Raw genomic sequence first — 72,089 nt, forward strand, 5'->3', positions numbered from 1 at the left:
GGGTCCAAAAACCCAAAGAAACGGTTGCCATGTTCGCCGAAGACATGACACGTTTATTTCGGAGGGCTGACCCGCAGATGACTGAAGATAGGAAGTTGCGCTACCTCATGCGTGGCGTGAAAGAGCAGCTGTTCGCCGGACTTCTGCGCAACCCGCCAAGCACTGTAGAGAACTTCATCAAAGAAGCGTCGGCTATCGAGCGGGCCCTTCACCAACGCTGCCGACAATATGACCGCTTGTGCAGCAGCCCCCAAATTCAGGCCGCCGCTGTGACGTTTGACAGTCATAGCTCCTTACGTGACATGATTAGAGAGATTGCTCGTGAAGAATTGCAAAGGCTGCGGACTCCGGTAGTGGATACACCCATGGCATCTGTCGCTCAAGTCGTCCGTGACGAAATACGCCAAGCATTCTCGACAGCTGATCCTGCCCCCGAACAACGTCCATGACATACGCCGCCGCCCTTCGAAGCTCCCCACCTGCTCAGCCTTCATACTACCCGCCACCTTCAACTCTTCCTTGGTCACCACCACAGGGGGAGACATCGTGGCGCCCACCCATCCAGCCCCCATACGACCAGTCGTCTTCTGGCCTGCCATGGCCTTCGTCGCGTGAGGAGTCATCACGGCAACCACAGCCTCGCCAAACAGACACCTGGCGCACTGCCGACAGGCGTCCACTCTGTTTCAACTGCGGAGGTGTAGGCCACATAGCCCGCTATTGCTGGCACCGTGCCGATCCGTCTCGCCCTCTCAGGCCACGGTTTGACATTCGACATGCCAACGAGTACGTATCCCGCCGTGGCGATGTCGGTTCTCAAGGATCTTCGGTACCTCGACACCCATTCGACGGCCGCCGCAACAATGATGACGAGACTACAACTGATTACGAGCCGGTCTTCTGACATCGACCACGCTCTCCTTCTCCTGCCCAGTCACCTTCGTTGCAGCGCCGCACTTTTGCCGACACCAGAGGAGCGAGGTCACCCAGCCCACACCGGGGAAACTGAAGGCGGTGACCTCAAGGGGTAAGGTTGCAGGCTGTCAACACGAAGAAAAAAAGCCCCCATTACTCCCACCTCAGGACGCTGTAAAGCCGACAAGACGTGATACCGACGAAACTGTGACCCCAGGCCTTACCGTTCTTGTGTATGGACAGCAAGTCAAAGCTTTAGTCGACACCGGGGCTGACTTCTCTATTATCAGTGATGACCTTGCCGTGCGCCTCAAGAAAGTAAAGAGAGCGTGGACCGGACCTCACTTAAGGACGGCAGGCGGCCAATTACTGATGCCTGTCGGAATGTGCACAGCAAGGCTCGACATCGGTGGCTCTACTTTCGTGGCGACGTTCGTCGTTCTCGCTTCATGCTGTAAAGACCTGATTATCGGAATGGATTTCTTGAGAGAACATGGCGCCGTCATTAACATCCCTGACAGTGTCATTACATTTCGCAACAACAGCCCTACTTTAGTCGATTGTTCAGAGCCGAGACATACGTCTTGTTCAGGGCCTTTGCGTCTGACGGATGACGATGTGGTCGTTCCGCCACGATCGTGTACGCTAGTTTCGGTGGCTGGGGATGAGCCGTTTGACGGCGACGGCATTGCTGACCAAATAAGCTCACTGATATTCAGCCACGGTATTTCAGTCGCTCGAGGTCTTGTCACTGTCACAGCTGGACGCACAAACTTGCTGCTCACTAACTTCAGCACTGAGCGCCGACACCTCCCGAAGGGTACAGCCGTCGCTTACTTTGACACTACTGCAGAAATCAAAGGCAGTTTATCGGCCCTAGACGAAGCACCTCAAGAAGAATCCGTACTTAATCTTGACGTTGGTACTACGTTGTCAAGGGACGAACGAACGAGACTTCTTGAGCTGCTAGCTGAATTCCAGGACTGCTTTTCATCGACATCACGGGTCGGTCGAACGCCGCTAACAAAGCACCCACGATGCATGCAAGGCCTATACACCAGAATCCTTATCGTGTGGCTCCAAAGGAACGGGAAGTGATACAGCAACAAGTCGCTAAAATGCTTGAAGATGATGTGATTCAGCTATCACAGAGCCCGTGGGCATCGCCGGTAGTATTAGTTAAAAAAAAGGACGGTACCCTGCGTTTTTGCGTGGATTACAGGAAGCTGAATCAAGTGACTAAGAAAGATGTGTATCCGCTTCCACGTACTGATGACTCCCTCGATAGGCTTCGAAACGCCCGCTACTTTTCTTCAATGGACCTCAGAAGTGGATATTGGCAGATTCGAGGTAGACCCAAGGGATCGGGAAAAAACCGCTTTTGTGACGCCGGATGGTTTATATGAATTTAAAGTTCTACCTTTCTGTCTGTGCTCAGCGCCCGCTACCTTTCAAAGGCTCATGGACACTGTACTTTCAGGGTTAAAACGGAAGACCTGTTTAGTTTATCTAGACGACGCCATAGTGTTTTCCCCAACTTTTGACGAGCATCTCAAGAGGCTAGAAGTTGTTTTACGAGCCATACGCTCCGCAGGCCTCACATTGAAACCAGAGAAATGCCACTTTTGTTTTGAAGAACTGCTGTTTCTTGGTCATGTCGTCAGCTGTACCGGCGTTCGGCCTGATCCCGAAAAACTTGCGGCCGTGGCACAGTTCCCAGTACCGTCCGATAAAAAAGCTGTCAGGCGCTTTCTGGGCCTATGCGCCTACTATCGCCGGTTCATCGCCGACTTCGCACGGATTGCGTCGCCGTTAACTCGCCTCACTAGAGACGACGCCACCTTTGAGTGGAATCACGAACAGCAAGCAGCGTTTAATGGCCTCCGCCAACGTCTTCAAACACCTGCAGTGCTTGCTCACTTCGACGAACAAGCGCCAACAATGCTTCACACTGACGCAAGCAATGTCGGCCTCGGAGCTGTGCTTGTGCAGTGGCAAGAAGACACGGAACGAGTGATCGCCTACGCGAGCAGGACGCTAACACACGCGGAGGCCAATTATTCAACAACTGAGAAAGAATGCCTCGCCATGGTCTGGGCAGTTATGAAATTTCGCCCGTATTTGTATGGCCGCCCTTTAAAAGTTATAAGTGACCATCATTCCCTCTGTTGGTTGACTAATTTAAGAGAGCCAACCGGCCGATTAGCACGGTGGAGTCTGAAGTTACAAGAGTTTGATATGACGGTCATACACATGTCTGGGAAGCGCCATACGGACGCCGACTGCCTGTCTCGATCACCAGTACAGTCAGCTTCTCTTTCTGACGACGACGATATGGCTTTCCTTGGTGTTCTCGACGCGTCCACGATTGCCCAACAACAACGAAGTGACCCTGAATTGCTTGATTTGAATAATTACGTGGACGGACGTTTTTCGAGGGCACCTAGAGTCTTTCCATAGACATTATCGTCGTTTTGCTTACGCAATGGCGTCCTCTACAAAAGAAACTTTTCATCCATCGGAGCTCCCTATTTGCTCGTTATTCCTGCACCCCTTCGAACTGAAGTGCTCAAGCATGTCACAATGAGGCGACGTCTGACCATTTAGGCTACACTCGCACATTGGCAAGAGTACAGCAGGGATACTACTGGCCCCGACTCACAACAACCATCAAGCACCACATTCATACTTGCATCGATTGCCAGCGACGCAAGTCACCTCCAGAGACCCGCTGGTCAGCTGCAACCAGTTCAGGTTCCACGTACACCATTTGAACAGATAACAATGGATGTTTTGGGACCCCTTCCTACTTCTACTGCAGGGAATCGCTGGGTTATAGTCGCAACAGACTAGCTAACCAGGTATGCCAAAACAAAAGCTATTTAAGAGAGCACCGCAGTGGAAGTGACGAGATTTTTCATATAAAATATTGTGCTACGCCATGGTGCCCCGACTATCGTGATCACAGACCGCGGAGCAGCATTTACGGCAGCTGTTTTAGACCACGTCCTGATGCTTAGTGGAACGACTCACCGTAAGACCACTGCGTACCACCCGCAAACAAATGGACTAACAGAGCGCCTCAACAAGACGATTGAAGACATGCTGTCGATGTACGTGGATGTCCAACATAAGAATTGGGACGAAATTTTACCCTATATCACGTTCGCATACAATACGGCTAAACAAGAGATGACTCGCATGACTCCATTCAGCTTCGTTCATGGACGGGAGGTACGGACTATGCTGGATGCGATGTTGCCACAGGAATGGGACGCTACCGACACAGGCGCTGACGTGTTCACTGAACGCGCGGAAGAAGCTATAGGCAGCTCGCCCGCTTACGGATCCACCAGTGACAAGACTACGACGCAGGCCACTACAATGCTCGCCATAGAATTGTAACGTACAAAATCGGTGACAGAGTGTGGGTTTGGACACCCGTACGAAAACGTGGACTGTCCGAGAAGCTGCTAAGGCGATATTTCGGGCCATACCGAGTATCGCGCCAGCTAAGTGACGTCACCTACGAGGTTGTCTCCGACAGTCCCCAATGCCCGAGGCGTCGGCAGCACCAGCCTGAACTTGTTCATGTAGTGCGTATGAAGCCGTATGTGAGTGACTGACTGCACGTTAAAAAAAAAATACTGTGCGTCTGAATCAGCATCGGGGCGATGCTCTTAAAGGAGGGGCAAGTGACACGTGTTTGTAAGAAAAAGAACGATGATAGGAATGTTTTGTAGTTTCCAGCTAGTGGGTCAAGTGGTTTTTCGGGACGACCATGAAGCAGGCATCTTGCTGTACAGTTGATCCTGAATACGCTCTTTTCGCTGCCGTAAGCTGCTGTCATCTTTTGTTCGCGTGCGTTGCACTGCGACAATATATATATATATATATATATATATATATATATATATATATATATATATATATATATATATATATATATATATATATATATATACATATATACATATATATATATATATACACATATATACATATAAATATATATATATATATATATATATATATATATATATATATATATATATATATATATATATATATATAGACACGTATACATATACGGTGAAGGACGGTGGCGGCAACCGCACAAAAAAACAGGCGAAACTATCCATATACTTGCTCTTGCAATAAAAATAACAAATTGGAAATGGACAACCATTTGTAGCACTAGGTTAGGAAGAAATTTTCACGAATTTCTCAGAAACAAAGCTTTTGAGTAGCAAAAACGTCAGCCTCATCCAGAACCAAAACTTTTCCGGAGCTTTCACCCCGCGTTTGACTTAGATATACGTAAATTTATAATAAATATATTCAACAAAGAAGCATTCATGCCGAAATAGGAACACCAATGTATTGCGACCTAGGCATAAGCTGAAAGTTAGTTTACCGGGCAATACTAATTGATATGTAGTGTTTCACTTCTCAAAACCATCATATCATTATGAAAGACGCTGTAGTGGAGCGCTGCGGAGCTTTCCACCACCTGGGGTGCAGTCGCCGCAGCCGCTGACTGCAGTCGCCACAGCCAGGATTTTATCCCGCGACCTGCGGGTCAGTAGCCGACTACCTTAGCCACTAGACCACCATGGCGGGGTTTTACTGGGCAAGAAAAATATGGTAAAGTCGAATAACTGAAACCATCGTTTCCGTATTCTTTTGCAGGAGCGGGCTGTACACTTTGGAAACCAGAAAGCAAAATTAACGAAAGAGATGAGTGCTGTGAATTCATCTACGACTTACTGTGTGGCACCTCTCCAAAGTTCCACATCTCGAAAAACTGCTTGCAAAGTTCCTGATTTCTTGTTTAACCTGAACAGGCCGATGAGCTGAATTCCTCTGCTGTGCAAGTGTTAAGTCCGACAATAAAGATAACTTCAATGGTTTCATTGTTGATGTAGTTTTCAGGCGTTTCTCTTCTTAAAAACTATCCTGCACTACACACACGCCAGCACTCAAAGAGGCCTACGATTTCAGCAATGTATGTCACATCTATTAATACAAAACATTCACCCTATTTCGCTTGATCATAAATTTTCTTTTTTAGTTGTATTGAAATGTTACAGAGATTATTTTTTGCATGCACAGCCTCGGGGAGCTCCAATGATACGCTTGGCAGCCAAACTATGTCTGCGACGTGCCTCAAGCTGGCGCACCCACCAAAGAACAATATGGAGGTTTTACTCCCACCTCTCCCTGCCTTTCCTTGCATCTTTATCTCCCTCTCTCTTTACTCCCACCGATCCACCCAAAAAACTGTTATGCAATTGCATTTAGTTAGCACGTCCACAATAATGAAGCACGTGTTCCTTCGTATTACATAATATTTTGATCACAAAGGATTTGTCACCTATATCGCCACATAAGAGGCACAGGCTAACATTTACACAATATAAGCACAATACGAGATTCGCATTTTATTAAACGACAAGGTAATGTGCATCTCAGTTCCAGACAAATTTTACCTGCGATTAGTCACTGAAAATTAGGGAACCCTTGAGCTTTGCCTTTGAATGTTGAACGTGATAGCGATGTCTTGCTCCTTCTGTTTACTTGAAACACTTACTACAAGAAATCTTCTAAAACTTGCTATGTACCCCCTACGTGGCCTTGAGAAAATAGGCACAGTAACTTCTCAGTGCGGTTTCTTGTGGTTGACTGATTGTAAACCATGAAGTCATCATAATCACATGTTCTGACGAATGGCAATGAACGCTTGTACCACGCATTAAAACTCCGAAAATTGATGTTGTATTGTGAAGCATCTGTTGTGACACACTCCGCGCAAACCGGCGCAGCTGGCGTGACACGGCAGCATGCTGCAACACGCGTCAAATAAGAGACAGCGCCACCGAAAACTTACGTCATCAATGGACCCAAGCCTACCAAAGTCGGAAGAGAATCCGTAGAGTAACATATAAAGTTGAGAAAGGACCCTCCCATAGGTCCCGGCGGCTGGCTTCGGTTCGCAGTGCTCCAAGCTGGTGTTGGGAACCTTCACAGACTCAGAGATGAGAGACCACAAAAAAAAACGATGTCTCGAAGGCAATTTTGTGGTGACTAGGAATAATACACAGCCTTCAAGACCACGTTTACGTGCGTGCTCGTCTCTGAGGCCATACTTTAATTTTTTAACGCGTTGTTTACATGCACCAATGAGCTTCGTGTGAGCTGCAGCGCAAAAATGCAGGCACAACGAGAGGTTCATTGCACTATAAGACGCAGAAATACAGCTTCCATACCATGATCATAAATTACAAACAAGAAATAAACATACAGGGAACATTATAAGAAGACCTGCAGAAGAGTAAAACTGCAATAAACACACACAACTACAAATACAGTGCACAACGCGACACGGCAGCACTCGTCCTTGGACACACACTTCATTCCGGCATGAACAAAAAAAAAAGAGAAAAAGTGGTGGCTCAGTTTATATCCCACCTTCGCACTAGTTTTCTTCTACACACTGTACATTGCTCTCTCAAGAAAATACCAACAAGCAGTTCTAACAGCAAAAACAGAGAAATTTGAGATTTCATGCAAGCAGTCAACGAGGCAGACGTGTTTACTCAAAAATTACGTCCTAGCTTTAGCTAGCAAACGTTTTTCTAGATTCACCATTTATGTCTTGTTGCGCTCGTTAGAGCTTTAGGCAATTTGCAAACAGCCCATATCACGATATTCAGCAAAGCTGTACTTTAAAAAAAACTCCCAAGCATTTCCCCGAGGGTGAACATGGTTAAGTGCGAATACACGTGGTGATGCTATGAGGGGTATTTATTAATTCGCACTAATATATTTATTAATCACACTATGGTGCCTTTACGGTGTAATGGTTCCTGGGAATCACAATTTGATCACACGGGGGAGTTTACGTTAACTCACTGGCGAATGCCAGCGGATTTTAACTTTACTCCCCCTCACGACCCGCTCTCGACGGGAGACTGAGAGAGAAGGCCGGCGCGTGAGAGAGAGGGGTGCGCGCGCAGCTGCAGCGAGTGAGGAGAGCGGAGGAGCGAGCGAAGGGGGAGGGGTATAAGGCGCGTTACTGACACCGATATCAGCGTCGCGTCCGTGGCTTATTCGGTAGAGCGTCGCGCTGCGGCCCACCAAGTCCTCTTTCTTTTAAAGATAGAGAGAAGACTGCGGACGCCGCCGACGGCGGTGGATGGTTTGGGGTCGCTTATAAAGTGTATTCACACTTAAAATTCACTCATGCAATGAATTATTACATGCAGCGGCACTAAGAAAACTTAAAAACACGAGCGTTGACTCACTTTCTTGAGCCGAAAAACAATTTTCTCGCAAACGTGCTGCGAAGCATTCCAACCAGTTTTCTTTTGTCTGAAGCAATTTACGAAAACAGTACGCGAAGTGAAGAGCACAAAAAAAATTTGGTAGATCTCACGTACACTGGGAATTGATTATATGCGAAGCACGAATCAAGAAGGGTGATAGGTCACTTTAAAATCAGCACAATTTTAAGAGGCCGAGGTAAGTTATGCCATACATGAATTCCACGTCATGATTATCATGTTTGGCCGTTTCATTTACCTTCGTCATCTATTGATATTACCTGATAGCAACTTTGGTATATGTAATGTATATACCTAGCGAAACGGCCGTGAGCGTGCTATGAGCGTAGCATGTAGTGATGTTTTACATGAAAACCATATCATGATTATCAATATTTGCACGTGTCATTTACATTCATCGTCCATTCACGTCACGTAATACCCAAATTTGGTATACGTGGAACTAGTGAAACGGCCGCGAGAACGCTATGAGCGTAGCATGTAGTCATGTTTTATATGAAACGCATAATATGATTATCAGGTTTGGATGTGTCTTTTACCTTCGTCGTCTATTCACTCGCCGTGATACCAAATTTGGTACATGTGGAGCTAGCGAAACGGCGGCGAGCGCGTCTTGAAGGGCTCCATATACTCCAACGCAACGTTGAAGCACGCGGAAGCTGAGCGCAGCGACGCAACGCTAGCAAAACGCGAGCACTCTGTAGTGTGACGCCAGGCGCGACTGGTGCGACCAGCGTCCGTCGGCGCGGCACGGTGGCAACCAGCGCGATATGCGATATACTGCATTTCTCGCCGATGACATTACTTAGACAGCACCGCATCTGCCTCTCTTCGTGGGGGAGGGACGCCGTGTGCGCTCAAATGCGCATGCGTCAAAGCAACGCAGCGCGGCCCACGCCGGCGAGTATATGGCATGCAGACCCACAGTGAAGGTCAGTGGGCAGATCCACTGATTTTTACTAGGGAGGACGCGGCGAAATAAACGCCGGCGTGCACGAGCATTTCGTCACGTTGAAATGTATTGGCTCCTTGACTGTGGCATGTAGTCATGTTCTCGCATGACACGCATCGCATGATCATCATTATGGACCAGTCACATACCTTCGTCCTCCATTGGCGCCACGTAATACCAAATTTGACACATGTGAAGCTAGCAAAACGCCTACGAGCGCATCATGAGCATGAATGTGGTCATGTTCTTACATGACACGAATGTCGTGATTATCATGTAAGGTTGTGTCATTTACCTACGTCATCCATTCACGTTGCGTAATACCGAGTTTGGTACATGTGAAGCTAACGAAACGGCCACGAACGCATCATGAGCGTAGCAGGTAGTCATGTTGTTACATGACATTCATCTCATGCTTCTCATGTTTGCACCAGTATCATACATTCATCATTCATTCTTGTCTCGTAATGCCAAATTTGGTTTAAGTGACGCTAGTGAAAAGGCCGCCAGCACATCATGAGCGTGGCATGTAGTCATGTTCTTACATGACACGCATTTCAAGATTATCATGTTTGCACCAGTCTCATACCTTCGTCATTAATTCGCGTACCGTACTACCGAAATTGGTATATGTGACGCTAGCGAAATGGCCGTGAGCGCATCATTAGCGTGGGATATAGTCATGTTGTTACATGACACGCATATCATTATTTTCATATTAGGGTCTGTCGCTTGTGTTTGCCATGCAATCATGTCATACCATACCGCTTTTTCAACATGCCATGTGAACGAAAGCACCACAAGTGCTGCAGGACAATGAAATAGAAATCATGACATTCTTGACCTAATGTCATGATTTTCATGTGATGACTAGTCAAATATGTTTTTCATACTGTCATGTTATGCCACACAATGTTCGGTATTGATACCATTATTGAAACGGCCAGGAGAACTAAAAGCCATTGGCGGCTAGATAGATAGATAGATAGATAGATAGATAGATAGATAGATAGATAGATAGATAGATAGATAGATAGATAGATAGATAGATAGATAGATAGATAGATAGATAGATAGATAGATAGATAGATAGATAGATAGATAGATAGATAGATAGATAGATAGATAGATAGATAGATAGATAGATAGATAGATAGATAGATAGATAGATATGCTCAAAGTCGCCGAAGTTTGCTAAGAAATGCTTCGCATTTAAAAAGATATCTTCACCAAACAGCACAGTGCCAGAAATGTTAGGTTAAGGCTTCAATGACAAATGCAATACGCACCTAACGAACTACTTATGGCGTTGGTATACCTAGCAGCAGCCAAGCTGAGAGGCAGACGAAACACGTGAAGACTATGACGTACGCTAGACACGTTATCACTCATCTTCTATAGCGTCCGCCTGCTGATGTACATACTTAATCATTGTCATAATGTTCATGAACATTGAGCATGACTACGTCACCGTCGCATCGACGCCGTTCGCAGGTGTCTCATACCCTATTCACGTCAAATGCTGCCCGACGATATCACACCATACCATCGCAGTCACAAAGACACGTAGACGTATAATGCACTGGAAAAGGTACTATAATAGATAACTAGGAAGCGCGTTTCCTTGAATACAGTGAGTGATGTGTTGCCACCTTATGGCTGGCGAGAAGCTGTGTAGCCCACCCGCTTTTGACCAGAGTGCACACCCTTAATTTTTATGTTACTCTATGAAGAATTGTTGTTTTTTAACCGTTTGGGCACAGTGTCGGCATGCTCGCCGCGCTGCTGCTACCACGCTAGTAAACAGTTGGTATGTTTCATGTTGGGATCCATTGTTTCATGTTATGTTTCATCGACTGGGCATCCCACATCTGGTGACACAGAAACCAAACTAACCACACACCAACGGAAAACTCGGAAGCCCACCCCTCTCTGCGCCAGGAAATACAACTTTCAGAGCAACTGCAGACACAGCAAGAGGGACTTCAGCAGCAGTGCGTAACCACTGCACCACTTTCGCCCGATAGTTCCACTGCACTCGGCCTTGGCCACACACACACCAAAGCTCCATTCCGGCAGTCGCTGTCAACGCAGGCGCTGCTACTACCACGGCCGTTGCCGACCTGGGTTTCTGCTATGTCGTTGTCAAGCTGCCGCCTTTTTGGGCGGATTCGCCCGAAGTATGGTTCACCTAAGTCAAGGCTCAATTCGCCTTTGCACGCATCACACAATACCAAACCCGCTACGATTATGTCGTCGCATACCTGGACGCCTACGACGCCAACGTAGTCCGGAATATCCTCGCCAACCTACCAACGACCAGCTATTATGAACTCCTCAAGAACGAACTGATACGCCTTCTTTCACTGTCGTATGACCAGAAGAGGCACCTATTTCAGTCAGCAGAACTTTCCGAGTACAAGCCAGCACAGTTCCTTCGCATAATACGTGCTCTTGCAGGCAGAATGAAAGTACAGGACTCTTTCCTGTGAGCACTTTGGATCGAACGACTTCCATCACACGTCCACGCAATGCTGAAGGCCAGCATACGCTACCTCACGATTGTTGCCTAGATTGATGATCGCATCATGGAGCTATCTCTGGCACAACCGTCGCACACCGTCCAGGCTGTCACCACTGCATCGAACACCACAGAGCTTGTGCGCCACATCAACGATATCAATAGACAGCGCAGCTGTATTCAAGAACAGCTAGAAAAACACCTTGCGACGCACCCTTACTTCTGATCCTGAACCCGCGACAGTCCAACTGCCTGTCGCAGCGTTCTCGTGACAACAGTTCTTACTAATATCGACGTTTTGGACCACAGCCTGACAATATCCACCACTTTGCTCCACTGGGCTTGAGGGGAACGCTAGCGACAGCTCGTAGAGACGGCTATGAAATGAAAACCTGGAGACCATTGCATTTTCGTCACCGACAAAATCACGAAGCACTGATTTCTTGTCGACAGTGATTCCGACATCTGCTGCTACCCACGAGCCCATCTTCAAGGTTCGTTCAAGGTGGTTCAAGGTTTAAGGCGTTGCAGCGTGATAACTGCTTCTCGGCAAGAGCAAACGTGGTGGGTGGACCCAATCTTTGGTGCAGGCGTCTGTTAATCAAAATTATCGACGCGTGCACTCGGACACAAACTCGTTGATTTTGAGAAGGTCCTAGGTAAACTCGTGACTGTCATGACGCCGGTGTGACTCACAAGCATTTGATGCGGTGGACGCTAAACAGCCGTTTCTTTTCTCCTTTTTTCTCCTTACGTTCACGTCCTTCTCGGCCGTTTCCCGCAAATTGCAGGCGAAATACAATAACTGGTGGCAGTGGTGGGATGCAATAATATAAAACAATTCGGTCAGGTTTGTGCAAGGTTGGAGCCACTAATTGTGCAAGGCTGGAGCCATAGTGGAGCTTCTGATAAACTGGCTTTTTCTAGCTTTTGAAGTCGATCGTCCACTCGTGTGATCCGAAATGAAGACCGCATCAGCTTTGTCCTAATATTGATTATAATATTTATATATACTCAGGGCTTAATCAACATAACACTCAGCATTTTTGCCTTGCTTGATAAGGTTTCAATTAAAATAGCAATTATGCAAGGAGCAATTTGCAAGGTCATGATAAGTATGGTGCTTTCTATTTCGGCTCCAATTTACTTGATCTTAATTATTATTGTTTAGGGTAATTCTAATTAGCATGGTTTTACTTAGCGAGCTCTTGATTACCAGCGCGTTCAGTAGCAAAGTAAAGTCAGCCCGCCAACTATCATGCTTAACTTAGTGCAGTCCTAGCTGTACACTGCTTCAATAGCATGATCTTACTTGGATGTCTCGTAATTAGCTCGGCCATACCAAGACTTGGCGTAATTGGCTTGGTCATAGCATGTCCTGGCCTAACAAGCCTAGTAGAGCAACCAGTCGAATAGCTAATCAGCTGGCCGCACGTGCTCGAGTGCTAGAGACCATGAAGATGGTGATGAGGACGCCCTTCAGCCTAGCAGCACGCTAGAATGTACAGGCCGACCACGAGTCGGCCTTGGATTTAGCTGCAGTCGCGGTGTAAGGCACTCGGCCGAAACTAGTTTTAGAGGCCACCGTGTTGGTTATTCCAAAGCAGACTTAGTGCAGACATTAAAAGCTTCAAAATGAATTTGAACATCTTGTTTCTTCAAATAAATATCATCGGAGAAAGCCCCTGACATTTTCACAGCATGGATGCACTTTTGCACTCAGTGGAAAAACAAACAAATGAAAGAAGATGGCGCTGTTTTGAAAACACCACCCAACTTTGTCGACCGTCCTTGACGCGTTGCTTCAAAAAGAATTTCAACAGCTTGTTAATCCAAAAACATCATCGGCGAAAGCCGCTGACAGTTTTACTGCATAAATGCACCTTTACATTTATTGAAAGGACAAACGAATAAAAGAAATGGGCGTTGGTTTGAAAACACCGCCCTACTTTGTCGACCGTCCTTTACGCGATGCTTCAAAAGTAATTTAAACAGCTCGTTCCTTCAAAAAGAAAACGTCGTCGCAAAAAGCCGCTGGCACTTTTACAGCATGGATGCACTTTTGCCCTCAGTGGAAGGACAAACAAATGAAAGAAGATGCCTCTGGTTTGAAAACACCGCCCAACTTTGTCGGCCGTCCTTGACGCGATGCCGGGTTCCATCGTAACCAATAAAATGCAGCCTGCTGAGGGGTGTATTTCACTTTTAAATGTGGAGCATTTCTTAGTCGCACGGGGTCATGCATCCGGAGTCCACGGCACCATCCACACCCCCACTGTGCATGATTGCATATCATGCCAACGGTAACTCCCCTCTCCCTCTTTCAACTCGCAAGGCTGACGTAGGCAGCGTCCGCCGGTAAAAAACGATTACTCACGCTGCATAACTGTTCCCTGGCCACACCATACAGGCACCGTACAGTCGAGTTTTCCGATGTGACTGCGGCGCCAGAACACATAGCCTAGTGGATGAAAAAAGCAACATTAGGACGGGGTTCATAAAAATAGAATGCTATGCGCGCGTCGGAATGTAAGAAAACTGTAGAGAATTCTGTCTTTGAAGTTGTATGCCAGTGCCTTAACAGTTGATTAATTTGTGCACGACGATATTACCGGTGAAAAACAAGACGGAGGGAAAAGTAATGCAAAGAAGAAACTTGCAGCTTCGTTTCCAATAAAGTACAACACGATGACGTGATTGGACACTGCGCCTAGCTCCTTCAGCCTTGACGCAAGGAAAGGAACGTTTGTGCACGTAACAGTGAACGTTGCGAATAATCCTGTAATTCCTACTTGATGTACAAAGGCGTCCTCTGTGAACCAGTGCGCTAGCGCAGTGACAGCGATAGGTGGCGCCTTCACCGCGTAGTCGGCTAAAGCGTGGCGGCTTTGCCGAATCCTGCCTGCTTTGCGGTGGAGCTATCCTCGCTCTCGCTATGCGCACGAAAAGTGTAAGTCACGCATGACTTTCCATTCGCGCAGCGGCAGCGCCTCGTACTACCCTGCTTTTGCTCACCATGTTTTCCTTATTTTCTGCATGCCATGTCAAAAGTCATAAGCCTTGTTCCTTGCATGGGTGAAATGTGGAAGATCCGCTGGCGTTCCTACAACTAATCTACGTAGTTTTTAAGGCTAGCCAAAACATTCCCGCAACTTACACAATTGTTTTCACCAACTGAAAGTTTGCGCAATAAAGTCGATAATAATAAAATAAAGGGGAGTTTGAACATGCTTTGAATTGAACACAAAAAAAAACTTTTCGTGCAGTGCTAAAATTTTGTGCCAAGAAAAACGCCATTCAGGGGCCTTGGATCAGTGATGGTTTTTTGGTGCACTGATCACTTAAAAGTCTATTTGAACGCTTTTTAACTTGCCCACATTCTTTGAATTATGCGAAGAAGTTCGGTTACAAATGAGTAAATATTAGGGCGGCGTGTTGGGGGCCTAAAGAGGCTTATTCATGAAGGCAACGGTACTTCTAATACCTGAATGTTATGCCACTTCTCCGAAATGGGCACATCATTTCGCTTTCAAGTGATTCACGAACAGAATCCTATATATAAAGCTCTTATGTTAGACCTTACCGTGCATTCAGCGCCAGTTTTGTGGCACCTAACTTTTACGCTTATCAAAAACAATCGCACGAGCAGAAGTAACATTCTGGAGAGTGGGTAAAAAGCAACTAAGCAGTGGCGTAGCCAGGGGGTGTCAAACCGGGCCCATGTCCTCCCCCTCACCTTCTTAGAAGGTATTTTGCTTCACGTACAGAGAGCAAAATTACCATTTCACAGCTCGGCCCTCCCTTCAGATCAAGCTGGTGACCTCCACGTTGCCATGAAAAAAAACTTCGCCTGTGCCCCTGCAATTGAGAAGCTCAGTTGTACGGGCTTCAGCGCAGTTTAGAGTTTTCATTTGTGGCAGGGCTGAGGTTCTTTTACTTGTGAAATCGCATGCAGAAATGAAAGTAAGAAAGACCATATGAGGCGTCAAAGTTGGGCAGAGCAACGAGCAGTCGCTGCGCTTTCGAGAAGCGTGCCACATAGGTGATTTGCATGAGCATAGCAAAAGCGAAGTAACCTTCACAGCACACAAAGCGCGATATCGTGAAGGTGCCATGCTTTAGCAGACAACGCTGCGAAGGCCCCACCCACAGCTGTCAATGCGCTTGCGCGTCTGTTCGGCGAGTACCCACAACGGGCGCCTCTCCATGCTGGCTGCCCGGTGTGGTTTTCAAAGTGGAAGTGGACGCCTCTGTACAGCTGCGGAGTGCCCACGGCGTCAAAATTCCATCTTTGCGTTTCAGCGAAGTATTCCAGGACGCCTTCGCAACGTGCCACGCGTAGCTGCGCAATTTGTGGTGGTGGCAAGCTTTAAACTGGCCACTCATTACTCAAAGTACGTGTTTGGAGGCGTTCTGCAGTTCTATGATAAATATCACAGATTACTACGTGCGTTAAGGGGACACCTCTAACTACATGACATTCTGATAGCGTTTTCTTAGGAAGCCGTTTCAAGTACTGGCACGACTCCGAAGTTGAACACTTGCTTCCCAAGAAGAAACCTTGGGTGTGATTGTCACTTGGACCCCACAGTTCTTTTTTATTGATATTGCTACGTACTAGTGGCATAGCGATCCTCACGACGAAGAGGAGGATGACGGCAGACAGGCTGGCACGAGCTCTTGCTGTCGCCGGGTTTCACGGTGGGGTTGTTGGCTAAGTATCGAGTAGTCTCAGTTCTGAGTTTTTTTTTTTTTTACGGTCTCTCTTTGATTTTCTTTGCTTTTGAATCTACCACAATCTTCTGTGCTTATGGCGACTCATGCTTTTGGCCAGGTGCAATCCCCTTGATCAGCGTCCCTGTCACCTAATGAATAGCCGTTAGAGTCGTTCTTTCGCAGTGGGGTAAGCAATATTTCCTTCACACTGGTGCCTACAAATGGAGGTTTCATCGGGCTCACGAACCCCCAGGCTGTCCAAAAAGAACTGAAAGCCACAGCGAACCACTTTCAGACCATCACCGACGTGCGCCAATTTGGACGAGGTGGCATAGTGTGTAGGTCAATGGACCAGACATATGTGCAGGATCTTCTTAAGTGTACTTTCTCGTCAACCCCGGTGAATGCTTTCATTCCGCCTCACACTGCGTGTACTAAAGGCCTCGTAAGGGGCGTCGATTCCAATCCGAGTCCAGAAGTGACCCTAGACAGGCTTTCGGGAGCAGGCGTAATTTCCGTTTACCGTTGCAGCCGCCTGGTTGATAAAGAGAGGACACCGACCGAATCCGTCAATGCTACATTTGTGGGCACAACTTTCCCGTCAGAAATAAAGCTATGGCCACTTATCTTTCGCGTGGAGCCCCTCGCTTTCCGTCCAGTACAATCTAAAGACTGCTGGAGATTCGGTCATAGCGTGAGAAGATGCAGGACAAATCTTTGTTGCCGCGTTTGTGGCGAAAGCCACTGCTCTAGCGAATGCTCAGCAACATTCGGAAAAATGCTGTCTTTGTGAATGGAGTCACTCCGCAGACATTTCTGAATGCTCTGCTCGCTCTCAGAAAATATAAATCCTAGAGATTATAGACCGCCGCCGCTGTTCGCGCAGGGAGGCTATTGATATAGTTAAAGACAGTGCCTTCGGTTATTCTGGTGCAGCAGTACGACACATGTCTAGTCTAGATTCCATCCTTTCACAAGCCATTGAATCTGCCATCGAAAAGACTATGGCTAAGGCAATGAATAAGTTAATATCTAACCTCAGTGATTGTTTAACGCAAATCCTTTAAACTCGGTTCATGCAAGGAGTGCAAGCTCAGGCTCCTAAAGTTCCTCAACAGTCAGACATCATTGACGCCACTCAACTACATAGAATGGTGCCGGATAAATTTTCTGAATGTGTTCATAATGCTGAGAAACCTGCTCCACAGGTGCAGCCAGACTATTGTACGCCTAAGCAAAGCACAAGTAATGCTAGAGATATGGGAATTCAGATCCAAGCTAACAAATGTATACGATCGCCTATCTCTGCAAACCTACAGTCAAAAACTTAAAAGATTGAGTTGTTAATTGCGACAAAAGATACCAACGAGGACAAGGCATGTGCCCGCTGTGGTGAGCTCAGCACCATGGGTCAACTAAAGGTACCTCAGCGGAACTTCCGTTCTATATCCTCAGCCTCAACCGACTTACATTATCTCTCTAACCAACTTGACCCCGATATTATGATTCTACAAGAAACTTGGCTTACAGCTGATACAAATTATTATTTTACAAGATTTCGTTATTTTCGATTATATCGTCAAACATGTGGTGGTAGTTGAGTGATACTAGTACCAAGTAAATTTTGTCATGAAGTGAAAGTAGCTTTCAGGATGTCGGACTCTGATTGTGAAATAATAGCATTAGATTTGTACCTTGCAGTATACCACCTTTTTTTAAATTATAGATTGTCATTTCTCCACTGGTGTACAAAGTACAAGTCACCTTAGCAGCGCTATGGCAGCCTGTCAAAAAGAATTGGTGCTGACAGGTGACTTTCTTTCTCATCATTTGTCTTGAAGCATAAAGACAGCCCTGTGTGGTAGGCGGCTGTGGGAGTGGACCTTTGACCAAAATTTCTGGTGTGTAAATAAAGAACACGTAACATTTGTTCGAGGTCAGACTCCATCAGTGTCATATTTCACATTTTGCACCAGCACGATCAATGTTTTGTCATGGTCCGCGGTTGACTCTGCAATTAACAGCGACCATCTTCCGGTAGTTTTTGACATTGTCTGTCCAATGACAACATTAGAGAAGTAACCTCGAGTACACGTCAATCATAAGAAATTTGAAATCTGTCTGCGTTCGGCCATTTCAAAACTTTAGAATGACAATGGCCAAGAAATTGCATTTAAGATTGACTCCGCACTAGAGGGATGTCGGAAAAATTCAGAGTTCGTTATTCCATTGAGTAAACGGCCATCCTCTCGTTGCTGGACTGATAAAAGTACGCGCGATAAGAGAAGTCGGACAGCCGCTTGGAAGAAGCTTCTGCACAATCAAGGCCCAACAAATCGGAAAGACTATCAGTTTTTTTTTTTTTGCCGGCGTATTTAAGCGCACTCTTAAACGTGCCAAAAAAGAATACGACAGTCGACATTTCTATTATCTTTCCAAATCAAAGAATGAGCGTGCTCTGTTTGCGTATCTGTGGTCAAGAAAGGCACTGCCAACACCTTTAACTTCAGAATCATGTATCTTGACGCCGCAAGAGATGACCGCCTCTCTGGAAGAGATAGCTAAATGTTTAGAACATCGCTTTAGAACAGATCTCGCCACCATTCGCAACATGCAGGTATCTATGCATGAATTAACAAATATTTCCGTATCTGAATTGACTGAAACTGTACTTTTTTAACCAATTACTGCCCCTGGACCGGATGGAATTACAAATTCCATGTTAAATTTTTAACTTCAAGGATCGCCTAATGTTCTTTTAGATATTGTGAACTATTCGTTGAAGAATTCATGAATACCGCAAGAATGGAAACTAGCTAAAATTAGACTGTTGCTGAAGAAACAGGACGGCACGTACGTATTGGACAACTTAAGTTCAATTGCCTTGACGTCAAACCTGGTGAAATTCGTTTGAGAGAATTATCTATACTCGAATCAATAAATTTGTTGACAAAATGTCCATTCTAAGCCCCTGTGAGATCGGGTTCAGGGCGGGGTGTTCCATATGGAATGCTCATGTTTATTTAGAAAGTCGTATACAGTTAGCCCGACGGGACAACAAATGGGCAGCTATAGTTACTTTGGATATCGCTACAGCATACATTACTGTGGATCATGGTATTCTGATAGATAGACTGGAATCCTTCAATTTTCCGGCATACATAGTAATATGAATTCACATTTTTTTTTTTTTTTGAACAGGAAGTTCTATTGCTTCAAAGGCGGCTTTTCATCGACTATGCACACACAAACGAGAGGACTACCGCAAGGATCAGTGCTGTCACCGATGTTATTTAGTGTGCTAATGAGCACCATTCCACGTAACCAGGACATAACAAATTATGTTTATGCATATGATAACGCCTTCTTTGCCATGGCAGACACCATTTAGACGTTATACGACCACCTGCAGACATATCTTAACACTCTGGAGAACTGGATTGCTGACAATCACTTCTTACTAAATCCTAGTAAACCTGCCCTTCTTCTCTTCCCCTTGAAATTATCCCGAGCACACCTCATCATGTTACCATTCTGAGGGCATACCACAGGTGAAATCTAATAAATATCTTGGGGTAATTTATAGTTCATCTCTTAACTGGCGCCAACACTTTGAATGCATAGCTAAAAAGGGTGCACGAGCCTTCGGCATGTTACGTATAGGATAAGCAACTACCGAAGAGGCATGAAAAGAGATATAATAGTAATGATATATTGAATGTATGTTTTGTTTCTGGAATTTCGATGCGTGCTTTTCTCTGGAGCTCCAGCCTACAAAATCTGGCCTCATTCTTTTAGAAAGAGAATAGTTGCGCTTATGCTTTGGTCTCCGTAAAACAGTTTCTAACTGCGTTTTATAGCTAAAATCGAGAGTTCCTTCTCTTTCGGGCAGGTTTCGGATCTTGACCGTTCAGACGTTTTTAAGAATTTATGAGTCACCACTCCAGCAGTCGCGGACAGTATTCATATCCTCTCCGGAATTATTTTTTTGTGTTAGATGGCCACGGTTTCTCACCCCGCAAATTATACTTGTGCAATGTTTACTCGACCCGCTAAATGTACGTATTGGCGAGATAAGGTCGACTACCGATAATTCACCCCATGTGGATATTCAATTCCACGGCTTTTTGCCTAATAATGCAAAGTTGCTCCCCATCACGCTCTAGATGGTTTATTGCAAGCACACTTGAAGAGCATCAAAACAAGTGTAATTATTTTTACAGATGTATTGCAGAGTGACGAAAAGTCAGCTGTTGGTATATTCATCCCGAACTTGAATTGGTCCTATTCGCTCCGACTACCAGAATTCACACCCGTTTTTGTGGCTTAGTTTCTGGCACTGGTACTCGACTTACGAAAGTTAAACGCGGAAAGTTCATCGGCTGTTATAATTACAGTTTCTCTGTCTCTTTGCACTGAACGTTTTGTTGGGGCTGAATCGCACATAATGAAGGTGTTTCATGCATTAATAACCCCCACCCCCAATTGCGAAAAGCTAGATTATTTAGGGTGCTGGGCCATAAAGTGTTGCTCTTTAACAAAATTGCCGATTCTTTAGCGAAGTCAGCAATAAGTGAGCCAATTTTTACCGTGTTTTCCACCATCCGCTTATGTAATGGCTCCACGATTTCGCAAGCGTACCATTATGGAAAGCTCCACAGGTACATCACTCACAAATTCGACTAAATATCGGCACTAATTATATCCCTGGCGCCGATCCTAGAAGTCGCCATTATGAGGCTGCACTGAAGGGTGCCCAAACTGAACTTCTACCAACACAGGTCTGGTCAGGCTCTTTCTCCAATGTGCGCTTTCTGTGGCGAGCCTGAAACTATGGATCATTACTTTTTCACATGTACACGATTTACTACAGCTCGCAGATCCAAGTTAGAAAATCCTTTACGTGCTATCGGAATGAATTTATCCATGCCCATGATTCCGTTGTTTGGAGCCTCTATTTCTGGGTTTGCCGGTGTAAAAGTTTGTGAGGCAGTGCGGAATTATCTGAATGAAATGAAAAGACTAGCAAACTAATACTATTCTTCTGTGTCGACATACACATAACTTCGCCCTCTTTTTCTTTTTTTAAGTTAGGTTCGGATCTAGGTTAATATTTAATACTAATACAGAAACTCTACAGTAAGTACAGATCAGTGATCATCAAAGTTTCATTCTAAAGTTTGTATTGTTTTCAATTTGTCAGTTCATTTACTCTAAAATCGAAGAACATTTTATAAGACCACTCAATTATTGACCGATCCTTCTCAGTTGGTATGAGCCACAAGTGAAGGGTAACAAGAACAAGTACAAGAACATATGCAAAGTCAGCTGAACGAACCAGTTTTGAATACATATATTCCCTCAAGTACGCGCCTGCTGGATCTATCTTCCTGATACCAGATTTATTGGAGCTGTGCTATCCCCGTCCACGGCACGCAACTCCACAGCAGGCGTTCACTCGCGTCTTTTAACATGGCTTCTCGGGACTCTATTTTTTTTCTCCTGTCGGCCTCCTGCCATGCCTGCAATTCACTGGGCACCAAAACTTTTGTAAAGGCCGTTTCACATGACACAAAAGTAGCGATTTTCAGGCTGCGAATTCCCTCGCAGTGAAAAAAAGGGCAGTTCGCTCCCGCCGCCGTGGTCCGCGGCGAGCTTCCAACATGTTGGAAATTTTCGCTCTGGTCGCAGCAACGGGAGCGATTTTTTGTCGGGACCCGTCGAAATAGGGCTGGCCCGGCCAAGCCGTCGAAATAGAGTCGACGTGTTTGTTCTGGCAATGGCCGATGCTGTGCATTTTAAAATGAATTCAGACTGGAAAGTGTTCTTAAAGACGAAACAAGCGGGCCCTTCGTTACCGTTCACGGTAACTTCATTACATAATAATGCACATATTATTACATTACATTCGTGTCTGTCAAAATGAGTGGTGGCGAGAACTCGTCGCTCCAGTCACAGAGCGGAAATCGCGCACCATTCGCGGTCCATGTGGAACAAAACCACCACTAGCGACGGTTGCGAACAGAGCGATTGGAGCGAACGAAACGATTGTTTTTTTTCGCTTCAATTGCGGCATGTGAAACAGCCTTAACGCTTCCCGCCGTGAAAGATCCTGGCATATTCTCGGGCAGTGAAGGTTCTGACGTCGACACAACGAATGTGTCAGCGCCACTTATAGGTGGGGTCCCACACTTATACTCGCGAATGTCATATTTTATCTTGATAAAACCCCTGCTGTCTGCTTCGACAACCACGAACATGACATACGATCTGGTACAGCTTTAAAGAAAAGATCCGTGAGCTTTTTGAAAACCCAATTCATCGTCTTTAAGCTGCGAAAAAAGAGTTGTCAACCGCGCACAAAATCGCAAGGAGTCGTACATCCAGTATATTCAGGCTGTCCTCACACTATTCTGCTAAGCTGACGAAAACATGCCCACCCTGACAAATTTGCGCATATTCTAAAGGGTATTGCCGACGATGCACTTAACTTGTTGTTATTCAATGATGTATCATCTGTTGATGTCACAATTCAAAAATGCCGCCGGCTCCAACATTTAAAAAGCAAGCGCATCTCCCATCAATTCCAGTACCTTTCAAATAAAGCAGCGACCTCATCATGTCTCGACCCTTATCGTCTTTCCGACACTTGTGATGGTTTAACTCGACTCGTCGGGCGTGACCTAGAAGCAGCCTCCCCTGCTACAGTGCCACCAGCGTCGCCTCACTGCGCTCCTTCAATTCTGTTGCCCCTTATTCAAGCCTTTGCGCCACAGGAAAACACCAGCGTGGGTCTATGCTCTATTTTGACGCCTTCCCGTACCGCCTACCGGCAACAATTCACGTCTGCGCGTCCATCACCGTCTGGCCCTCCATAGACGTTGCTTAATCCTTCCGCATAGCGAAACCCAGTGATGAAAATCCCCTATGCTTCTCTCGTCGCTGAATTGCGCACCTTTTTTCGTCATTTCAGAAGTCAATTGGGTCTTACTTCACAACGGTTCCAGCGCTACTTCAATGCCCGACCTGCTTATCGTCAGGAGACCAGCCTCAACCATTTGACCCATCAGGAACCTGTGACTGATCGCCACTACTCGCGCTCTCCATCTCCCCAACGTCACCAGTCTCGTTCTTGTAACGATATATTTCCATTCATTCCGAATTCTCACTAACACACAATGCCGATTTATCACTCACAAGCATCGATACTGACAAAGAATTTCTCCATTAAAATTGGGGCTCCTTAGGCTACTATGCTTTTAGGAGTTGAACGCAATAGCAATATCCTGTCTCTAGTGATTGTTTAAACGACTTACTGCATAAATTTCATGTTATGATGTTACTCTAGAAGTTTAAATTGTGGATTACTACAATATAATTGATAAAGTGACTTGTGTCAGTGAAGCTTTCGCTTATGGCGGCATTCTGTGTAAAAGGTAGCACGCTTCAAGTCACGTGCAATTATGAGCATGAATTTTTTTTTTCACTTGCTATGCACACACTAGCTAGTCTTACGGGAATTTGCGCAGTATAACGCGTGTGCCTTTTGCTAAGGACGGCCGGTTCTAAACCACGAAACCATTACGATAATCACATCTTCGCCCGATGGCAATGTATGCTTCTTCCGTGCAATATTACTGCGATAATACATGTTATAGTATGAAGCCTGTATACAGGACGCGTGCGTTTGTGAAGCATTAACGTTACTTTCACTGCATTTACAACCAGAGAAACTTACTTTAACCGCAATTTCTAGCATACGCGTGGCTCTGTGGTAGAACACCTGCTTGCCCTGCAAGCGTCCCGACTTCAATCCTTACTCGATCCCGGAAATTTGAAATTGAATTGTTATTTGCATACTGCAGGTACTTTCAGCGCCTATCTATCTATCTATCTATCTATCTATCTATCTATCTATCTATCTATCTATAGCCGCCTACGACATTTAGTTCTTCTGGCCGTATCGGTAATGGTATAAATACCTAAATTGTTTTGGTATAAGGAGCCTTTATGGCGAGCATAATTGACGTGTCATAACTTAAAAATCATGACACTTATGTCATGAATGTCATGATTTGCATTTCATGTTATTGCTGCTCTTGCGGTGATTTCGTTCACATGACATTTTGCAAATCTAGTATGGTATGACATGACTGCAAGGTGAAAACAAAAGACAGGCCCTAATATAGAAATCATGTCATTCATGTCATGATTATCATCTTACGACTAGTCATGAATACACGCCACGTTCATGTGTCATTCCGGTAGTTTCACATATACCAAGTTTGGAATTACGGGACGTGAATGTATGACTAAGGTGGATGACTGGTGAAAACCTGATAATCATTAGATGCGTGTCATGTAAGAACATGACGACATGTCATGCTCATGATGTGATCGCGGCCATTTTGCTAGATTCACATATACCAATTTTGTGTAATGAGACGTGAATGTACGATGAAGGTACTTGACATGTCCAAACATGATAATCATGACATGCATCATCATCATCATCATCATCATCAGCCTGGCTACCTCCACTGCAGGACAAAGGCCTCTCCCATGCTCCGCCAGTTAACCCGGTCCTGTGCTTGCTGCTGCAAATTTATACCCGCAAACTTCTTAATTTCATCTGCCCACCTAACCTTCTGTCTCCCCCTAACCCGCTTTCCTTCTCTAGGAATCCAGTTAGTTACTCTTAATGACCAGCGGTTATCCCGTCTACGCGCTACATGCCCGGCCCATGTCCATTTCCTCTTCTTTATTTCAACTATGATATCCTTAACCCCCGTTTGTCCCCTAATCCACTCCGCTCTCTTCATGTCTCTCAAAGCTACACCTACCATTTTTCTTTCCATTGCTCGCTGCGTCGTCCTCAATTTAAGCTGAACCCTCTTTGTGAGTCTTCAGGTTTCTGCTCCGTAGCTAAGTACCGGCAAGATACAGCTGTTATATACCTTCCTCTTAAGGGATAATGGCAATCTACCTGTCATAATTTGAGAGTGCTTGCCGAATGTGCTCCACCCCATTCTTATTCTTCTAGTTACTTCAATCTCGTGGTTAGGCTCTGCGGTTATTACCTGCCCTAAGTAGACATAGTCTTTTACAACTTCAAGTGCACTATTACCTATCTCGAAGCGCTGTTCCTTTCCGAGGTTGTTGTACATTAATTTCGTTTTCTGCAGATTAATTTTAAGACCTACCTTTCTGCTCTCCTTGTGTAACTCCGTAATCATTAGTTGCAATTCGTCCCCTGAGTTACTCAGCAATGCAATGTCATCGGCGAAGCACAGGTTACTAAGGTATTCTCCATTAACTCTTATCCCTAACTGTTCCCATTCTAGGCTTCTGAAAACCTCTTGCAAGCACGTTGTAAATAGCATTGGGGAGATTGTGTCCCCCTGCCTTACACCCTTCTTGATTGGTATTCTGTTGCTTTCTTTATGAAGCACTATGCTAGCAGTTGATCCCCTGTATATTTCTTCCAGAATGTTTATATATACTTCATCTACGCCCTGATTCCGCAGTGCCTGCATGACGGCTGATATTTCTACTGAATCAAGCGCCTTCTCGTAATCTATGAAGGCTATGTATAGTGGTTGGTTATACTCTGAGCATTTCTCTATTACCTGATTGATAGTATGAATGTGGTCCATTGTTGAGTAGCCTGTTCGAAATCCTGCTTGTTCCATTGGTTGATTGAATTCTAATGTTTTCTTTACTCTGTTAGCAATTGCCTTTGTGAATAGCTTGTACACTACAGAGAGCAAGCTGATCGGCCTGTAATTCTTCAAGTCCTTGTCATCTCCTTTCTTATGTATTAAGATGATGTTAGCGTTCTTCCAAGACTCTGGTACCCTTGCCATCAGGACACACCTCGTAAACAGGGTGGCTGGTTTTTCTAACACAATCTGTCCTCCATCTTTCAGCAGATCTGATGTTACCTGATCCTCACCAGCAGCTTTGCCTCTTTGCATGCTCTCCAAAGCTTTTCTGACTTCTTCTATCATTACTGGCGGGGTGTCATCTGGGTTACTGCTAGTTCTTATCGTATTAAGGTCGTGGTTGTCTCGGCTACTGTACAGATTTCTGTAAAACTTCTCCGCTATTTTGACTATCCTATCCATATTGGTAGTTATTTTGCCTTCTTTGTCCCTTAGTGCATACATCCGACTTTCGCCTATCCCAAGTTTCCTCTTCACTGCTTTGAAGCTTCCTCCGTTCTTTAGAGCGTGTTCAATTCTCTCCATGTTATACCTTCTTACATCGCATACTTTACGTCTATTAATCAACTTCGAAAGCTCTGCCAGTTCTATTTCGTCTGTTGTACTTGACACTTTCATGATTTGACGCTTCCTAATTAGGTTCTTCGTTTCCTGGGAAAGCTTGCCAGTGTCCTGTCTAACTACCCTGCCTCCAACTTCCACTGCACACTTCGTAGTGATACTCGTCAGATTATCATTCATTGTATCTACGCTAAGGTTGGTTTCCTCACTGAGGGCCGAGTACCTGTTCTGCAGCGACACTCTGAATTCCTGTACTTTCCCTCTCAGTGCAAGCTCATCGATTGGCTTCTTGCGTATCAGTTTCTGTCGTTCCTTCTTCAAGTCTAGGTGAATTCGAGACCGTACCATTCTATGGTCACTGCATCGTACCTTGCCAACCACTTCCACATCCTGCACGATTCCTGGGTGTGCAGTCATTATAAAGTCTATTTCGTTCTTATTTTCGCCATTAGGGCTCCTCCATGTCCACTTGCGGTTTTCTCGTTTTCGGTAGAAGGTATTCAAAATCCGTAAATTATTGCGTTCTGCGAATTCTACTAGTAGCTCTGCTCTGGCGTTTCTAGTGCCGATGCCATAATCTCCTACTGCCTGGTCTCCTCCAGCTTGCTTCTTCCCTACCTTTGCATTAAAGTCGCCCATCACTATAGTATACTGTGTTTTACCTTACTCATTGCCGATTCCACGTCTTCATAGAAGATTTCAACTGAAGCGTCATCATGGCTGGATGTAGGCGCGTAAGCCTGTACTACCTTCATCTTGTATCTTTTATTCAGTTTAATTACAATACCTACCATCCTTTCATTGATGCTATAATATTCCTCTATGTTGCCAGCTATGTTTCTGTGAATCGGGAACCCCACTCCCAGTTCTCTTCTGTCAGCCAAGCCCCGATAGCAAAGGACGTGCCCATTCTGTAGCACCGTATAGGCCTCATCTGTCCTCCTAACCTCACTGAGCCCTATTATATCCCATTTAACACCCTCTAGCTCCTCGAATAGTACAGCTAGACTTCCCTCACTAGATAAGGTTCTAGCGTTAAACGTTGCCAAGTTCAGGTTCCAATGGCGGCCTGTATTCCAGAGATTCTTAGCACCCTCTGCTGCGTTGCAGATCTGACCGCCGCCTTAGTCTGTTGCTTCGCAGCTGCTGAGGACTGAGGGCCGTGAGTTATTTGGCGTATCCATGTGGGAGGTAGTGGCCAGATACTGCACCAGGGTGGCCAATCCTTCTCTGGTGAGGGAGTGCGTTCCCGGCGGTGGTTACCGGTGAGGTTGCACCTCAGGCCTCTAAATGCAGTTTCATCAACTCGCGGGTTTTCTTTTTTTTTTCCCGGTGTGGAACTGCGCGGCACCGGGCACGTGGTCCGACTGTTGTTGTTTTCACAGATTCACACAGTTTTCCGCTCCTAAAATTTAAAAATTTCGTTTGTAATAGCAGTATTTGTAGCGGTTGAACTCCTTGTATCTTCACGAACAAATAGACACCACTCTGACTCTCCTAAAACCAAAATTGCTAAAGTTATAGGTAGATATGTGCAGAGCTCACTTACCCGTGCTGTTGACGCGGCCGCTCCCGCTCCCGCAGTTCGAATAATCTGTGCTTATTGGCTAAGAGGTGGAGGAGCAGTTCCAGTGGGCTTAATTCACTGTGGAAGCTGTTTCGCCAAACCCAGCTCAAGCAGTGACAGCAGTCCGGCAACACTGAGTGTGTCTTCTGAATAAGTCTCTTTTGACGCTCTCAGTTGAATTGGGTGCTGGCGGTTTTTTCTACGGCTATCTCCGGATTTTAACGATTCAATTGAGGCCTGATTTGTCGTCCTGGGGTGTGTAAAAGCCGAGATATGACTCGTTGTCCTCAAAGTGGTTTGGTCCCGCACAAGATGGCGGCCCCAATATGGTCATAAGGTGAAAAAAATTTCTTGTGGGTTTGTTTTCGCCGGTCAGAAACTGGTAAGATTGAGCTCAGAGCCCGAAATCTTCCTTCTGCGTGATTTAATAATGTTACCAATATTTGTTGTGATCTTTTGCCTTTTCATTCAATCTTTGAGCTCGAGGGGGCAGGTGCTAAAGTCCCCTGTCAACATGGCAGCCCCTATAGGGTGGATACACGTGTTACCCACAGTTGATTTTCGGTGAAGAAAAATCGTTTTTTCCCGCAGATTCAAGATAAGATGGTAGCGGCGAGGCTCCGGAACGTCCCAAGAAGAATCGAGGGTGGTTTTAGAGGTGCGTAGTGGCTTTTCTTGCGGAATTCCTGATTTGATCGAAGTGGAGCCAGTGGCTGCTGTTGTTAGGCCTAACCGAAGTATGAGTCGTTAATCTCTCAAGTTGTAACTGATTTGGGTGGCTAAACCGTGCTCCTCGAAGTTCTCCGAGGCCTCATAAAACCATGCGAGAAAATTTAGATTATTACTCGCAGTTTTGACGGGGATTTGAGGTCCGAAGGCTGAGCTGTTGTGGAACCGCTCAAGCAACCCGGGCCCCCTGGTGGAGGTTTCATCAATCATGACATGCGTGTCATGTAAAGTACGACTACATGCTGCGTTCATAGCGTGCCGGCGGCCGTTTCGCTAGCTCCACATACACCAAATTAGGAATCACGTGTGTTGAATGAACGATGAAAATAAATGACACGTCTAAACTTGATAATCATAATATGTGTGTCATGGGAAACATGATTACCTGCTACGCTCATAACGTGCTCGTGGCCGTTTTTCTCGCTTCACATATACGCAATTTGGTATCAGTGACGTGAATAGACGAGGAAATAAATGACACGTTCAATCATCGCAATCATAATATGCGTGTCATGTACAACATGACTACATGCTACGCTCATAGCGTGCTCACGGCTATTTTGCTAGCTTTACATACAACGTCACATGACACTAAATATGGTATCACGTTACGTGAGTAGACGACAAAGGTAAATGACACATTTAAACATGATAATTATGGCATGGAAGTCATGTGCGGCATAATTTAAATCCGCCTCCTAACGTTGCACTGATGTTAAAGTGAGATATCAAGCTTCCTCATTCGTGCTTCACATATCATCGACTCCCACAGCACGTAGGATCTGCCAGTTTTTTTTTTCGGCGTGCCCGATGCCTGTTTACTGACGAATACCAAATCAGCGCTTGCACAAAATCTGATCACACTTACCTCTTTTTTAGCGACAAATACAAACTGTGACAAAATTATGAACGAAACAACAAAAACGTTTACGACGACACGTCACAATGCAATTAAATAGTAAGTCGGCATCATACGCGTTCGAGTCTTTTCTGAAAAATCGGCGTAGTTCGCCGAACGGCGTCATCCAACCATCATGAGTTTCCTGAAGACGTTTCGGCTGCACGCGTCGATGCATCCAGAGAGTGACTCGTGTCGGTTGGGTCCTGCCAGGCAGGCAGTGCGCCATGAGACGCACGTTTTCGTCGAGTTGTCGTAGTAATACTCGAAGTGCTTCTCGTTCATTCGGCACGCACCCTGCAACCGGGGCAAGCGGCACGCCGGCTCCGCTGCGGACAGAAAGCAGTGGTTCAGATTGGCCGCCAATTACAAGTAAACACTACGAAAAATTCATTTGGTGCATGGTAGTCATTACTCAAAACGTTTTGCAGTTTCACCTCGCAGCTCATCAAGCGAAAAGCTTTGTATGGACAAACCTCCCTAAGCTGTACGCCAGTCCCGCGTCGGCGTAGTAGCCAGCGCCAGTACTCCGAGTGCTCACTATAGATCGCGTTGTGGCGCTCGCACCACTCAGGTTTGACGTTAGGCAATGCGGTCTTGTGCATGAAATCAGAAGTTCAAGAAAGATTGGAGATTAAACAACGTGGCATAGGTAGACTTGCTTTTGCAGCACACGGGAATGCCTCAATTCAGGGGGTACAGTGTGACATCGGATGGACATCGTTTGAGTGCAGGGAAGCTAGCAGCAAAATAGAATTTGAGGAGCGATTGAGAAAAATGGGAGAGGAGCGTTGGGCTAGCAAAGTTTTCAGCTACTTGCACATGAAGAATGTTGATACTAAATGGAGGAAGCGAACTCGAAAAATGTCAAGCAAGTATTTAAACAACAGCAGAATACCAAGCCAATAGGAAACATTGGTTAAGAAGAAGGTGAAGGAAACAAAGAGGGACATGCGGAAGATGGGAATGCTTACAAAATCGTCACTGGATACCTATACCGAACGTTTAAGCGGGAAATTGCAAGGGAAAATATCAACGATAATTTTCGGGCTAGTTCTCTGCTCTTCGAGGCTAGAACGGGAGTATTGCGGACCAAGACGTACCGAGCAAAGTACGAAGGCACAGACACGGTATGTAGTGCGTGTGGATACGAGGAGGAAACGGCTGAACATTTGATATTGTTTTGTAGAGGGCTCCGCCCTATAGTCGAAGATGATGGCGCCGAATTTTCCAAAGCATTGCAGTTTAAGGACAGTGAAGGCAAAATAGACTTTGAACGGGTAGAAATAACCAGAAGGAGGCTAACTGATTGGTGGCTGCACTCAAGGCGGGAAATTCAATCCTTAAAAACACAGCGATAATACATAACTTCATAGCTAGGTGGCATGCGTCACCACCCGATATAAAGGGCACAGCCTGATACATCCATCCAGCCAACCGCAAGTATTCCGATTGCTCACTAGATGGTGCTGCGGCACTCACTGCACTCCAATTCGAGCTCTGGTGTGATACGAGACTGCTAGAGGTGCCTCTGAGCTCGCGCTCATTGGACTCGCTCCCATGCATGCTATTATGATAGGAGATGGTCAGACAAGCTGACGCGTCCTTCTCTGCTCTATCTGCTCACCAATATCAGAGAAGGAAGAGTGCTCGCGAGCTTTGCACCTACTGTACAAACGTGTTTTTATGTGTTTTCATGATCCAGTGGGCAATGTACGGGGGTTAGTGATCCCCCTGTGCTTCGCTCACTGGCCGTCATTCACTTCGTCGATAAGCTGAGATTTTTGTGGTTTTCTCTGAATGTGCGCCAGGTGGTGATTGTTCTTGGCGTTGTTTTAGGCAATAGCATCAAGGCCAGTGCGGCGCTTTTTGTGCCATGTGCACTCAGAACGAATATTTCTTCAATAGAACTCGCAGCACGAGAGTGTACCTTACAGGCTATATAGAAAAAGACACTGTGCACTAGGATGTCTACCTATGACTTTTTTTTTTCATTGTGGTCAGTTGCACTAACCACAAGGCAGACAAAGGATTAGAAGTGTGGTTACAGTCTGTACATGTAAAACTCACCATAAAGGCCCCGCCGTGGTGGTCTAGTAGTCATGGCACTCTAGTGCTAACCCGAGGGTCATGGTATCAAATATTGGCTGCGGCGGCAGCGTTTCCGATGGAATTGAAAATGTTTCAGGCCCATGTACTTATATTTAGCTGCACAAAAACCCGAGGTGGTCGAAATTTCCGGAGCACTACACTGCAGCGTCTCACAATTATGTCTTGATATTAAGATGTTAAACCTCAGATATTATATTATTATTAAACTCACCATAAAGTTGCATTCTGCGCAAAAAACACCATATTGTGTGTACGGCATGCAGACATATACTAACCGATACAAAGAGCTCTATGGAGGCGATAGTTGAAGTGATACCAAATGTGGGCAGGAAAAAGATATGCTCAATTGTAATCTTATGGCCAACGATAAATATGTGAAATAGATATCGAAGCAAACGTCAGTGACGTATGCGACACTGAAACAGGTGCAGATTATTATACCATCCTAGTCCAAATGGTTCATATCTGGGGTACAATGCGTCGGATGTCCCTGCTGCTAATATTTTCATCAGTGTCCACTGCCACCTGCTTTTTTCGCAATGCGGAGTATCACACCATTTCACTTTTGTAGTCGTTTATGAACACTTGGGTGGATTTAAAAGATTGTGTTTGAGAAACCTCTGTAAGCACAGAAAAAAAACAATGGCTATATGCTATTTGTCGACAAGGCAAAGCGAGGACACGCAAATGCAGTACCAAAGGCAGATTCACCTTTTTTTTCAGTTAGGGTTTACCGTCACAAAACCACCATATGCGCAAAAGAAGCATATGCGCAAAGCCACCATTATGAGAGACGCCGTAGTGTAGGGCTCCGAAAATTTCGACCCCCTGTGGTTTTTTTAACGTGCACCTAAATCTAAGCAGACGGGCTTCAAGCATTTTGTCTGCATCTAAAATGCCGTAGGCACAGCCATCGACGACAAACTATCAGTGCTAGACGTTAATGTGCTAGACGTTAATGTGTCTGAAGAGAAAAAAAATTTTTCTGAATTGCACCCAACGTAGTTTTCGAATGGAAAAGCTTTGCGTATAACAAAACATTACAAAAATATGCAATTTTCGGATACCCTGCCGGCACGATGGTCAGCCCGACTGATCACCTCGTAGAATCTTTTTTCAACACAGCATTTTTGTGATTTGTCTGATATGTTTTCATTGCGAGTGTGTTTCTTTGTCCGGCTATGGCAAACGTCCGGCGTTGTCCGCTGTGGTGTCCGCACGCCGGCAGGTGTTGTCTCTCCGCTCTCACTCCCTCTCCCATAGCGAAAGCAGTGGGCGCGCACGCTTATCCTCGCCGCTAGCAAACAAAGCATGTGGTGTGAAAGAGTGTAGGAGAGGGTAGCGATACGGTACATCGCCCCTCGTTTTGTCGCCGTTCGACCTTTCTCCTCCCTGCGCCCCACTTTCCCGTCCACTCACGCCTTACTCTCAACAATTCGCTGCCTGGGTGCTTCTCAAGAACATCCGGAAATGTGTTCTCGAAAGGCCATTGTGAAACGCCAACGTCGAGCCGAGAGCGCTGTGTGTTTTGTTCAATTCATAATATGTTTTAACCGTGCAGGCTAGCTACTAGCGCTGGAAACGCATGCCGTGTATCTTGGGACAGAAAAACGCCACGTGCGGGAAGTGGCTCTATTGGCTGCACGGTGTCAAAAAGAAAAATCACTGGATATCGACGGAGTGAAATACGATTAAAAGGGTGAACCTTCGAAGGGTTTTATCGGCAAACCATGAATCATCCGCTGGCCGCATCCGTTCTTCCGTCCATCCGTCTGTCTGTCTCTCCGTCCGTCCATCCGTGTGTTCGTTCGTCCATCTGTCTGACTCTCAGTCTCTCCGTCCGTCCATCTGTCTGTCTGTCCGTTTGTCTGTTTCCTGTCTGTCTCTATGTATGTCCGTCCATGCGTCCGTTCGTCTGTCTGTCCGTCTGTCTGTCCATCTGTCTGTCCGTCTGTCTGTCTATGTGTATGTGTGTATGTCTGTCGATTCGTCTGCCCATCCATCAGTCCTCTGTCTGTCTGTGCGTCTATCCATCTGTCCTTCCATCTGTACGTCTGTTCGTTCGTTTGTACATCCGTCTGCCCATCCACCCATCTAGTGAACCACCATCCAGTGGCCATTCCAGGGACTAAAACGAGAGGTGGCTACTAGATACACGAGGCGCATGACCCACGCCTAAAGGAGCTTCGCCTTTAAAAGAAAACATTATTCTTATAACGCTGAGTTCTCACGCGCGAAACGCCGTTATGGACGCTATGCAATGCATTCGCATTTCCTCACGATTCCCTTCAGGGACCTGCGAGACTTTTTTAATCATTTCTCACACTTCTTTCTTAAAAAATCAATAGTTAATGCAAACACAATTTAAGTGCTTCAAAAAGTAAAGGGCACTAAAGTAAAATCATAAATAAATTTAGATTATTAAATTGCACTCTGAGAACTGTAGTGGTATTAATTTCACCAACATTTGTTTACTATTGGAGGCCAAGGAAACCAAAGTTTATTTTTAAAATTTTTTTAATTTTGCGCTAGAATTCTCCTTCAACACGTCACAAATGGAAAACTGAATTTTTCTTATTTGGCTACATTTGCTCATCAAAATTTTCTGGAATGTGCTACGTTTGGTCTAGTCCTCTCGGGCGATACTGCACGTCATTTTCACTAATTAGGAACTGCGTAGGACCTTATGAACGCTGTCAAAATCCACTACATCACGGATTTTACCATGGTAATCTGAAAGTGGTATTCCAATTTTTCTTTTTTTTTTTTCGCGTTCCCACGCTTCCCAGGCAGCATCTCGTGACAAAAGTGTTGATTTCAAAATTGTGAAAGTGAATTGGTCACATCAGAAAAATCGTTCCTCTCTTTCGGTCCTTTTAAGTATACAGGGTGTTTCAAGAAATGTGTCCACTATTATTCGAAAATTACAGAAAGGAGGCATTTGCCTGCTACCTGCGATGTTCTAGCAGAACACATCTTCACAAGCGTTCAAACACTAGTTACGGCAGCAATTATTGAAATTAACTAAACTTTTTTGCCAGTAGACATAACCGGTCGACTCAACCAGGCGAACTCAAGTTCTTCCTGCGAATAGTTCAGAGCCACTTCAAAATTTCTGAAAAACGGCCACTGGTAATCCCTGTGGCGCGATGAAACCTGGCTAATTTAGCAGGCAAACTGGAAACCTAAACATCAACAATCGCATCTACCATTCACTTCAAAAACACCCTTAATTACGACACTGTTTCCCTCACCGTTATCAACTGTCAATCTACAAACTTCGTTTCGTGGCAGCTGCTCTCCAGCCGCATGTCTGCTTATCGATGCTGGCTTATCCTCCTGCCCAGATGCGAATGAAACAGCGTCCTCAATGAGGGCATTTTTTTAAATGAATAGTAGATTCTTTGTTTTCTATGCTGGTTTCAGTTTCACCAGCTAAATTAGCCAGGTTTCAATGCCCGGCAGCGATTACCTGTGGCTGTCTTTCAGAAATTTCAAAGTGGTTATAGACTATTCGCAGGAAGGCCTCGAATTCGCTCATTTTACTCAACCGATTATTTCCATTGATTAAAAGCTCATTGCCAATTTTTATGATTAAGGTCATAGTTAACATTTGTACGCATCTGAACATGCCTTCTGCCACAATAGAAAGAATGCCGCCGGAAACATGCAGAAACCTCCTTTCTGTAGTTTTTCAATAAAAGTGCACACACTTTTAGAAACATGCTGTATATGCTTATATTGTATTTTTAATGTCATGAAGGCTTATTCCAATTTTCATGGCAAAACGAAAATGCTGACCAGATGACATTTTCAGGCTAGAAGTCATCTATACACTCCTGGCAAACTACCGCTTAAAACTACTCATATGAAGCGGAAAATATAACTTTTTTGACGCTTATAAATGGCTTTATAAGCGGCTTGCTGATGCAGTTTTCTTATGCTACCCCTAGCTATGCAGCTGTTTTTTATGCGGCCTCTGGCTAAGCCGCAATTCTTATGTGGTCTTAATTTATATGGCTCTTCTATATGCAAGGCCATCTTGTTGTCAGAAGGCCGTTTAAAATTGATCGCTTAAAATAACGCATGCCATCGATCTGATTAAGCGGTATTTCAGGTCAGCTTTGAGACGCTTACATACGGTACAGTATTCGGCTAAAATATATGCGATACTTTACACAAAAGATTTGAGGGGAAAAAATCCAAATTTTTCCTTTGATTGGTTATGACTTCCTCTTTTTTTCTTTTTTTCTTTCACCTCATAAATACGAACTACACATCACAAGAACACTGCAAAGAGTAGTCATAAACCACATATCATCAACACACACACGTACACCTAAGCATATAAGTTATTAAGCAAGGTGGATTATCCCGTATTCTTCCCACCATTAGGTTCCGTTGTACCAGCGTACGCGGTATAAAATGGTGTGCGACAATAACTGCCCACTAGTCTCTGCGTGGTCAAAGCCCTCCCTTCACGCAGAGGATACCGTTGTCGATGAGCACTAACTTTTAGATATCCACCACGTGGTGCACTGTCTCTTTATGCATGCGCAACAGACGCTCAGTTTGAGTAATAACCCATATAATATACGAAACTACCGCCTTCAGAAACACGCTAAAACTCCTTAGTCAGCCATACAACGGAGAAGCTTCATGACGCATGCGTATCTCCTTATCATGCGTTTGGTGCGTTTAAGCCTCTTTCTCTTTCTAAATATTAAAATATGCTATTAGGTGACTTCGTAGACGTAATCTTAAAGACAGCAAGGCTAATAGACTCGAGAAGCGTATCGAGTCCAGTCGAGAAGGCGATCATATTGTCCACTTCGTTCTCATGTCTCGTTTTTAGCACAGGTATAATTTGCCTAAACGTCTTCCCAACTAGCCCCTCCCCCTCCCCCCCCCCATAATACGCTGACAATCTTCCTGTCCAGTTCGTTCTCGTGCCTCGTTTTTAGCGCAGTTATATTTTTCCTAAAAGTTAATGTGACCAGAGGTTGTCCTACCAGCATCAAGGCAGACTTCGTAGCATTCCTGTTGCGAGACGAAGCGGTTCGGCCCGTACAGGCACTTGGAGCCGCTCTGTACATTGCACTTGCCGTCTTCGAAGTAGTACGGATGGTCGCGTCGCTTGATCTCTCCATCCTTGCACGGCACAGCTTTCACGGGCTCCGTACACTCTGCCGGCAGATCTGCGCGGAGTAGAGCAGAAATATTTTTATTGGCGCTATGGCATCATTTGTGGATCTTTCATTCTTTGCATTCGTTTGTCGCCAATCATTCCGACATGATTGAAACTAAGTTTCTCTTGCGACATCCTTGGTCTGCACTTGAATAATTGAATTATTTATTATTACCTAGTCCAATTACTCAAGTACTTAACTTCTTGATAGCATGCCCGAAGAAAGCCTAATTTTACGTTGGGATATCGACTAAGATATCGAATAAAGAAAACATAAAATAAGGGGTGTGCGAAACACATATATTTTGAATACGAAGGATAAAATACTCCACCAACCAATCGACTGAAACTCACTTACTTCGCAAAAAAGATACCAAGGAATATTCACGCCTAATATGGGAGCCTAACATAGCGACAATTTAATAAGTCAAACACAGAGCATGCGCCGAATCCTGTCGCTGACCTTGAACATAAACAGCATGCGTTACGCCCCGCCGCGGTGGTCTAGTGGCTAAGGTACTCGGCTGCTGACCCGCAGGTCGCGGGTTCAAATCCCGGCCGCGGCGGCTGCATTTCCGATGGAGGAAGAAATGTTGTAGGCCCGTGTGCTCAGATTTGGGTGCACGTTAAAGAACCCCAGGTGGTCGAACTTTACGGAGCCCTCCATTACGGCATCTCTCACAATCATTTGGTGGTTTTGGGACGTTAAACCCCACATATCAATCATCAAGCACCATGCGTTACGTAGTAGAAGAAAGTTCAAAATAAACGCATATTTGTAACTCATATTAGTGTATGTTTGGAGGTTTATATTTAGTTCTTCATGCAAAGTCCCGATACTTTTAAACTCATTTTGATACCACTCGCGTACAGTCCTCAGAGCTCTTAAGATCAGTTTTCAATATACAAAATCATCAATTTTGCAAAAAGAACGCTTGGAGGGCTCTGCGGTGATACTTTGCGGCTAAGTTTAGGGCCACAATGCCTTCTGGGTATCAGTCTGAGATAAATGCGACAATTATTCGAGAGATAGAAGTATCCACACAAAGGTTATTCTAATAAGAGATTCACCATTAGCGCTAACGAAAGAAACTGGCATGCCGTTTCGTGTTGCACCAACTAGGCAGCTCTCTACTTCGAGAAAACTGGAACTAAGCTTACATCTTTTAATACCGGAGCCTATATGTAAAGTGCCGTCCACTTTTAGGCTGAACATTGCTTAGCGTGGCTGTGCTCCTAGTAGTGCCAATGAAACGGGTGTGGCCACACATCGTAGTTTAGCGGCGCATGCGCACATGAACCTACGAGTGATACCATGCATCTTCTGCTTAGCGCTGGTTTACTCCGTATGGCAGTAGCTGCTAGAACACTGCACGGGCCCGGGCCAGCCCAGGAGTCCCGGCCTAGCCGGGTAAGGCATTGTTGGAGCGGGCCCGTGCTGGTGTCTGGCCCATGAGCTTCGAGGCCACGCCGGAGTCGGGCCCGTATTAAAGCCTGATCTCAGTGTGTTTCAAGAAATATGTCGAATATTATTTTAAAAGTACAGAAAGTAGCCATCTGCAGGCTACCCACGGTATTCTCGTTACTTCGGCAGAAGGCATCTTCAAATGTGTACAAACAACAATAATTACGGCAGCAATTGAAAAAAATTTTTAAATTTCCTTTTTACAAAATTTAACACAATGAACTTTTCATTGAGGACGTTTTCGGATCGACTTTATAATTTGCGCTGCTTTGTGCGTCGGTTTCAGTTTCTGCAACTGAATTAGGCGGAATTCATCGCTCCGTAGTGATTACCAGTGGCAGCCTTCCCGAAATTTCAGAGTGGCTATAGACTATTCGTGCCAAGAGCTTCAATTCGCCCATTTCACTTGGTCGGCTAAATTCTTTGGTTAAAAAGTTAATTGTTTCATTCTAAAATTACTGCCCTAAAATGTTTCTGCACATCAAAAGATGCCTTCTGTCAAAGTTGACGGAACGCCGCAAGTAGGATGGAGATGCCTTGTTTCTGTATATTTAAATATTATTGTACACATTTCCTGAAACACCCTGTATATCGACATAATGGCGTGGCTACGCTGTTTGCTTTTCTTGTTTAATGGGGTTCGAAATTCTAAAGCGACGCAGGTTAGGCAAGATGCCGTAGTTCAGGGCTTCGGCTAGTTTCGACCACCTGAAGTGCATCAGCATGCACTGCAATCGGAAAGTAGAAGACCTCTAGCATTTTTTTCCGTTGGTATACGCTACACGTAGTTTCAAAAAACCTGAAACACAAGTTTGCGCCATTATCTTCAATGAAAGACGCTCTTGCATACTGTGAGGAAAGGTTTGCGGTACACTGCTAACGTTATATACTGTATATAAGATGTGCGCTTTTGTACTCAGGGAAAATTTTCGAGTATGCAGATGTGCTCGCATGCCCGCCACGCCTATTTCCGCTTATGTGCTCTGTAGACTCATAAACGCGACCCGTGAGTCATGGTTATTATATCCTCAGCTGTTGTTTGTGCACTTTACGTGCGAGATACCGCATGACTCATCACTGGCGCACCAATCGATGCAAACGTTGGTGATTTTTCGTGCTAGCGAAGCAGTAGCAAATATTTAGCACTTAGTAATTATTCAAACATATTTCGCAGTTAACTGAAGTGCCCAACGTATAGAACGAATTTTTGTTTATTTTTATGAACACCTTCCTGTTTTTCCTATTTCTACAGTAATTCATTAGCTTCCTCGTTTGTGAAAGCCCAGGCGTTCTCACGGCGCTCATAAACGTGGAAGGATCCCCGTGGGGGAAGATTATGATGTTGATTTGCTGTTGTACCCTTTGAAACAGGGAAGCTGCGAGGGGGGGGGGGGGGCAGAGAGTATAGGCACGGCTGTATTGGCAACTTTTACCGCATAAACAGCTACCACGACCCCAGAGTTCCGGATTTTTTATTCCTTGAGGCGTAACCCAATTTCTGCCAATTTTGTATATTAACGAATAAATCCCACACAATTAAACGAGACACATGAGCCCCTACTCTTGTAAAAAAATTAACATGCACAGGTTACACGCGTTTAGCCAATCTTTCCTTCGTGTCTGCAGAGGGTCAACCTGCTTACGTCGCATAGCTTCACGAGCTTCATAGTTGCTTTATTAGGATTCTGAGGGAGCCACATGCATGCACTGTTCCACACATGTTTGTTAAATTTTCAAAGAATGCTTGTCGTTCGGCGCGCCGAAGCATCTCTGACGTACATGCGGCTTCTTGTATATCCTCTACCTTTTCTTCCCCGTGCACCATAGTCGCCGCTTTTTTACTTTCTACCATACATCTCCTTCTTCTACATTGCCGCTGCCGTGAGCTGGAAGCCTGCAACCACTGCCACACTTCACTCCACTGTTCGCACCGAGGCATTCGGCCGTCGGCGACTAGGCCATCTACTCTCATGCTTGCATTCTCAGTGGAGAATCGCTCTCCAGACACACCATACGCTAAATTCGATGAGGAGGGCTAAAAAAGCCGCCAGTTGCTTCACTTCTGCGATTCGATTGGCAGTTTTTTTTTAACCCTGAGTATGACTTTGCTTTAAGACAGTAGAAAATTGCGCGCGACACGGACTGAAGAGACGAAGAAGAGTAGTCGGGCGGGGTCTTGTTTGTTCTTGGACTGTTCGTATGCTCGCCATGTTATGGACGACGCTGCGCTGAGCGCCGATAAAGGCTTCAGAGAGATTTTCTAACAAAGACATAACACTTTCATAGATTAAAGACCATCACAAGAAGACGACGTGATAGGCAATTTCAGGAAACAAGGATGACAATGACTCGCTAATGGTTGTGGTTCTCTTTGACAGATCTGTGAAACTGCGGTGGCGGCGACTCGGGGAAGAAGGGGGGGGGGGAATATTCTTCTTTTGAGCAGGAAAACTAAGTGTATGTTGAAGACAGGCGTGGAGCTGACATGACAGCTTTAATCTAAGTGACGGTTCCCACCCTGGTGTATTCCTGCCAGAAGTAGCTAGAGCGTGTTTTTATTGCATGGCGTAATAAAACATGTTTCTGGGAGATTTCTCACCTTTACCCAACAGCCTAGGCTCGTATGCAAGTTATGTAGACTCCAACAATAAATATCTGCCATTTTTTCCACTTTAGAGGCGTAGCACATTTTCTAGTCATTCTTTTGAACGCAAAAATAAGAATGTGTGGTTAGCACTGTGTACATGAGAGAGCCAATAAATTATATTTTATATTATCATGCAATGACTTCGCAAACTTATTACAGCCGTATTTGACCGAAAGTATACGGAGTGTACTGGTGAAAGTCGTGACACTGAAAGAAGTTCCTAAACACTCACTCGAATACATTTATGCGAGGCACGTATCTTCACTGTAACCGAAGAGTAGACAGTGCCTCGCTTATGTTCAACGCATAACTGGCTGAAACTGACCGGGCACAAAAATTATGAAACAGATGTGGTCCATCGAAAGAAGAAATATAGAGTCGCAACGAAAAAAAAGCTATAGCACGGTGATAGCTAGTGGGCCTTTTTCTAGGAGATCGTGGCCACACTCGTTTTGTTCACGCCTGCATTAACATGACTTCGATTTTATAATAAAAAACTATATTATCGTTTATGCCAGTTTCACATGGGTACTTTTGACCGGGATCAGTCAGTTCGGATAAGATTTTTTGGTCGCTATCAACGTGCAGATTATGATGGCACTCCTGGTACAGAGCTTCTCCTCTCCCAAGGAAACCAATCGCTAGTTTCTGTAACAAAAACTTGAAAACACAGTTCTAATTTACCATTTTCTTATGTCCCTGGTATTGTGGTAGATGAGTCATTGTTGGCAACACATAATTGTATTTATGTTGTTCAAAGACCTCCTATACTTTGGAGACCACTGCGCAAAGCTTATTTCACGCCTAGAAGATGAACACATGGCCATAAACGATCCACCATCAACGAAATCATTGCAATAAGTGACGCTGTAAGTACCTGTGTCGTATACTGGCGCACAAGCACGAAGAAAAAAAACGAATACAGACGGACATGCCACAAGCGGAGCTACATCAGATGCAAACGTACAGCATGTTATCATGCGGCAGAACAACATCCGCATCCTAGAATTCCCCAGAAAAACTTTCATTTAATTAGCATGTCCCACTTATACGACCTTTGGAAGAAGCTAATCCTTTAATAAACAGTTGTTTCGGTGTTCTTAATTTTATTATCACCATTTAAAAAAATTCGGGTACTACTGTGGCACGCATGCTACCACAATTAAACCACCTTCATTGAATTCTGCGGCGCGCCCACGGGAGCGTCAGCGAAAAATGGCACCGTGCACCCCGAGTATGGCAAGCGGGCAAGGAGAATAGAGGAGGAAACGCGCGCTTAAAGGAGAATGTCGTTACTTTCTAAAAATAAAGGCGCTTTAAACGCAACAAGGAACATCTAAGACAACTTTCCCTGACATAATTTTCTATAAAAATGTTACACGATTTAACTTTCTTCTTGTTTCTAACAAAGGAATTCAGCATATTGATGAACACTCCACCAGCATCGAGGAGGAAACGCGCGCTTAGAGGAGAATGTGGTTATTTTCCCAAGATCAAGAGGCTTTCTTTCGGCACGCACTGCAATCTTTCGCAGCGGCACACGAGTGCTGTCATCTTGATCACGTGACTCTAACTGGCCTACCACCTGCCAGTTGGCCCAGCCACGCATCGCGCCAGTGGAGTGCCGTGGCCGTAAGCGCCAGTAGCTGAGGTTAGAGGCCAACATGACAGCACTCATGCAGACGCGACAACCCGCTTCGATTCAAACTCACGCATGCTACTCACCCACTTTCGTCACAGCAATAAATAAATGGTAAAATCAGCTGTCACTTCGCGTCTTCTCACGTAAGTGACGAAGCATCAGGAGCGTAACTGAATTCAGGAACAGCGCAACCTACAAGTAGTTACCTCGTAACTACGGAAGCGAAAAAACAAGGACAGAAAAGAGCGCTGACTTTCAACAAAGATTTAATATCGGAGTGAAGTACATATATAGGCGAAAATTGAGAAAAAATGGGCATGCGTAGAAGGGTGCAGGAACAAACTGCGATACACTGTCAGCAAAACTCTTGTCTCCCGTTGAAAGGGCTGAGAAAACAAATGCATATGTAACTTAAAAAAGATCGAGATACGCAATCTCCTTTTTCAACAATGCAACCGATGGGCAACTTACACATTTACCGTCAAACTTGTTTATTTAACTCCACCAACTTGTAAATGTGTAAGTTGCCCATCGGTTGCATTGTTGAAAAAGGAGATCGCGTATCTCGATCTTTTTTAAGTTACATATGCAATTGTTTTCTCAGCCCTTTCAACGGGAGACAAGAGTTTTGCTGACAGTGTATCGCAGTTTGTTCCTGCACCCTTCTACGCATGCCCATTTTTTCTCAATTTTCGCCTATATATGTACTTCACTCCGATATTAAATCTCTGTTGAAAGTCAGCGCTCTTTTCTGTCCTTGTTTTTTCGCTTCCGTAGTTACGAAGTAACTACTTGTAGGTTGCGCTGTTCCTGAATTCAGTTATGTCCTACCAACTTGCCCAAGTTTCCACGCTTCATAACATCAGGAGTGCTCTGTCTTGATTATCTGTGTTTATTTAGTTATGCCTGCTATGGCTTCTCTCCAAGAATTTGAGAATGAATCTTGAAGACACTGCAAAATACCTACGAGTACATTATTCTCGAAGCTTCAGCACGTAAACATAAAGCAAATAACAGCGTGCTTTGTGAACACACGGGCCACACAGCGCCGAATGACGACGTGATAATTTGAGGTAGAAAGAGACTGCACTCACAGGGGCCGCCACGTTCACTTTTCAGGCCCGTCCAAGTGATTTGATTTCCCTGCCATGGCGATATTTCTGCCACAACCTTCTGCAGCACTGCTCAACATCGGCGTCACGTCATCTGCTCGGCATCCCCATAGCATCTGCTTCGCTTTTACTCAAGTACACACTGATAATATGGGGATGCTTAGAAGACGTTGCGACTTAGATGTTTAGCAGTAGACATGTACAGCCATGGTAGGTAGATGACCACAGTTTTTTGGTCCCATCTAGTTTAGAATGAAGGAACCAGCTGTAGAAAATCCTCTATAATTTTGTTCGCGGGTGCACAAATGTTGGGATCAACGATATTGCTTTTCCTGCCATACCGTGAAGTGCCAGCTCTCCTACTAAACGCATTCGTAGGAAAGTTCAGAGGGTTTGGGGAAGTTGAAAATGAATACAATAACCACTGTCTGACTGAAAATTTTCAAATATATGCTCCTGAGCGAGAGCACGTTGAGTCAACGACATTGTCCGTCACGGTGGCTCGGTGGTGTCGGTGCAGGGTCGCTCACCCGAAGTTCGCGGGTGTGATTCGCGTCGCTGTGATCCCCTTTCGATGGAGATGAAATGCAAGAGGCCCGTGAATTTTCCGAAGTCAGTGCACAATTAAGAACACCAGAGGGTTGAAAGTTTCCGAGCCTTCCTGTAGAGCTGTTGAGATCATGTAGTGTTTTGAAAACTCAGACTCACATATTGAATCCCGGCCGAAGTGGTCGCATTTTTTATAGAAACGGAATTGCTTGAGGCCCTTGTTCTCATATTTCATCATCATCAACAACAACAGCCTGACTACGTACTGCAGGACAAAGGCCTATCCCATGTTCCGCCAGTTAACTCGATCCTGTGCTTCTTGCGGCCAATTTATACCCGCAAACTTCTTAATCTCATCTGCCCCCCTAACCTTCTGTCTCCTCCTAACCCGCTTGCCTTCTCTGGGAATCCAGTTAGTTACCCTTATTGACCAGCGGTTATCCTGTCTACGCGCTACATGACCGGCCCATGTCCATTTACTCTTCTTGATTTCAGCTATGATATGATATATGATATGATGTATTGAAATGTGGAACCTCATACCAGGTCACATTCGGTCTTTGCAGAAAGATGAATTTTTGAAGGCGTTAAAAGACGGTGTGCTGTAAACCTTTCATCGTTTGTATAACTCTGTAAAATTTTTGTATTTCTATGATCTGCCAATGTACTTGTGTATTCAGCTGTTTTGTTTTGTACCTTTTTATTGTTTCTTGCTGTGTACCCACTCCTGCGATAGCCCCATAACGGGGCTGCAGTATTTGAAAATAAATAAATAAATAAATAAAATATCCTTAACACCCGTTTGTTCCCTGATCCACTCTGTCCTCTTCTTGTCTTTTAAGGTTACACCTACCACTTTTCTTTCCATTGCTCGCTGCGTCGTCCTCAATTTAAGCTGAACCCTCTTTGCAAGTCTCCAGCTTTCTGCTCCGTAACTGAGTAGTGGCAAGGTACAGCTGTTATATACCTTCCTCTTGAGGGATAGTGGCAATCTACTTGTCATAATTTGAGAGTGCTTGCCAAATGTGCTCCACTCCATTCTTATTCTTCTAGTTACTTCAATCTCGTGGTTTGGCTCCGTGGTTATTACCTGCCCTAAGTAGACATAGTCTCTTACAACTTGAAGTGCACTATTACCTATCTCTGCTGCGTTGCAGACCTGACCGCCGCCGTAGTCGGTTGCTCAGATTTAGGTGCACGTTAAAGAACAGCAGATGGTCGGAATTTAAGGGGTCTTCCACCATAGCGTCTCTCATAACCATATCAAATTTTAGGGCGTAAACCTCCAACCCCGCCACGGTGGTCTAGGGGCTACGGTACTCGGCTGCTGACTTGCAGGTTGCGGTATCGAATCCCGGCTGCGGTGGCAGCATTTTCGATGGAGGCGAAAATTCTGTAGACCCGTGGGCTGAGATTTGCGTGCATGTTAAAGAATCCCAGGTGGACGAAATTTCGGGAGCCCTTCACTAAGGCACCTCTCATATACAGATGGTGGTTTCGAGACGTTAAACCCCACATGTCAATTAATCAAACAGGACGTAAAACTCCAGATATTATTAATATTACCCCCCCGCCACATTATTACTATAGTTGGGGTCATTGTACAGAAATTGCATTGAGCGAAATGTGTCCGAGAATATCATCCGCACCACACTTCGCCTCTTACTTTTGACAGCTGGGGAACGATTGCAAGTGTGCTCTTACCACTACCTCTCTCAGTAAATATGCTCATGAAAGCGGCCATAGCTCCAACTTGATTAGAAATGATCTGATCTGAAAGTGCCACAATTACTCCATTTTGTTTCTGTTCTCTATCAGTCATTAGCTGTTCGGGATTGGTAAAAATCTTCTGGAGTGCTGAGCAGCTAGACCGCTAATCAGTATGGGATGCAGCGAAAAATAGAAAAAACACCCCATCACGTAATGGCTGGGAACGCAGACTTCTATAGGATGTATGAAAAACAAAAGAAAAGTTTGGGGATCTTTTCCTTCTTAAGAGATCAACGCTACAGCGATATTGTGGTTCTAGTGCCTACTGAGTCGAAATGGCTTGTGTGAGTGAACCTTGCGCATGTGGCTGCATTCTGTGTAAAGAGTAGCATGCTTTAACCACAGGCAATAGTGCGCGTCAGATCGTTTCGTACTTGCTATGCACCCCCCCCCCATGTGGCCTTAAGGGAAAATGTGCCGTAAAATGTGTGCTTTTTGTAGTGGGTGGCGCTCTTTCAACCTTGAATTCATGCTAATCACAATTTCTGACGTCTGATTGCAACGCGGGCTTGTAGCATGCATTAATACTGCGATATTACATGTTGCATTGTGAAGGATGTATACAGGACACGTGTGTTTGATTGTGAAGCTACTTTCACTGCATTTCCAAGTATATGAAGTTATTTTCATCATAATTCGAAGCCGACGCATGGCTCTGCGGTAGAACACTTCCTTGCTACGCAAACAAACTGGGTTCGATGCTCGCTCGGATCCAGAATTTTGTACCATCATTTCATTTCCATCTTGCTCGATTTTTCGGTTATGCATAAGATTTTCCGCTCACAACCAATGACGCTGACGCCGACACCGGCATTTCTGCGAAACGAGCTCTTTAACGCTATCGCATTAATACTTCCGATACTGAATATTGTTGGCTATTCGTCTTTCGCTCTTGGTAAAAAAAAACAATTAGGCCTTATTTAAAATCACCTGCCTTCCACTAGCGAGAACGAGTTTTTTTGCATAGAATGAATATTGTCAGGGTTATCATAATGACGCTTAGCCGTGCCTGTATACTTATGTATATTTATTATTCGTGCGTGCATAAGATATGACTGGGTAAGCTCTCCTTTTATGAAAATGCTTTTTTGGCTAAATAACTATGCAAGGCAATGGGTTCCTTGCAAGCCACAACATGAGAAACCGACAAAGATTAATCGGAGGCGTGGGCTTAATCTTCCTTCTCCTGTGTTCCTCGTCGATTCCGTTCAGCTAGAGCACTCAACGCAACTGAGCGCTCATCGGCTAACACCAAATAGTGAGATACAGCAGGCAATGCTCTGCATTTTTCAGATAAAAAGGTTCACAGTTTCTCCTGAAGGACGAAGCACTTCACGTGATAGAGAAACAATAGTAATGTATGAAAAAAGCCTGGCAGCTAATTCTTTTTGTATTTGATCTTGTGCAACTCTACAAAACGCTGGTGTAAGAGAATACGACCGCTCCAGAAACACTTTTCGTTGAGCCTCTTCGCGCTCAGAGCATAGCACGTATAAGTGTATATGAGCCGTCTGCTGATCCAGATGAAAGCGCGCGCCAGTGATAGCGATCGCGCCCTTATGATCAAAAGCTACTGTTGCTGCGAGAGCGACATTCTTCTCCCCGCTTCCCTGCTTTAATTCACGCTTCATTAATGTTGAATTCTAATGGCAGATTGCGAGTGCTCGGCCAGATTGCCAATGGAGTGCGCAGATCCGAGCGATATTGCTCTCTTCTAATCCGCGATTGCAACGCGTGCGTCTCGACGGGAGCTGTCTGTGAGCTGAAATCTAGCTAAGGAGCATGAGAGAGTACCAGGGAGTGCGAAGCGTTTTTCGGACACCCATCGGTGATTGGATAAAACGCGGGCGCACAGAATACGTCACTTGAACTTCCAGTGAAATTCGCCGATTTCGGCGGAGCAGAAATTCCTGCTCCACGGAGCGATGCGTGATCTGCGGTTACTCTCAATCTGCCATTGGAACACACAGTTCATGCTCCCAATTCGCCATTAGAATGTGATTGCTCCACTAAGAGCAGTAAAACTTCATCTGGATCTACCATTGCAATTCAGAATGAGAAAGCTGGGGCTTTTCTTTCCATATTTCAATGAGTAGCGATAGATGGCAGGCTTTGCACGCCAAATGATGTTGTCGCATGCGCCTTCCGTGCGATGGAAATTGGTTGGTTTGTATCATCTCTGCTGCAGCTGCGTCCGTCGCCCTACATGATGCGCATTTACCCGCGGGTAAAGCACATGATGAGCGGGAAAATCTGATGAAATATAGTTTTATACGGGACATCATGGTGACGGTGAAAACCAATGAAGAGTGTGCATATCTATCACCATAAACTATGCCTTTCTTTGAACTATACTAACGTCGATTGATCGAATTGATTGGCAGTTTCACCAACCTTTTAGCTCCCGCTAGTGCTTCCGTCCGCGGTGGTGTGAATATCATGTTGGCTGTAACGAAGTGCCAACAGGATGGGCAATTCTGGTGTAAAAAAGCCCCAGCTCAGCAGTAGCCTCCTTCACAATGCAAAAGAGCAAGGTGCGAGAGCATTGTGCAGACGGCTCGCCCCCTTGCGTCATTTGCACCCCCGATATATACGCTTATTAAGGGAAGCAGCTAAACAATTCAACCCGGTGATTCAAAAGACAGCTCGCCCACAACCGGAAACTCGCGTCCATTGATTATATTTTTCTTTTAAAGGGCCACCTGGAGGGCTACTGGAGGAAAGCACGACCTCTCGATTGGCTAACAGTGCTATAATGGTTATCGACAATACGAAGGAACTTACTCTGTCCTGTTCCGTGAAGTGAAATGTTTCGGACGCAGTGCTCCCGGCACTCGGTGGCACTCGCGAAGCGGTTCCTTCCTTCGAGGCAGCCAGGGTCGAGCTGCCAACGGACCATGCACACGTGCCTCTCCGGGTCGTGGTAGAAAAAGTACTGCTCCGACTCGGAGTCGCATGATGACAACTCGAGCGCCGCCTTGCACAAGGATCCGTCTGCGAAAGCACGTTATAGCGGAACGCTGAGTGGCTGCCTGATTGTTTTCATATCTGTTCACCGAGGACTCACTATGAACAGACGTGCCGAAGTGCTCTATGTGATTGCGTGTTCGTGAGAGCAACTTTCTCTTTACAAAATAATAATACTAATAATAATAATATTAATAATAATAATAATAATAATAATAATAATAATAATAATAATAAGAATAATATTAATAATCCGCAAAAATATAAGGACAGATCTGAACACTGACCGGCTGAAGAAAACAATAGAGGAAAACATTGTCAAATCCCACGCACTTTGAGAATCGACGTTATGCAAAGCGTGCAGAGGAGAGTGACCAAGCTTTATTTTCTCATGGCGTGACTCGCGAATAAAAAAAATGTAAATATATGTACAGACGCTGCAACCATAGATACACGTTGAACAGTTTCAGATGCTTACATAATCAGCTTACATAATCAGCGATGATGTGGACAGGAACATTATGGCATTAGCAATACCAGAAGCGATAAGCTGCTATGAAGAGCTGGTGCTCGAGAAGATGATAGCCCTGGACACCGCTATATAAATGAACTTCACCGAATGTCACCTAACTACAACTGACGTTAGCCCGACTTGATGGCTGTATGATAGGAGTGCATACGTGATGTTTATAAAATTGAATAGTCCCCCTTAGCACTAAAACCACAATTGACGTTTCACAAATATTATGGTCTATTTAAAATTTAGTTCCAAGACCTGGCGTGGATCTGCGGTACAACACTTCGTTGCCTCACAGAATGCTGGTGATCGATTCCTGATATATAAACCCATGATATATAAATTATGCGTATGATATATAAAGTATATAGAACCATGATATATAAAGCATGCGTTTGGGGGGGGGGGGACGCTGCCGAAGTCAGCTTCTTAACGCGGACGCGTTAAAGTTACCCATGCGAGCACTCCCTGTTCCTGAGAGATACTAAGTTTCAGTCACATGTGCCACACACCCGCCAACCAGTGGCACATACCCGCCTGCTGGTATGTGCCACTCTTTTATGAGAAGTGTTTGATGGCGTACGCCACGGGATTCTGACATTAATGAAGTCTTGTCTTGCGCGTCAGAGTGTTTAAACCTTACCCTCTCATACTAATTTTGGTTGAATACAAGTTAAGAGGATAACCACGAGAGCACCCAGTCATAAACAGACAGACAGACAGACAGACAGACAGACAGACAGACAGACAGACAGACAGACAGACAGACAGACAGACTCAATAAGTGCTTCCAGTATGCATAGAAATGCGTCGTGTTTAAAAGTCACCGCCATATCCAGAAAGTGGATGATGTGATAGGAGCTTGCTCGAAGGTGCACGGGGCGTTTCTCGGCGAGATCATTTCTTTAGGAAGGCTCCTTAACCTTAGCCAGCGCATGATGTGTACGTCGAAGGCAGAGCTGTTGGGCACGCTTCACGACCGGCACTGCACAGTGTTTGCCACGTCGATCAGCACGTTAACTACCAGCCCCTTTATGCCAAACTGGCCACTGCCGTGAGTTAAATGCCTAATGCTCAAAACATGGTAGACTTGGAGCTATCAGACGTTCTCCAACAAGGTTGAGAGCAGGCAGGTGAGGGGGCGCGGGAAGATAACGGTACCCGTGCGCAACTGTCATCATAGGAACTTATCACGTGCTCGTGTGCTTACGAAGCGACGAGAACGAAGTGGACGTAGTCGTAAGGAGGCGAACGCGTGGGCCGTTGGTTTTCGACGGGATGGATGGATGGATGGATGGATGGATGGATGGATGGATGGATGGATGGATGGATGGATGGATGGATGGATGGATGGATGGATGGATGGATGGATGCATGGATGGATGGATGGATGGATGGATGGATGGATGGATGGATGGATGGATGGATGGATGGATGGATGGATGGACGGGTGGACGGGTGGACAAGTGGACGGATGGACGGATGGATGGGTGGGCGGGAGGACGGATGGACGGATGGACGGATGGACGGATGGATGAATGGGTGGGTGGGTGGGTGGATGGGTGGATGGATGGGTGGACGGATGGACGGATGGATGGGTGGGTGGATGGGTGAATGAGTGGATGGGTGGATGGATGGACGGACGGACGTACGGACGGGTGGGTGGATGGATGGATGGATGGATGGATGGATGGATGGATGGATGGATGGATGGATGGATGGATGGATGGATGGATGGATCCGGCTATGCCCTTTAGATCGGGTGGTGGCTCACGCCACCTAGCCATGAAGTTAAGTACAATCACTGTGTGTTTAAGGATTGAATTGCACTGGCGCCTCAATTGTAGCCACCAATCAGTTATCCTCCTCCTGGTTATTTCTTCCCGTTTAAAGTATTTTTGCCTTCTCTGTCCCTAAACCCCATGGATGGATGGATATGGCTGTACCCTTTAGATCGGGCGGTGGCTAGCGCCACCAAGCCGTAACACCTAATGAACCAAAAACTATATTTATTTTTTTTTCCTTAAAAAGTGAGTTTGAGGATTCGTACTTTGCAGTGAAGAGTTTAATTTTCACTCGTGTCTTGACTTTAGCCACCAATCAGATAACCTCCTTCTGGTTAAGTCTACCCGCTTAAAGTTTATTTTGCCCTCCCGGTCCCTAAACCCCAGTGCTTTGAAAAACTCTGCGCCATCATCCTGAACTATAGGGTGAAGCCCTTTACAGAACATTATCAAGTGTTCGGCAGTTTCTTCTTCCTCTCCACACGCACTGCATACTGTGTCTACCCCTTCGTATTTGGCCCGATATGTCTTGGTTCGCAGTACTCCCGTCCTGGCCTTAAACAGTAGAGAACTACCCCGAGTATTATCATAGATCCTTTCCTTGGCAATTTCCTGCTTAAAAGTTCGATAGATCTCTAGTGCGGACTTCTTAATCATGCCCATTCTCCACATGTCAGTCTCCGTTTCCTTCACTTTCTTCTTAACCGATAGTTCTTTTTGGTTTGGCCACCTGCTGTTTTCTAAGTATTTACCAGTCAACTTCCTGGTTCGCTTCCTCCATTTTGTATCGACATTCTTCATGTACAAGTAGCTGAAAACCTTCCTAGCCCAACGCTCCTCCCCCATTTCTCTCAATCGTTTCTCAAATTTTATCTTGCTGCTAGCTTCCCTGCCCTCAAATGTTGTCCATCCCATATCACCTTGTACTCCCTGATTTGGTGTATTCCCGTGAGCTCCTAAAGCAAGCCTACCTATTCCACGTTGCTTAATTTCTAATCTTGCTTGAACTTCTGATCTCATGCACAAGACCGCATTGCCGAACATCAGCCCAGGAACCATGACCCCTTTCCATATTCCTCTCACAACATCATACCTATTGTAATTCCACAGTGCCCTATTTTTCATGACTGCTGCATTCCTGTTACCTTTAGTCGTCACGTATATTTCGTGTTCCTTCAGATAGTCGGTCCTATTGCTTATCCATACGCCCAGATATTTGTATTTATCTGTTATCTCTAGCGTGACCTCCTGTATTCTAGGCTCACTACCTTCGTTGTCATTGAAAATCATGACTGCTGATTTTTCCTTACTGAATTTAAAATCTAACCTATCTCCCTCATTACCGCAGATGTCCATCAATCTCTGCAAATCTTCCTTGTTGTTGGCCATTAGCACTATATCATCTGCGTACATTAATGCTGGTAGTGCCTGATCAATAAGTTTTCCTTGTTTGACTAAAGAGAGGTTGAAGCCCAGTCCACTTCCCTCTAATTTTGCCTCTAATCCTTGTAGGTACATCATGAATAATAAGGGTGACAGGGGGCACCCTTGCCTAAGCCCCCGTTTTACCTCTGCAGGCTTGGATACCTGTTTTTCCCACTTTATAACTACCTTGTTACCTTTATAGATACCCTTTAAAAGATTAGTGACTACATGTTCCACGCCTAGTGTGTCCAGTATTCCCCACAATTCCTCTTGAACCACGCTATCGTACGCTCCCTTGATATCCAAAAATGCTAGCCACAGGGGCCTGTGTTCCTTTTCTGCTATTTCGATGCACTGCGTCAGTGAGAACAGATTGTCTTCCAACCTCCTGTGTTTCCGAAACCCATTCTGCAGTTCCCCCAGCACCCCCTCATCCTCTATCCACGCCTGCAGTCTTTCCTTTATAATCTGCATCGCCAGCCTGTAGACCACTGATGTCACTGTTATAGGACGGTAGTTGTTTATGTCAGCTTTGTCCCCCTTTCCTTTATAGATCATGCTCATCCTGCTAAGTTTCCATCCATTGGGAACTTCACCATCGATTATTATTTTGCTCACTGCCTCTCTCAAAGCCTGCTTAGACTTCGGACCTAATGTCTTTATCAGCCTAATTGGAATGCCATCTGGGCCTGTTGATGTACTACCAGGAACCCTTTTCTCAGCCCTTTCCCACTCTTGTTGTGAAAATGGAGCCATTGCACCACTTGATTCGTCCCTGTCTATTGTGGTGCATAAAGTACTTCTTTGTTGAAATTTTTCTGTCACCCTTGTTCTTATATATTCAATAGCTTCGTCCCCTTCTAGCCTAGCACCTTGGGCTGTAGTTATAAAACTCTGCTCTAGGCTCGTCTCATTTCTTAGGGAGTTTAGATGGTTCCAAAATTTCGCAGCTGCCTTTCTATCTTTTTTATGTACTTCTGCCAGCCACTGAGCTCCCTTCCTTCTAATCTTTTCATTGATCAGAAGGGATGCATCCCTTCTACAGCTTAGAAAGGTTGCCCATTTTCTTTCAACATCATCTGTCGGTTCACCCCGCTGCTTAGCATGTCTGTGTTCCCTAGAGGCTTCCTGACGTTTTGCTATGGCTCTCTTAACTTCCTCATCCCACCAACTTTTGGGTTTGTGTCTTCTTTTCCGGGGTGATTTGTCACGCGTCTTAACAAGCTCTAGCTCAAAGAGTCTAATTAGATTCGTGTATGTCCACACTGTCTTGTTATCCTCCGTGATTACTTTCTCAATTTGTTTAGTGGCTATTTCAATTTGCCTTTCTGGATAAAAATTTTCCTGTAGTTGCTGATCTTGTCTCCTTCCCACTTTCACTGCTCTTCCAAAACTTAGCTTGATACGTTTGTGATCGCTACCCAGACTTCTGGAGCCACCTTCATCTATGTGCATTCCCCTGAGCTTATCATACATCCTATGTGACATCAGTGCATAATCTATCGTCGACTGAAGCCTTCCTACCTCCCATGTTATTTGCCCTTCACACTTCTCGGTACTGTTGCAAATGATCAAATCAAGCCTTTCACACATATCCATGATCATTTTGCCTGTCGGGTCGGTATACCCATCTATATCTTCTATGTGCGCATTCATGTCTCCTAGTATAATTATCTCGCACTCTCTTCCTAACTCCTGAATGTCCTTTGATATACACTCTACCATTGCCTGGTTTTCCTCTCTGGCCTTTGCTCCCGTCCACAAGTACACGAAACCAAGGAGTGTCATTTGACCTGCCACTTTCCCTTTTAGCCATAAATGTTCCTTGCACTCCTGCTTGACCCTTTGCCAGTCTGTACTTTTATGAATGAATGCCCCAATACCACCCCCCTTTCTGCTGCCTTCTGTTCTGTTACAATATTCCCACGCGTAGTCCGGATTGTTCGGAGGTTGTTCCATGTCCCTGAGATGTGTTTCTACAAAACCGTATACCATCGGCCTCTCTTCCCTTAGCTGTTCTTCTACCTCTTCCCACTTCAGCCTGTTCCTACCACCCTGCATGTTAATATACCCTATGTCTGAATTGGCTCGGCACTCGTGGCTACGTCTATTTATGCCCCGGACTGTACCTATCTTAGATATTGGTGCCACTTTGGAATCGTATCTGTCCATACCAGCTGTCGAAGAGTCTCCCTGGTTGTTTTCCTCGTTACTAGCTATCCTGCACCCCGAAGGGCTCGCTTGCCCCCCAAAAAAGCTACTGCGCGTCCTGCAAGTCGCCAACCCACCTCATGACCTAGCCGCCCATCGAAGTGAATTCTGTCTCGTTGAAAACCCCCCCACCTATGCACCTCTCTGTTTATTTCCACCACCTCAAAGGCTTTCTCTCGACTCATCCGCCATATCTCTTGGTTTGCGTTGACCACCGCTCTTTGCAGGTTGCTATCACGCACCGGTACCTCCGGCATCGTGCATATAACTACCTGTACCTTAGGAGAAGTGGCGCGCATGTCTTCGACGCCTTTCGCCAGTGTGGCTGCTAGTCCTTCTGCATCTTCATTGAGGACATCGTTTAAACCGCCTGAAATTATCACGAGGTTTCGTCTATCAGCTGTCGTTTTGAGCTTTGCGCTCGCTTGCCTCATGACTACTTCCAGCTTGCGTCCTGGGAACGCCCCTACCGCAACCCTCTTGTCACCTCTTACCCTCTCTTTGATGGCTTCTGTGCATCGATTTAAATTCGAGTCCCCGGCTATTATCACATGCTGTGACTTTTCAGCTGGAGCGTTCTGCACCTGGGGGCTACTTGCACCTGTGACGCCGGCTGCTTTGTTCCCTTCCTGCCCCACCACTACCTCGCTGAAGCTGGGCCTTGCGACAGTTGAACCGGCTAAACCTGTTTTTTCCAAGCTTGCTTGCTTTTCCTTCTCCACCGTTCTCGTTGCCGGTTCCTTACTGTTCTCTCCGTAGGTCGCTTCTTTGTTCAGCTTCGCTAGCGCTTCCTCGGCGGACTTCAGTCTTTCTCCCATTGCCCTCGTTTTTTCTTGCTCTGTCGCCACCGCAGTCTCGAGCTCGGCGATTCTCCTCAGCAGTTCACTCTGGGCAACCATCATTTTCTCCATTTTTTCCTCGACCTCACATTGCCTACACTTCGCGCCAGCCTCTTCTCCATCCGCTTCTACGCTTGGGTCCACTTTCAAACCCACTCCACATCCTAAACACTTTACGGTCTTTTTAACCATACCTTTCTGACACCAATTGTCCCTATACTCAATAATTACTTAACTCGAGCCCTGCACTTCGAAGAAAAAAAAAGGAAAGTCTAAGCTCTACTACAAAAATTTGCGTGTTCAATGTACGCGCACCTCCCCCACGGGGTGGCAAAAAAAAAATTCAAACACACACACCCGCACTAACTAATAAATACCTGTTGTCTGGCCCCCGAAAAAGCCGTACCATAAAATAAGTACTACGAAGATTTCAACCGCTGCCTTATAATTATAAAGACTAGCTCAAAACATGCAAAAACACTTATCTGCGCAGTCGATCCGGAGCGCTCAAAAAACACGTCCATCCACCTTGACAGCCTGAACTGAACAGGCCACAACCCGATGGATGGATGCTATGAGCGTCCCCTTTATAACGGGGTGGTGACAAGTATGCCACCAGGCTCGACAAAAAAAAAAAAAAAACTTTTTTTCTTTTTTTATGTTGGCCTAGTGCCTCTACTTCGATAAATTCTATCTTAATGGAAAAAAAGGTAAATTTTCAGCTTAAGTTCTCTGCCATTTACGGCACACTGTCCATATTTTATTTTTCCAATATTTATTTTTGTCCTTTCTCTCTAATTTTCTGCCACCAATACTCTAACCGTCTCTTACTTATTTCAATCGCGGGTGTGTTCAGCTTTCCATTGTTGTCCCTAAAACCCAAGGCTGCCTGTAGGCTCGTGCCCAAACGTACACCTGGGTGGATATCTCCACATTCAATCAGAACATGCTCCGCCGTTTCCTTATCTTTCCCGCAGCATGTGCATTGTTCTTCTTCTTTACTGAATCTTGCTTTATAACTACGCGTTCTAAGGCAACCCGATCTCGCTTCAAACAGTAAAGCGCTTCCCCTTGAATTATCGTAAAATGCCTCCCTCCTTATTTCATTTTTGCCCTTTCGGTAGTTACTCAAAGCCGGTTTTTTCTCCATAGCTGCCATCCAGTAAATCCTCTCCGCCTCCCTGACTTTTCCCTTAACGCTCTTTGTTGACATATGGCTTACAATACCAGCCGTATATTTACTAGTGAGTCTTCTAGTTCTTTTTCTCCACTGTGTGTCCACGCTCTTCCTATACAAATAACGGAACACCTTCTCTGCCCATCTACTCTCCTTCATATTTCTTAGCCTTTCTTCGAACCTTATTTTGCTCTGCGCTTCCCTCGCCTCAAAACCTGCCCACCCCATATCGCCCTTTACAGCCTCGTTTGTCGTCTTCCCGTGAGCACCCAACGCGAGGCGTCCCACAGTCCTTTGATTTACATCCATTCCCGATTGCACCTCTGCCCTCATGCACACCACTGAGTTCCCAAAAGTAAGCCCTGGAACCATTACACCCTTCCACAGACCTCGAAGCCCCACCTTGGGTTGTGGCGTGCCACCTAGTGGGCATTGTTAGAATCACCGGGGACGTGACTGGAGCGGCGACCTTGAGCACTGACTGGAGAAGTTTGCACTGATACACTGGTATGCACGCCGGCGCCTACATACAGGGCTCGAGCATAAGAAGCTTGCTGAGCAAGCTCGTAAAAAGTACGAGCCATTTCACTATGTGAACGATCAATGAATGAACTTATCTTTCGCCGTTCAACCACCCCAGGAAATCAATTGGTTGAACGATAGACTTAGTTCACACAGTAAGCATTGATCACCTTTGGAAAAAGCGTGTGACTAAGAAAAAAATGCATTTATGCAATTCAACTTTCGCCACCCGTCTGTCAGCAGAAACACTACGAAACTCTTCGAAACTGCTCCCAATCAGGTGCATCCACGCCGACAGTTAGGCGTTGGCAGCACTGAAAAGATTGACAAAAAGGCACTTCCTTTTCCGACAGAAAGGTGGAATTGTGTAAGCGTAAGCTTTATCAATTTTCTTTTTCTTTTTATTATTTTGCTGCACGCTAAATGCGTACTATAGTGTATATTTAGCAGGTTGCCGTAAGTTTTTAAGGGTTCATCTTTTTTTAATTTTGTGACATGGTCAATTCACTGATATGAGGCGTTTAACGTCTCAAAACCACCATATGAATTTGAAAGACGCCGTAGTGCAGGGCTCCAGAAATTTCGACCACCTGAGAATTTTCTGACGTGGTGTGAAAGAAAGATGATGAATGTGCGAGCAGAGATTCAATTAGCAGTTACCAAGTAGAATCTGCGACAAACGAAACAAAATCTGAAATACCTTACGCTGCTCTGTTTCACCTGCTATAATTTATAAGAAGTGCGTGCACATGTGGATGAAGTGAGGTGTATATGTGGTGCCTTTTCTTGCGAGACGAGGCAGACAAATGCCTCTGATGCTGTGCAGCACGTTTCGCCCGATCAGAGCGCACTAATGGTTTATTTGAAATCGAACCTAACAGAGTATTGTTCTGAATGTGAAGAATTTCTTAGTGAACTTCACCGACTTTTAGCGTATCTATCTATCTATCTATCTATCTATCTATCTATCTATCTATCTATCTATCTATCTATCTATCTATCTATCTATCTATCTATCTATCTATCTATCTATCTATCTAGCCGCTTACGTTTAGGTGCTTTCGTGGTCACTCCTTTAACTTGGCGTGAACCGAAATTAGCACGGGAGGGCACGGGAGGGTAAGATGGTTTGACGAATATGACGTGCGGGTCCATACATGGATAATGTACAATTCCGCTGCGTATACGTCTTCAAACACTTCTCGTCAGACTGGTACATAGCCACGGGCGGGGTATGTGCATGGATATGTGCCACAGGTGAATCACAGTTAGCATCTACCCAAGAACGACGAGAACGAACATGGACAATTTAAACGCGTGAACGTTAAGCGATGCCAGACATCGCTAGCGTCTACCGAAGTAGGGCGAAGAAAAATTTGCAGATCCCACGTACAGTGTGAATCGATGACATGCGAAGCATAAATGAGAACTGTTGCTATGTCACTTTAAAATCAGCACAACGTTACGAGATCAAGGTAAATGATGCCGTACATGACTTCCATGTCATGATTATCATATTTGGATGTGTCGTCTACCTTCGTCATCAAAACACTTTACGTGATACCAAATTAAGTATATGTGGAGCTGGTGAAACTGCCGCGAGCACGCTCTGAGTGTGATATGTTGTCATGTTGTCACATGACACGCGTGTCAGGGTTATGATGTTTGCACCAGTCATGTAATTTGTCATCCATTGACGTCACATTACACATAACTTGGTATGTGTGGAGCAAGTAAAACGGCCGCAAGTGCATCATGAAGAGCTCAATATACTCCAATGCAGTGTCGACGCGTGCGCACGTTGGGCACAGTGACGCTACGTCAGCAAAACGCGAATACTCAATAGTCTGACGCCAGGCGCGACCAGCGTCCGTCGGTGCGGCCCGACAAAAACTGGCGTGAAATGCGACGTGCTGCCTTTCGTAGCGATGCCATAAAGTAACACTACTCTATGGCAATGCGTTACCCAGGCAACTCTGCGTCTCCCTCTTTTAGTGACGGAGTGACGCCGGACGCGCTGAAACGCGCATGCGTCGAAGCAACGCATTCGGGGCCCGCGCCTGCGAGTATAGGGCAGGACCGGCGCCTGGCGTGGCAATGCCGGCGTGACGCGACGAAATGAGCACCGGCGAGCACGCACACCGCGTCATGTCGAAATGTATCGGTGCCTTAACGGTGGCATGTAGTCATGTTCTCACATGACACGCGTCTCATGACTATTAGGTTTGCACCATTCACATACCTTCGTGATCGATGGGCATCACGTAATACCAAATTTTGTATGTGAAGCTAAGGAAACGGCCACGAGCGCATCATGAGTGTGACATGTGGTCATGTTAGAAGAGTGGCCTCTCTTGACATGACACGACACGCAAGTAGTGATTATCATGTATGTTTGATGTATCATTCCCCTATGTAGCCCGTTCACGTCGCGTAATACCGAATTTGGTACATGTGAAGCTGTCGAAACGACTGCGAGCGAATCATGAGCGTAGTACGTAGTCATGTTGTTACATGACACGCATCTCATGTTTATCATGTTTGCACCATTATCATACCTTCGTCATCCATTCAGGTCCCGTAATACCAAACTTGGTCTAAGTGAAGCTAGCGAAACGGCCGCCAGCGCATCGTGAGCGTGGCATGTAGTCATGTTGCTACATGACATGTATCTCATGATTATCATGTTTGCACCTGTCAGATACCTTTGTTAATTATTCACGTACCGTAATACGAAATTTGGTATATGTGACGCTAGGGAAACGGCGGCGAGCACATCATGAACGTAGCATTTAGTCATGTTGTTACATGACACATGTGTCATGGCTTTATGTAAAGGTCTGTCGCTTGTGTTCGCCATGCAATCATGTCATACCATACCAGTTTTGCAACATTTCATGTGAACGAAGCCACCACAAGAGCTGCAGGACGATGAAATGTAAACCTTGATTTTATCATATACGTGTCATGATTTCATGTTATGACTAATCAAATATGTTTTACATAGAGACATGTTATGCTTTACCAAGTTCAGTATCAATACCATTATCGAAATGGCCAGGAGAGCTAAAGTCGCAGGTGGCTGGATAGATAGATAGATAGATAGATAGATAGATAGATAGATAGATAGATAGATAGATAGATAGATAGATAGATAGATAGATAGATAGATAGATAGATAGATAGATAGATAGATAGATAGATAGATAGATAGATAGGTAGATAGATAGATAGATAGATAGATAGATAGATAGATAGATAGATAGATAGATAGATAGATAGATAGATAGATAGATAGATAGATAGATAGATAGATAGATAGATAGATAGATAGATAGATAGATAGATAGATAGATAGATAGATAGATAGATAGATAGATAGATAGATAGATAGATAGATAGATAGATAGATAGATAGATAGATAGATAGATAGATAGATAGATAGATAGATAGATAGATAGATAGATAGATAGATAGATAGATAGATAGATAGATAGATAGATACGCTCAAAGTCGTAGAAATTTGCTAAGAGATGCTTTGCATTTATTAAATGTCAGTGTTAAGAAAACCTGACATAGGCAGTGTTGACCGCCCAATAATGCAAATAATAAATTGCAGGGTCCCATCAGGAATGAAACCCAAGCATTGTGCATGGCAGTCAAGCATTCTACCATGGAGCTACGCCAGATCTCAAAACTACTTTTCAATGAAACGCTAATCTTCGTCAAACGTCAATAGTGGTTGCCGTGCTGCCTACCAAATTTTATAAACATTACATACGTACGCCTTTTATACCGCCGTCACGTCATCTTAACGTCAATTTTGGTTAGGTTCCATGCGGTGAAGTTCATTTATGGAGCAGTGTCCAGGACCAGCATTTTCGCGAGAATCAGCGCTTAATAACATCTTCTGGTGCTGCTAATACGCATGATCTAGTTGACATCGTTGTGCAAGTGCGAACAAGTGTTTATATTGCCACATGGTTTGCTTGGGTGACATCGAAGAGTGAAAGAGTACAAAGACAATCTCTTTGAGCTGCTGCTTGGCTAGTCGACTCAACGAGCCCATTGTATGAAGTTTGTCGTGAATAACGTGACTATATATATATACATCTGCAACTCTTCGACATATATCTGTGCGTGCCACATTATTACACATATTTAGCGTCACTTCATAACGTGTCACTCAATGAAAAAAATTGCAAAACGGTCATCTTACCTCCGCATGCTTCACATAACGCGGATTCCAACATGCGTGGGATCTGTCGAATTTTTTTCGTAGTGAAAGTGTACTTCAGGCCTCGCTTGTTTCGCTGCAAAGAAGCTGGACTGCATTCGCATCTAGAATGCCTACAATAAATCAAATACGCCCAGAGCTCACCGCGCTAGTGTAGTAGATAACCGCGATAAGGCTACATATTTACAATCATGGAGCTAGTAAAATTTGGTAAGGTGATTTGTCCTGTTTCGTGTCAGGTCGGTAAGTAAAAGTGCATACGAATTATATATGCTTGCTTGTTCAACAAACACACACAGATAAGATTTATCGTGTGATGTTTTCTATAACAGTAAGTATATACTTACCGGTGGTTGTGCCGTTCCCGTGCAGATCTGCAATATGCGACAGAGAGGGCCATGAAAGCCTATTCATTAATGACAATACATAATGATAATGCTATCCATAAAATAACTTTTGTCGGTACTCAAATTATGACGCTTTCTGAACACACAATTGAATGATCTCGTTTAATAATGACGATTCAGAAGAATATAAAAGCGTGTTTTAGCTTGAAACTCAAAATGCATATAGGCATTTGCGCTTCTATTTATAACTGAAGCAGCCTCGCCTACTAGAGATATTGTGGCGTGCTACATTTGGTTTGGTTTGGTTTTTATAGTACATAGGCAGCTTAGGTCATCATGCACCAAACGCATGGTATGATTCTCTTAAAATGTTGGGATGCCTCGCCGAGTTCTTGCCTTGGCAAGGGCCTCGAGGATACAAACCAGGTATAAAAAACATCGATCGTCTTCTCAAAAATGGGAAGACCTACGAAGTGTTCCTGTGTATTTAGACTACACAGTGTATAAGTTTAGAGCTTGTATAAAAAAAACTGCTTCTTTTAAGAAGCTAAAAGCTTCTGATTTATCAACAAGCGCGTCTTAACTTAAAAGCAGTGCAGGACGAAGAGGTATATGTTCATTCTAAAATACGATAAAATGTTTTTCCGTAAGTCTTCTAACTTAGTGCATGACAGTAAAATTGGATTTACTAATAGCTCATCCCCCCCCCCCCATTTCGGACAGAGAGGTTTTTACTCTTTTGCTAGTCGGTAATTGTGGGTGAGGTGTGTGTGTCCAATGCATAAACTACATAAAACTACTTCTTTGAGACAGCATAGCATTCTGCGGTAGATACGGATGCACTTTGCGGTAGTCGATCTGTATGTTCCCAATGATTTTGTAGTACCGCACTTCCAACATATCGTGTCAATTTGGAACCATCGGTGTAAAATGCTGCGTGTCTGGCATAACATGCCTGAAGTGCTAGGAATTCTTGTAGTATATGCTCACGCGAGGTTTGCTTTTTTGAAATAGAGTCAGCGTTAAGTCGCACACAGAAGGGAGGCTGTACCAAGGAGAGAGTGTATTCGATCTCTGCGGAATCATCAGCAACGTGTCCTTTGTATTTAAATCATGGCACTTCTCTTCAAATCTAAAAAGATTGGCCTAATTGCATGGGGTTTGCTAATAAATAGCGTTCTGGATGGGCATTGAGTTACTATAGGGTTACAAAGGTGGTTGGCCATTGATCGAATCTTTAGAACGTGTGAGCATGTGAGCATGATTACTCTGTCTCCCAGTGGTGGTTCATTTGCTTCTACATACAGAATTTGTATAGGTGACGTCCTAAATGCACCGGTTGCGAGGCGCACACCTTGATTGTGTACTGAGTCCAGCTGTTTCAGATACGATTTTCTCACTGATACATAAACTATACTACCATAACCTAGGCAGAATCGTACAACAGAGCGGTACATTTGTAGTAGGCCTGTCCTATCTGAGCCCCAGCGTTTGTGTGACAGTACCTTCAGTATGTTGAGAGATAGGCATGCTTTCTTCTTTAAAGCTTTTATGTGCGGAAGGAATGTAAGCTTCTTATCAAATACAATACCCAATAACTTGTGTTCTTTCTTTACTGCTAATACGATTTGATTTAGGTGTAAGGTAGTGTCTGTCTGTGTGCCTCGTTTGAGAGAGAAGAGAATGACCATGCTTTTTGTGCAGAAAAACGGAAACTATTTCTGTCTGCACTTGTTAGTTTGTTAATCGCTAACTGCACTTGTCTTTCACATGTCGATTTGTTGCAAGATGTGCTATCTATTTGGAGGTCGTCGACGTAGAGTGAGTACATGTGGACTTTGGTATTACTTTGCTGATCTAGTTCATTTTTATGACAAATAGTGTTGTGATTAGAATGCAGCCTTGTGGCACTCCCTTTTTCTGAGTGAAACTTTCCGATGGTGCTGAGCCTAGGCACACCTGGATTGCACGGTTACATTGAAAGTCTTTGAGGCAATTCAACATCCTTTCACGGATTCCTAGCTCAGCCAGGTTCTCGAGGATCCGGAACCTCCAGGTGGTGTATATCAAGAACATTGCGTGATTCTAAGACGAATGACAGCCTATTATTACAATACTTTCGAAAGACTTTGCGAGACAGCTGGAGAGAGCTATCGGTCTGTAGCTACTATCACTGGTTGGCGGCTTTCCCGGTTTCGAAAATGGGATGATGATGGCCTTCTTAGAGGCTTCAGGTAATTTTCCGGCTATCCAAACGTGGTTGATAAATGTTACAAGTATTTCTACGGCGCGTTCGAAGAGATGGGCTAACATTTAGTTGTGTATCTCGTCAGGTCCCAGTGCAGTTTGCTTGCCTGCAGTCAATACGGTGCGTATTTCTTGATAAGCATTTAAGCAGTTGTATGGTTCGTTTGTGTTTCCACTTGTTGAAAGTCTTTGTTTTTCGGCTGTGCGTTTGTGTTTCAGAAATGATTGTGTACAATGTGACGAGCTGGAAACAGCACAGAGGAATTCGCCTATGTGCTGTGGCAGAGCTTTCGAAGTTGATTAATAGGCGTACAGTATGCGATGTAAGAAGGTATAACATGGAGAGAATTGAACACGCTCTGAAAAACGGAGGAAGCGTCAAAGCAGTGAAGAGGAAACTTGGGATAGGCAAAAGTCGGATGTATGCACTAAGGGACAAAGAAGGCAAAATAACTACCAATATGGATAGGATAGTTAAAATAGTGGAGGAGTTTTACAGAGATCTGTACAGTAGCCGAGACAACCACGACCCTAATACTATAAGAACTAGCAGTAACCCAGATGGCACCCCACCAGTAATGATAGAAGAAGTCAGAAAAGCTTTGGAGAGCATGCAAAGAGGAAAGGCTGCTGGTGAGGATCAGGTAACATCAGATCTGCTGAAAGATGGAGGACAGATTGTGTTAGAAAAACTAACCACCCTGTTTACGAGGTGTCTCCTGACGGGAAAGGTACCAGAGTCTTGGAAGAATGCTAACATCATCTTAATACATAAGAAAGGAGATGACAAGGACTTGAAGAATTACAAGCCGATCAGCTTGCTCTCTGTAGTATACAAGCTATTTACAAAGGTAATTGCTAACAGAGTAAAGAAAACATTAGAATTCAATCAACCAAAGGAACAAGCAGGATTTCAAACAGGCTACTCAACAATTGACCACATTCATACTATCAATCAGGTAATAGAGACATGCTCAGAGTATAACCAACCACGATATATAGCCTTCATAGATTACGAGAAGGCGTTTGATTCAGTAGAAATATCAGCCGTCATGCAGACACTGCGGAATCAGGGCGTATATGAAGTATATATAAACATTCTGGAAGAAATCTACAGGGGATAAACTGCTGCCATATTGCTTCATAAATAAAGCAACAGAATACCAATCAAGAAGAGTGTAAGGCAGGGGGACACAATCTCCCCAATGCTATTTACCGCATGCTTACAGGAGGTTTTCAGAAGCCTAGAACGGGAACAGTTAGGGATAAGAGTTAATGGAGAATACCTTAGTAACCTGCGCTTCGCCGATGACATTGCATTGCTGAGTAACTCAGGGGACGAATTGCAACTCATGATTACGGAGTTAGACAAGGAGAGCAGAAAGGTGGGTCTTAAAATTAATCTGCAGAAAACGAAAGTAATGTACAACAACCTCGGAAAGGAGCAGCGCTTCGAGATAGGTAATAGTGCACTTGAAGTTGTAAAAAACTATGTCTACTTAGGGCAGGTAATAACCGCAGAGCCTAACCACGAGATTGAAGTAACTAGAAGAATAAGAATGGGGTGGAGTACATTCGGCAAGCACTCTCAAATTATGACAGGTAGATCGCCACTATCCCTCAAGAGGAAGGTATATAACAGCTGTATCTTGCCGGTACTTAGCTACGAAGCAGGAACCTGGAGACTTACAAAGAGGGTTCAGCTTAAATTGAGGACGACGCAGTGAGCAATGGAAAGAAAAATGGTAGGTGTAACCTTAAGAGACAAGAAGAGAGCAGAGTGGATTAGGGGACAAACGGGGGTTAAGGATATCATAGTTGAAATAAAGAAGAGGAAATGGACATGGGCCGGGCATGTAACGCGTCGACAGGATAACCGCTGGTCATTAAGGGTAACTAACTGGATTCCCAGAAAAGTGAAGCGGGTTGGGGGAGGCAGAAGGCTAGGTGGGCAGACGAGATTAAGAAGTTTATGGGTATAAATTGGCAGCAGCAAGCACAGGACCGGGTTAACTGGCGGAACATGGGAGAGGCCTTTGTCCTGCAGTGGACGTAGTCAGGCTGATGATGATGATGATGATGATGATGATGATGATGATGATTATGATGATGATGATGATTCGTCTGTTCTTCAATACTTGTCTGTACGCCAGGAGGTGTCAGCAACGGTACAGTGAACGGAGAAAACTTTCCGTCTATTTTCCGGACCCGTTCCCACATTTCTTTTGATGCGGTGGCGCTGTTTATGGAAGAGATGCACTTTTGCCACGATGCTGTTTCAGCATTGCGACGAATGTATATGGCCTTGGCTCTAGCTTTTTTATAACTTACAAAGTTTTCCGATGTTGGGTGCCTGCGAAAGGTCCCCTAGGCTTTATTTTGCTTCTTTTTAGCTTCTCTGCGTTCGTGTGTATACCATGCTTTGCGATTTTCTTTTGCGAGTCCAGATGTCTGAGGTATAGATAGCCGGGCAGCTGTTACGATACAGTTTGTAATACATTCGTTCAGTTCATCTATGTTGAGGAACTCTGTCGGCAGTTTTTCCAGGCAAGCCTTTTCTTGGAAGCGGGCCCAGTCGGCTAAATATTGCTTCCAACTTCGTGGTTTTCGTTGAATGGCTTGAGGTGATGTTGTTTGATTGAGTAGTATGGGCAGATGATCGCTTCCGTGTGGGTCATTTAGTACATCCCACTTAAAATCCATATAAACAGAGGATGAACAAAATGATGAATCTATGCAGCTCATTTTTCTTGAGCTAGGAGAGAAGTAGGTAGGTTTTCCTGTATTAAGTATGCATATAGTATTACTCCATAAAAAATCTTCAATGATTTGGCCTCTAGCGTCAGTTTTTTTACTATCCAAAAAAAAACAGAGTGTGCATTAAAATCTCCGACCACCAAGAATGGCTCTGGCAGCTGGTTTATAAGGTGTTCTAAATCAGAAATAGACATTTTAAGATGTGGCTCCAAGTATGCGCTGCCCAATGTAATCATTTTAAATGTGTTTATGGTGGCCGCCGCGGCTTCTATTCTGGTTGTAAGTTTGTGTTCTCGCGCTGGTACTCTATAACTGTTTTTATGTTGTGTAGGATGTCGCCTATCATTGGTACACACGCATTTCTCGGATGAAGAGCTTTTAGTACTCTTGACTATAATTGCAACACCACCTGAGAGCCTACTTGCCTGCTCTCGGTCATGCCGGAATACACTGTAGTTTTCAAGATGTTTCTATGTTTAGGACCTAAATTTGTTTCTTGTAAACACAAGGCTACTGGTGAAAAAGTGGCTAGTATGTCCTTTATGTCGTTTAAGTTATGTAGGAATCCCCTGCAGTTCCAGGGTATAAAAGCCATGTTGTATGTTACGGGTAGTGTAAAACCTAAGCTTTGTTATCAGGCCCAGTGATTCTGGGCTTGTCTTTTTTTCAATTCAAGGAGTCCCGCCGGTGTTCTAACGTCGACGGTCCAGGACTACCCTGACTTGTGTCCATTGCATCGCCTGACACGGTGGGCGTCCGTGCTGATTGTACGGATTTCTTCTCGTTTAGCCTCGCCGCGTGGAGAGAGGTTTTGAGGCTCGCTGACCCTGGCGTTCGCACAGCCTGAGTTCGGGGTAGTGGTGCAGCGGGAGCGGCGTCCACTTTGGGCGCTGGGTGCCCTGCCCTGACGTCACTAGGTGTGCCCTGGGCCAACGCCGACTAAATTTAAAGGCCGAAAGGCTGCCGCAGTGACGTCAGAGAGTGGGGGCCCAGTTACGCCGCGAACGCGGCGGAAAGCCTGTGTTTCGTTCACGTTTTAGGAGAACCAACGCTCCCGCGATCGCAGCTGCTGCGGCTAGATTGGGCCGAATAAAAGATGTGGAAAAAAAAGTCTTACTGAGCATGCTCAGTTGGGCAACTGGGCCCCCAACATCTGACGTCACTGCGCCAGCCTTTCGGCCTTGAAATTCAGTCAGCGTTGCCTAGGCAGGCGCTGAAGGCCGCTGTGTTGCCGCGCCCTGTTGCAGCACAACGGAGTAGCTTCTGCTTTTCATCAACGAAAGACGCTTCCGCGCTTCTCTGAAGCTGATGTTTTCCTTAACTTTGAGACTAACAATGCTTTTTTCTTGTTTCCATATTGGGCAAGCACGTGAGTACGCAGGATGACTACCCTCGCAGTTCACACAGTGGTGTGGTTCGACTTCGCAATTTTCGGAAGTGTGTTCGTGAGAGGCACATTTAGCACATGTGTTTTGGCCTCCGCAGCTTTGTGATCCGTGGCCGTATCGTTGGCATTTAAAGCAGCGGCGCGGCTTTGGTATGTATGGGCGTAGAGATTGTGGTTATAAGAGGGAAAAGAAGAGAAAAGTGAGCCCCGTAACTGTCTGCATCAGCGTGCGACACCTCAACAGTAGCTCACAAGGGATAGAGGTGAGGAGGAATTAAAAGGATAGGATGAAAGGTAGAGAGAGGGCGGAGGGAGGGAAAGAGGGAGGGAGAGAGAAGCGCTACGACAACGAGCGATGACATATGAGGGATAAGAAAGATAGGAAAGATGAAAACACGGTCACAGGACAGGAGTCCGAGGACGGGGCACCACTTTCGAGAGCTCTTGTCGGCGACAGGAGATGGCGTAGGGCAGATTCAATCGGCCAGAGCTGCGCTAACGTCGTCGTACGGGTCCGGTGGCAGGAGGTGGCGTAGGACCAGCCCAGTCGGCCAGAGCTGCGCTGTCGTCGGAGATCGCGAGGGCACAACCGGTCGGCACGGAATCCAGCAAGCGAGTACTTTGAGTTTGGTGAATCCAACCTCTACAGTTTATGGTAGTATGCCAGATGCGAAAGTGAGAAGAAAGTGCTTTCTTTGTATTTCCTTTTTTTCTCGTTTGATTTCTATTCTATACACATTTGTGACGTTTTGGTCCTTCAGTCCATTCAGGAGTTCTTCTTCGCTTACATATTTGAGTTCATCGTCAGAAATGATGCCTCGGACAGTTTAGTGATCGGTGAAGTGTAATAGACACTGGAATGTCTTCGAAGGCAGTAATTTTGAAAGGTTCTCATACTGGTGCTTGTAAAGTACTTCCAAAATAAGGTTACCATTGGCTAGTTTCTTCATTTTACGCTTTTGGCCTGAGGTGTCGGTGAGGGTTCTGGATACTTTAAAAGGGGAAACATGTCTCGCTGTTTTTTCTGCGTTTTCGCTGTGAATCACATAAAATCTTGGAAATGTGCATTTGTTGTTAGTGAAAATTTTTTATGTTACATCGGTGCGCGTCTTCTTTTGAGGGTGTTGATCAGGTGAAAAGACTGGAATCTAGTTTTTATGTGCTTCAGCCACAGTAGCTGCCGCCCACCATGGAGCCTAATGAGGGGACGGAACAGGGACTCACGTGCAAGACCTGCCCACGCCAGCTGTATACCACGACTATAACCGAATATGGCTTAACGCAGGGTAGTTAGCCACATAAGGTTAACCCTCGCCACCAGAAAATTCGGAAGCAAATGAAAAATAGAACATGACAGGACAGATAGAAACTGAGAGATAAAGACGAAGATTAGGAGGAGAGCGATAAAAAAAAGGCGACTGCCGATTTCCCCTGGTTGGGTAAGCCCAGGGGCGCCGTCTACGTGAAGTCGTGGCCAAAGGGGTGTGTTGCCTCTGCCGGGGGGGGGGGGGGGGGGGCTTAAAGGTCCAATCACCCAGCCTCAGCTCAACCCCCATGATCCCCTTTTCTCCAGACATGGCTCAGCCATGCACGGCTAGGCGTGGGAGAGGTCGAAACCCTCCGTTAGCTCGGGTCCGTGGTGTCGCTACACACCAAACGCCTGCTTGCACATACGCCCCTGCGGGGGTGCTACATTTTGCCAAGCTACGAATAAAGTGCGGTAAACAAGCTATCGCACCTAATTTCTGAGTTGAATATGACTAATGTCTCACGCTATAGCTTACCACTATGTGCCAGAACTCGCCTTATGAAGTCGCTCGCTGTGAGGTTGCAAGTTTACAGCTGCTAATTAGCGAAATCAGCGCTCTGCGGTTACGTAACAAACTTACCTGTGGATAACTTCACGCTAGCTTACGTCAACCAAGCGACCTCAACTTGAATCATTCAACATCTCAACGCAACACAGACACAATATAACTTTATTCACGACGAACAGATTTACGGTGTGCTTCAAATAATACAGAACATGAAGGAAACGGGAAGGCTTGATGGTATTTAAGAAGGTCTATGATTCCAGGTTGTCGTTGGGGCCAACTTCCAGACAAGTGGTCTACCCCTGTCCGTGGCAGCATCTAGCCCACCTTAGCGCGTCTATTCGCGCCTCGCACGCTCTTTGCCTTGAGCCAAAGTTTAGGAAGAGGGAATTGACTGCACAACATGCGATGTGGTAGTACGATGCGATAAAACGTCACGAAACGTCATCATTCCAGCTGCCGCATCGTCACGCCGCACGCCTCATCGCATGCAAAATCACACCGTCTGCCTATCGCTTAGCTAAGTGAACGGTATGCAATGCCTATGCCGTGTAGTCGCTTTTTGCAACAGCATAAAACTCACACTAAACCGGACTATTTTACGTAGGATTACATTTGTGGAAGCTTCGCCAGAAAACGTTGTCCTCCAGTATAGCCCTTTTGTTTTGACACCGGCCAGCACATAGCCAGACAGTAGTCGATATTAGCCAACGCTTAACCCTGCTGGCAGTAAACTAGTAAATCTGCAAGATGACTGCGTTAATAAAAAATATTTTATACATCGTTGCACAATGTGGCCGCAAGGGGCCCAGGAGAAGTTTTTACACATATTAACTCTGCAACAACAATAAATACATTAAAAAGTTTAGAGCGAAGAGAGGGCAGTGAACCAGCACTCCGATGTCTTTCTTCTAAATTGTCTCATGTTTTTAGGGTTGCGCCAGAGATAATATCTATAGCACACTGAGACACCCACTCGCCTATAGGAACAAGTGCTTCTTGAGTGCCCAGGAATACATTGCGTTAAAGATGTTGCCCCTACATTCACCACGACTGTTATGTTACAGATGCGTACTTACTCGGCCTGACGTAATGCACGATGAATGCGACTAGCACGACCAAGAGAGCGATCAGGAGGAAGGAGACGCCCATGCACACGAAGCACGGGTTCTTGTTTCCCTCCTTCAGCTCCACTCTGCAAGAACAGGACAACGAGCCAATCATTGTACACATATGGCGCATTATTCGCATATAACTGAGAAAACAAAAGCCCAACAGGGAACGTCAAGTAATTCCGTTAACCTCGACAAGGCAACACCACCTCACAATGCCCCTATCGATTCCCCTTGTCGTTCCTGCACTTCGTCGGACGTCAACCCTTCTATGAAGGCCATGTTTTATCAACTAACCGAGTATTGTGCTTGCAGCGGCAGCTTTATCTC

At 45.1% G+C, this 72,089-nt stretch overlaps 2 protein-coding genes across 2 annotated transcripts in view; one reads left to right on the forward strand and one right to left on the reverse strand.

The window, feature by feature from the left end:
* Positions 1-5,844, forward strand: part of LOC119169452 (uncharacterized) — a 54,200-nt gene extending 48,356 nt beyond the window's left edge. Inside the window, exon 5 of the mRNA XM_037420516.2 lies at positions 5,608-5,844. Within this exon, the coding sequence (XP_037276413.1) occupies positions 5,608-5,741 (134 nt within the window). The 3' untranslated portion in view covers positions 5,742-5,844. The remainder of the gene's footprint in view (positions 1-5,607) is intronic.
* Positions 5,845-29,849: 24,005 nt separating this feature from the next.
* On the reverse strand, positions 29,850-49,421 carry LOC142785108 (carboxypeptidase inhibitor SmCI-like). Its single transcript, XM_075883543.1, has 3 exons — positions 49,200-49,421; positions 37,055-37,240; positions 29,850-30,259 (listed from the first exon to the last, which is right to left on the reverse strand). The coding sequence occupies exons 1-3, from the start codon at positions 49,312-49,314 to the stop codon at positions 30,054-30,056; spliced, it is 507 nt and encodes a 168-aa protein (XP_075739658.1). The 5' UTR covers positions 49,315-49,421; the 3' UTR covers positions 29,850-30,053.
* Between the last annotated feature and the right edge of the window lie 22,668 nt (positions 49,422-72,089).

Source organism: Rhipicephalus microplus, chromosome 2 (assembly GCF_043290135.1).
Source record: "Rhipicephalus microplus isolate Deutch F79 chromosome 2, USDA_Rmic, whole genome shotgun sequence".
NCBI lineage: Eukaryota > Metazoa > Arthropoda > Arachnida > Ixodida > Ixodidae > Rhipicephalus > Rhipicephalus microplus.

Excerpts from the sequence above, each read along its gene's own strand:
- LOC142785108 (XM_075883543.1), bottom strand. The coding sequence starts at position 49,314 with ATGGTCCGTTGGCAGCTCGACCCTGGCTGCCTCGAAGGAAGGAACCGC. Across the intron at positions 37,241-49,199 it reads ACTTCACGGAACAGGACAGA|ATCTGCCGGCAGAGTGTACG; the intron begins GTAAGTTCCTTC and ends TACTCCGCGCAG. Across the intron at positions 30,260-37,054 it reads CGAAGTCTGCCTTGATGCTG|CGGAGCCGGCGTGCCGCTTG; the intron begins GTAGGACAACCT and ends TTCTGTCCGCAG.